Source organism: Mixophyes fleayi, chromosome 9 (assembly GCF_038048845.1).
Source record: "Mixophyes fleayi isolate aMixFle1 chromosome 9, aMixFle1.hap1, whole genome shotgun sequence".
In the NCBI taxonomy this organism is placed as follows: Eukaryota; Metazoa; Chordata; class Amphibia; order Anura; family Limnodynastidae; genus Mixophyes; species Mixophyes fleayi.
Genome location: NC_134410.1, coordinates 1152729 through 1224817, shown reverse-complemented (window position 1 = coordinate 1224817; position 72089 = coordinate 1152729). Strand labels below are relative to the sequence as shown.

The window sequence follows — 72089 nt, the reverse complement described above, 5'->3', positions numbered from 1 at the left end:
AATATAAACAGTTTACCATACAGGGTAAATCGGCACAGAAACTGAGTAAACCAAGACTCCAGAAGCTACAGGCATAGCAATTATAGAGAAATTGGAGTAAAAGAAATGGTATAGAGACAGAAGGGAAGAGTGCCCTGCTCGTAAGAGCTTACATCCTAAAGGGAGGGAAAACAGCAGACACAGAGGGAGCATGAAGAGGGGATCAAGTGCAGGAGGAGCGAGTAAAGGAAGTCTGGAAGAGAAAGGTGATGAGAACGAGCATAGAGAGAGAATTAGGTGGCAGGCTGGTAGGCTTTGAGGAAGTGTTGAGATTCAAGTGTCCGTTTGAAGGAGTACAAGTTAGGGGACAGTCGGATGGAGCATTGAATGTAATTTCAATGGAGCGGGGCAGCTCAGGAGAAATTTTGGATTCGGGAATAGGATGAGGTGATCAGGGTGAAGGAGAGGCTGGGGTCGTTGTCCGGGCTCAGGGAATGGGAAATTGTAGGGACGAAGAGGAGGTTGAAGATATATGGGGCAGTGGAGTGGGAGAGGGTGCCTTGAAAATAACTCTGTATGGGAAGGGGAGCAAGTGTAAGACCAGGCAGAGAGGGGAGGCAGAAGAAGAGCGATGTGAAAGGATGATGAGTCTTGCAGCCACGTTAAGTATAGAACGAAGGAGGGTGATGTGAGAGAGCAGGGAAGGTCTGTGACACTGTTACAATAATCAAGGCGGGAAATGATAAGTGCATGGATGATGGTTTTGGTGGCATCCTAGGATAGGAAGGACCGGATGTGGGTAATGTTACGTAATTGAAAGCAGCCAGATTGGGCAAGGGATTGAATTTGGGGGGCAAAAGAGAGGGAGTCAAAGGTGTGATGCCCAGACAGCGGAGTTAGGGGACAGAAGAGATATCGGTGTTGTCTGCATATTGTTTAACCACTTCTAGCTATGACACATTAATTGTGCATAAATATTACGCAGATCTATTCATACAGGCTTCTGTAGCTTGACGAAATATAAGTAACAGAAAATGTTGACAATGTATAGACATAAGACACTGCTCGGAAAATAAGTTGTTTTTGCATTTGGCTGTAAGAATTGTCCCTCACACAGAGCAGATAGGAACTGACATATTGCAAATATATAGAGAAATTAACTTCTCTATAGGAACAATGCAAACATTTTCCTCTGATAGGACTGTATCATTTCCCATCGATGCTTATTCCTGCAAATCTGTGTCTCACCTGCAGGGTTTCAGAAGAGGTCGGCCGAGATGTGCCGTAACATTGCGCACTTTGAGAATACGTTTGTGATGATGACCAGAATCTGTACACAGTGAGAAACGCGTCGTCCTCACGCACTCACTAAGAGGTCACTGAATCCTCGCATAACACGTGCAGTGATAATCAAAGCGTTATTGATGTGTGCTTCTGCTTTTAGCTTCTGTAAGTCCCTGACCTGCGCAGGGACCTCAGGAATAATTACTGGCCGTAAACGCACTTTTCTGTAAGAAATGTCACTTGGGTGTAGATGATGGTGGATGCAATAAAGGGTGAATTCTTTGCACAATCCTCTCCCGATGAGATGCGTATATCCTTTCTGCTACTAATAGGTTGGCGCATGTTCTATCCTGTGCTACTACTGTATTACGTTTAGGTGTTTGCAGCGCTTTCCCCCCATATACACATTGTTTTATGTACCCCTTATGTATTTTGTGTCTGAGGGATCTGGTTTAATGGTGGTAGTTTAATATATAGATTAAAAATACTGTGTGGTTTTATTTTGTTTTTGTTTTTTTGTGGGGGGGGGTTTCCTTGTTTTGTATTTTTCTTTGAGTGTAACTCGCTCGCAACATCCAAGTGCCAAGTATTAGTTGATCCGATCCTGGCTTCTCTGCACTGGCTCCCTGTGCAGACCAAAACACTACATTGGGGGGGGGGGGGCCCTACACCTAATTTGTCTACTCTAGGGGCATGTTCAATTAGCATTCGCGGCCGCGATTACGTGCAGCGGCACGGGTCCGGGTACCGCAACGTTGTGGATTTCTGTACGTACCCCATAAGGGTGCACACAAATCTGCAATGTTTTGGTACCGTAATGCCACTTTACACAAGCAGACGCAAATTCTATTTGAATAACCCCCCCTTAATATTTCAAGACTTTCCATCTTTGCCTATTCATATCTCCCAATTGATGAGATTTTCAGATAGTTTTTAGAAGTGCTGAATTTCAGCCATAAGTAGCGAAGGGACTTTACATGCTATTTACAGACATGCTTTCTGCAGCAGGAATCTGGCTGAACCTCTGTGAATCATCAGTAGTTGCCCACTCCCTCATTCACAGCTCTTCCTCCTTTATCAGAACCATCTATAATTACTCCGTGCTGACACTTGATTTTTGTGTGTCGAAATTGACTTTCTGAGGAGACCATGTTTCAAAATAACTCAAGTGCTGTATTTCATCAATATAGCTGCAGTGATTTGTACAGTCTTATAAACCGGGAGTATATGGGTTCAGATTCCCATCAATTCGGCTGTGATTTGAGGTATTTTTGAGCATATAAACCTATAATATTTACACAACACTGGTTTTCTCCTACGTTTGTGAAGCGATGGCTCTTTCCATCCTGCTGCATGTCTTTCAGGGGAGTTGTAGAGGCACCTAGTTTTATATTCTAGCTTGGTCTATCTAATGTTGCATCTGTAACACATGTATACGTTTCTAACAGTTTTTTGGTCAACTTGTAGCCCTTCCTTCCTGTAGAGAGTGCACCGAGGTGGTGAAGGGGATAAAGATCTGTCTATTGCTGTGATTTGGAAAATAACTTTTAACCTTTGAAATAAATATGTTTCTCTAACTTGTGTGTTTTGCTGTGTTATTTAATCCTGTTCCCACCCCACGCCTTGTGCACTGTGTACGTCTTCCGGCCAAGAGAGAACGTTATGCGCCTCTGCGCTGTGTGGAGATGGATTCATGCTCTGTGCATATGGTAGCACCCGTACCTTGCGATCAGCAGTGGGGCTCGCACTGTGTCTCAATCTCTGCCGCTGATATTTGCATATAGCACGGTGGTTTATACCATCAGTCGGGTGGAGGGAGTAGCTAGGTTATTTAGGACATAGAATTACTGTTGTATTATAGAGCACAAGGATCTGTCTCCCTTCTATGCAGCATATTACTACTGAAATGTATATTCATTTATATCCATTTTCTCTGCAAGTGGAGGGAGGAACCTGATTCAGCATATACAAGTGGGTTACAAATGATCCAGGACTCTAGGTAGGTAGATTTTATTATTAGGTCAGTGATCCTGCTTCCCATGTGACTGTTCCCTCCTGGTTACTTATTAGTAGTAAGTCACACAGGATTATAGATTGGGAACTCCAGTGATCAGCATTCAATCTATCTACTATTCTCTTGGTCATAATTGGCTGTTCCCGTCAGGACGGACCACACTGATGAAATATCCGTTACACGCATCCTGGTCTGACATGTGGCAGAAGGGGGAGCATGGACCTCCCCCCGACCTCTCCATTGTCCTGGCGCACCTCCCATTACTTCCAGATTAGGGTTGTCCTAAAAGATGGAGAACTGATCATTGAGTGCTTGGACCCTCTGTGGACATGTGAGAATGTGGTCTGCCGGGGATTTTTTTTACTCCATGTCTGAGCTGCTTTATGTGATATAAGATTAGTGTACATAGCACGTAGTGACATTTACTGAAGGATTAACAGTTTGGCTTGATTATTTTTATTTAAGAAAACCGTTCTTTAGTAAAGTTGTAGGGTAATCTAGGAACAGACCATGTTACTGCCCATTGCGCTTGTCCCATTATCAAAGATACAGATCAGTAAAACTTGTATGGCTGTACTAGGCTCTGCTTCTGCGCACAGATCTGTACTGAAACCGGATCATCTATCACTTCTAGTCCCCCTAGTGGATGAGATCAGTACTGCAATGCAGCCCAATTGCACTAGCGCATTCATCCCATGCTGAACAGCCTGTGCACCTCTAGGGAGGTTTCCCTGTTATAAAGTGATCAGCCTGGCATAGCCCTTTGTGAACTGTCTGTGGGAGGTCCTTGTACTCTTCATCGTCCCACATTAACAGACCGAGGCTATGATCTGTGGCGCTTAGAATTTTATTTGTCATCAAAATGCCAGTTGTCCTCACGGGTGCCTTTGCGTATCTTCATGCAGACATATTTTATGCCCTATGAGCAACTCAGACTAAACCCGTAACCACCATTTTTGTGGGACATACGTTATTAGACAGAAATGCATCAAATTACATGAGGCCCAAAGTAAGAAACATTGTTCTACAGAGAGATCTAATGGATTTTAGAGTGATAAAGAAGTTAAACTTTGAAATAGTATTGTTGGGAGTAGATGGAAGTCCTTTAGATCAGAGGTGTCCAAACCCCAGTCCTCCAGCGCTACCAACAGTTCATGTTTTTAGGATTTCTTTAATCATGCACAGGTGTGTTAATCTATTTGGCTGAGTCAGTATAATCCCAACTGTTTCTACAGACAGAAATCCTGAAAACTTGGCCTGTTGGTAGCTCTGGAGGACTGGGTTTGGACTCCTGCTTTAGCCAATACTGAAAACTGCACAATTAAATATCCACTGGCTTAAAAATACCAAGTGATTGCTTGAGTTCTCCAATAAAGCTGCTTGTGGGTTTTACCTCCTGCCCCTCCATTCTCATTTTCTTGCTAGTTACAGTGTACATGGGCTATTAGAAGTCTTCACACCCTTATGGGAATCGCAGTTGTTTAATATAAAGCCTGAAATCAAGTTACATCAGGTCTTTTAATGTGAGCTACCAACTGATTCAAGTGAAAACCAAGTAGATGATTAAATGGAAATTAAAAAACAACAACTTTCAAACACTGATTGCAGAAGTGTGCACACCCTTTCATGTTGGGGCTGTAGCTCTGTTAAGTGTTAACTAGTCCCAGTGATAGATAATTACAATACACCTGCCCAAATAAAGATCAACTGGGCCTGTGGGATTTCCTGATAGATTTCTTGGTTACATCCAGCTGGGATAGTCTTGGTACGCAAGGAGCTAACAAAACCTCTATGGATCTCATTATTATAAAGTAATAATACAGGTTAGATACCATGGAGTACTAACTCGTAATAATACAGAGATTATATTGCTTTACTTCAGTTTGAGTTTTTTAATTATTCTAAAGTTCGAGAATTTCCTGTAGATTTTTGCACTTCAGATCTGATTACACAAATTGCTCTGAGGAAGTCTTTAAATTTTGCTGGTCTTCACTAGGGGCCAAAAACCAGGTACGTGTTCGGGAACAAAAGTGAAAGTTGGGTGAAATAAGGTGTTGAGGGAACACAGAGTATTGTAAGGAGAATATAAGTAAATAAAAAAATGTAAACAAGTTTAAAATAATTTTCCTAAAAAAAAATTTATTTGATTGGTAGGTTGCTGATACTTTAAATTAGACATTAAGGAGCTTGATCCCTTAAAAAGTCTAATTTAGAGAAGTTTTTAGGGCTGGGGAGTCACAAGTAGCTTCAGCGTGGCTCAAGGTTTAAAGACTAGAGGAAAGTCTTGTTGTGCGAGTAAGTGAATTCCACAAAGTGGGTGCATCCCGAAAAAAGTCCTGTAACCGAGAATGGGAGGATGTGATGAGAGTGGAAGAGAGACGCAGATCTTGTGCAGAGTGGAATTGACAAGTTGGGAGATATTTTGAGTCAAGTGAGGAGATGTATGTCGGTGTAGTTTTTGTTGACGGCCTTGTATGTTAGTAGAAGAACTTTATATTGGATTATTTGAAAAACAGGAAACCAATGTAGAGACTGAGTGGCTTGGTAGAGGAAGAACGGTTTGCAAGGAAAATCAATCTAGCTGCAATGTGCGAAATAGATTATAGGGGTGAAGATCAGTAAGGAGGGAATTGCAATAGTCGATGCGGGAGATGATAAGGGCATGAATTAAAGTTTTTGCAGTGTCTTGTGTGAGATTTTAGAAGAGGCAGTATTTCGGTTTGGCCACCAGATGGGAGCAGAGAGCTACAGCTGGAGATCAGCAGGGATTAGTGTCTCTGTTGCTAGGGATCCCCAGGTGGTTAGCACCCATTAGTTGGATAGGGTTTTTGCAGCTAGTTCCAGTGCAAGTAGAGACAGAGCAGAACCTCCAGTGTTGGTTTTGATTGGGCAAAAAAGACAATAGCAGCTTGAGGATGGAAGTCACCTGCAGCTGTCTGGTGGGCTGAGGTGGAAAACAGGTGGAGCCTGGGGTGGCTGAGCTTACAAGACGCTGGTGGTGTACACTGGCCGACGTCGTCTCGTGACCCTGCCTCCCCCGGAAGTACGGCTTCTGTGGGACCCTCAGAACTGGTTACCGGGGCTCCTACCGGCAGTAGGCCTCGGCATGCAGCAGCACAATGCCGGAACGGTGAGCTATACTCTCAATATCTGTAATGTTGGTAATGGCTAGAGATTTATAGAATATAGTCAATCATGTGCTATTTTATATACTCACATCCTTGGCACACTGGTCTAGAGTGTCGGCAGCCTGCTTAGATGTTGTATGACCGTCTAGAAGGCTGTGATGTCCAGAGTTGTTGCCAGCCGAGTAATTGGTGGTAATCGCAGCCCTCAGTGTTTGGGATTTAGATCGCTGATCCTTGCAACCGCGAAATGTTAGTGGCCGCCCGCGGTCCTCTCCAGTAAATCCAGGCACCAGGCAGCGTTGGGGAAGCCAGGAGGTAATCCAGAAATAATAGGCAACAGAGGAGGGACCAGCTGGATAAAGCAAAGAGGGCAGTCAGGACTTGGCAGTCACACCCACGTGACGGGCAGAAACGCTTCCTCAGGCCCAGTGACACCAAAGAGACTCAGATGGGTGGTAAGCCACAGGTGGGTCGTCTCGGGGTCCCAAAGGTGGTGTTTAAAGGCCTCGGGAAAGAGAGCTCTGCAGCACTGCGTCTATGTAAGATGGTGTTCGGGCCACTTATCCTACCTTTCTAATCGCTCTTTCAGTGTTAATTTCCCTGGATCCACCTCTGTTCTGCTTCCTTTCTCAGTTGGAGACCACAAGGCTCAGTCCTAGGTCCTCTGCTGTTCTCTATCTACACCACTTTTCTTGGAAAACTAATAAGCTCCTTTGGATTTCAGCATCATATCTATACGGATGATACACAAATCTATCCATCCTCTCCTGATCTCTCAACATCTGTGTTGTATCGCGTTACTGTCTTGCTGCCATTTCATCTTGGATGACTTCTCTCCAACGCAAACTGAATCTCTCAAAAACAGAAATAATATTCACACCTGCCAACAGAAGCTTCCTACCCGACATTCCCAACCCACAAACTCACTGTCTAGGTGTAATCCTCGATTCATAACTATCCTTTGTTCCCCAAATCAAATCTAAATTTACATCATGTTACATACATCTAAAGAACATTTCTAGTCTGCTGACCTGCTCCTGTCTTCCTTGCCCTGTCCTGTGGATACTCTGACCTCCCGCGTATGACCCCTGCTTGGATTATTTGAACTCTGCCTGTTCTGCTCGTGACCCTGACACTTCTTGCCTGTACCTTGGACTTCACTACCGTGCCTGTGACCCCGACCCCTGGCGTTTTTATCGATTACCCTGCTTGCCTGTGACCCTTGACCTTGGCTATCGTTTTGACTACCCGCTGCCTTCTACCAGTCTCCTGGCCCGCCGCTGTGGTCCTGCATTACCAACCCACACTGCTCTTGGAGCTAAGTCCTGGGGGAATCCAAGTACTGGTGAGCGCGTTAAGCTCTAAGGGAAAGGCGGCTGCTAGAGGTGAAGCCTCCGTCATCTAGTTCTGTAGGTTGGTGATCAGGGCCAGCAGCCTAACATTTGATCCCACTATAGGTTACTTGTACCCCCCATATGGAGGACCCGTCCTCAAAGCTCCATGCAACTTTGTCTCTCCCACCACCCATGAGACCCAGTCTCATTTTTAGGCTTAGCGCCCTCCATCCAACTCTTTAGGTTACCTCACTGTTGATATATTTGACTTCACGATGTTAAGATGTTATTTGTTGTCTGTTGGGCTCTGGACTCGGAATGGGGTTTCCCCCTCTACTGAGGGCTGATCCCCTTGACTCCTAGCGCCCAACAATTCCTATTTATTTCTATGTCTCTGGTGGCGCTCTCTCCATGCGCCTCTCTTATCATGTTTGATCGGGTCGCCATTATGACGCCCGCTTGGTCATATGTTATCTATCCACTTTCTCTCCAGATATCCTTCGGGAAGTGTAACACGAGAGCGTCACAGGATAGGCTTGGTTTACTATGAGTTAATGTAATAGCAATATATCCTTTAAGCTAATACTTGTATTATTGTATAATGCTATATATACCTCTGTTCCCCACAGCCTCTCCCCTTTTATTTCCTAATATCCCCTCCCTACCTCCCTATACCATCCTCCTGTTTTAAGCTGTTCACCCCAAGCCCCCTCCCCATACTACCCGGGTGCTCCGCCTATCTTCCAGCTTCCCATATAAGAGTCCCTGGGAAGGTGCGCACCCCGTCTCTACTGCTTCGACCCTCACACGATGCACGATGATTTGGAGGTCCCACCACGCCCTCCGGGAGCTATAGGCTCCCTTGCTGACTTATGTGCCTTATCGGCTCATAGCCTACTCTCCCAATGTCGACACCACAGGTTCCGGCCTATTCTGCCGCTTTATCCTCCCTTCCCTCCGATCTCGTCTCCTTACCTCCTTCCCTATCCAAATAGACTACGATAAGCTAAGGATTTTCCCTGCTCCACCCTCCCCTCTAAATGACCCAAGAGCTGTTCCGATATCACCTCAGCTCTACTTAGATCCCCCCAGCTCATGCCACGCACCCTTTCCATCTCCCTCATCACATGGTTCTTGGGGTCCTCTCCTTCAATGTAAAAGGTTTAAACAGTCCCCAGAAACGGAGCAAACTTCATGCCTCTCTAAAACTTCATAGGGGAGATATAATTTTCATACAGGAAACTCACTTTTTGTACGACTTTCACACCAAGCTTCGCTACGAGCTATATCTGACTCATACCATGCTTGTGACCATTCGCTTTAAAAACGAGGGGTCTCGATCTTATTTGCACTTCACCTCAAATTTGAACTTGACAATTCTGTCGCTTACAAAGACGGACGTTATCTTATTTTGATAGGTAAAGTAAACAACAAGCTCTGTACGTTCGTAAACGTTTATGCCCCTAATCAATGCCAACATCGCTTCTTCCCTAAGCTAGATGCCCTACTGACCTGATTTAGACAGGGAGACCTTATTGTAGCGGGTGACTTTAATACTGTTCTGAACACTGCTATGGACCGTTCTGGCGCATCGGCCACAGCCTCACATCCAGGTGACCCACAATTCACCAAATCGCTCCTCAGTCTCATGGTATCCCAGCTTCTCTATAACTCCTGGAGAGTGAAGGAGCCGTCTACACGCGACTACACGTTTTATTCTTCACCCCATCAATCATACTCCCACATTGATATGATCCTGCTCAGCCATGACCAGGCCCTAAACCTCCAAACAGCCCAGATCCACTTATTGACCTTGTCTGATCATCTCCCCATTTCTATTGATATCTCAGGCCTACTATCCTGCCCAATCACCTGGTGTCTTAATGATTCCCTTCTTCACAATAGCAGTATAGTATCTCAGATTAAGGCAAGACTGGAGGACTGCTTCGAGCTAAATGATCTTCCAGAAGTCTCCAAAGCCACTCTGTGGCCAGAGCACAAAGCGGTCCTGAGGGGGCACTTGATCAGCATGGCCTCCAGACAGAAAAAAGAATACCTCGCCCGTACCAATGAGCTCTCCATCCCACTCCAAACCCTAGAAGCACAACATAAAGCGTCCCCGGACCCCGCAAACCTTACTGCCCTCCGTGAAACTAGAACCAAACTAAATCTCTCAACAAGCAGCCAAAATGCCTTAAATGGCTCTGTCAGACCTTCTATGAAAAAGGAGACAAAGCTGATAAAATTCTTGCATTCCGCCTATGTGCAACTAGAACCCATAGAAATAATATAGCTATCCGAGATTCCTATAACCCACTAACTCGCGATCCAGCACATTTAAGAACAGCATTCCAACGTTATTACACCGCTCTTTATAACCTCTCGGTTTCCAATACGTCCCTACCACTGAGAGCTCCCTCCACTTTGATCGCTGACTTTCTGGCTGCAACCAGGCTGCCTAAATGATCCCATCAGGCCCTCACAATTCTTAACGAAGAAATCTCGTTAGACGAGATCCGTCAATCCATCAAGGGACAAAAAAAAGGTAAATCCCCAGGCCCTGACGGCTTTATGGCCGCATACTACAAGAAATTTGCATTCTTATTGGCCCCACACCTCAAATCCCTTTATAAAAACACCCTCCGAGGCGACCCTCTCCCATCAGAAATGCTTGAGGCCAAAATCGTAGTTATCCCTAAAGACGGTAAAGACCCGCTCCACTGCGCTAGCTATAGGCAAATCTCCCTCCTCAATCTTGATTTGAAAATGTATGTCAAAATACTAGCAAAGCGTCTGAATACTTTCCTCTCCTCTCTAATCCATTATGATCAGGTAGGATTTATCCTGGGATGCCAGGCAAGGGACAATACCAGGCGTGCCATCGACATTATCCATATTGTAAATACCAGGAGATCTCCAACTATTATTCTCTCTAGATACCGAAAAAGCATTAATAGGATCTGGGATTTTATGAAGACAGTTCTTGAATCCTTTGGCTTCGCTGGCAATTTCCTCACTGGTGTCCTAGCATTATACACTACCCCAACTGCTAAAGTCCTGATTAATGGTACTCCCTCAGAGCCTGTCACCTTTCGTAATTGCACATGATAAGGTTGCCCCCTTTCCCCTCTAATATTTGCTCTAATAATCAACCCCCAAATTAGATCCAAACCTAGCATACAGGAGATTAGGGTAGGTAATACGGATTCCAAGATTTCACTTTTTGCAGATGATATACTTCTGTCGCTTACCCAGCCAGGGATCTACCGTATTTCCCCATGTATAAGACGCACCTTTTTCCCCAAAATTTTGGGTCTAATAACTGGGTGCGTCTTATACAGGGGTAGTAGCACTTACCCTGTCAGATGACTCCTCTGTCCGGTAGAGTCTTCTCTCCGTCTGATCCTGATGCTGGAAACCCGATTAAGGTCCTCTCTGCGATGTCCGAATGTCCTTTCAGGACCTTGACAAGGTCCTGAAAGGCATTCTTTCAGGACCTTGAGGTCCTGAAAGGATTGTCAAGGTCCTGAAAGGACATCCGGACATCGCAGAGAGGACCTTAATCGGGTTTCCAGCATCAGGATCAGACGGAGAGAAGACAGAAGACTTTACCAGACAGAGGAAGCATCTGACTAGGGTAAGTCAGAATTCACTATAGCATAGTCTCTCCACTGTATAAGCTGCACAAATACTCTGTGAAAAAATTGAGGATAATGTTTATCCTCAATTTTTTCACATGATTTATATAGGTGCGTCTTATACAGTGGAGCGCCCTATACATGGGGAAATACGGTATTTGCCCAATTTATTTGCCATCCTCAAAAACTACAGTGAGGTTTCGGGAAATAAGATCAGCTTGATACATTTACTCCCAGAAGTAGATGAATACCAGTAAGAGACACTGATCTATTGTGGATTTTATTGTGAATATTTCGGTCAATATTGAGGTGATGCAAGTTTAATTACAAAGGAGGTGAACAACTACTTGCATGTTATTTACAAATGACATATATCTTTACTAAAGCATAGTAGGTTTATTTCAGAGAAATTTGTTATAAGGTTATTGGGACAATCCTACTCGCTAGCAGTTATTAGGGTTAGTTTGCATACAACAGACAACTTACGTTGACCTACATACAAGCTAACTTATTCTGCATGAATATTATTGTATTTGTGTTAGTATGAACCTTACTATGCGCTTAGTATTCTTGTTGCATTGTGTTATTAAGAGACTGAATCTCTACTAATAGCAGCACGTAGGCTCTTTAACTGTCACAGGACTGGTGCGCTGACATCTCATTTTATCAGTAACTCCTGGTTAAGGTGACTCATATCATAGTGATGTCACTAGTTTATAGTGAGCTGATTGGCTCCCGTCTTATGAATATTTGCTCATCCCACAACGTACCTGGTGTCTCTTGTTTCCATGGAATTGATAGGCTGTCTTCTCATGAATATTCATTAAGGACATAAAATGGCTGCCTCCACTGTGTTTTGACGATGGCTGCTCATCAAAGTCAACTTAACCAGTACTTTTCCCTAAATATTGTTTTTAGTCCATCTACTATAAGGCAGAGTGTCATAAAAATGTTAGAGTCTATCCTGACCTGATTTTTCTAGATCAAACATAGCTTATTCTTCCCCGATTTCTTAGTGTATTACATCCAAATATAGTTTTAAACTGGACTCGTCATATGTACACAATGGAGCAGCCATTTTATGGGCTGAACCAATATTTGGCTTCTTTCGCTAGTGGCTTAACTGGCTTCATGCCCCAGTGATGTCACTCGTTCCTAGTAAACGGATTGGCTGCTGTCTCCTAAAAATATTGGTTCAGCCCATAATGTGTGTTTACAAAATGGCTTGCTCTAATTTACTGAACCAATTACTAGGAGGAAGTGCTGTCAGAGGAGGACTATTAACAAGTTACCATACCTCCCACCATTTGGGTACACAGCGTAGGGAATGGGGCGGGGCCACTGCACAAGGGGGGTGTGGCATGGCACATGGTTGGGAGTGGCCATATATCATGCTGAGCAGGTCATTATGAGTCATCTAGTGATGCCCTAAGGCCACAGCCCTATATAAAGGAGGGCTAATGAGCGGCAGCCACACTTGGTGACCTGGTCCTTAAGTGATAATTTGAGCTATTCCTGTGTTTTCAATTGATTGACTTCTGGTGACGACTTCCGGCTATGACTTCTGGCAACTGCTATTGGCAAGGACTACTGATAACAATTTGGCAGAGACGATTGGCTAAGACTACAGGTTACGACTTTTGGCTAGACACAGATTACACTTACTGGTAAAACGATTTCAAAGAAAGTGTTACATCTGTAACACTGGGCAGTGTGGGAGACCTTAACACGTCCCTAATCATACTGCCCTCCGAAGAGATGGAGCTTGAACACCTTAAAGTCCTTTATTCTCCATTACTGAGGAAATGTCTGTCTGAGATCATCGACAAAATGACATCTGAAACCCTCATGAGCAGGATTGGAAAAGTAATTGGTGCACTCAGTTAAGGGTGGTTGATTCCTGGGGACACGCACATGATATTTGATTTTTTTCTGCCGTGTTTTGGTAGTAAGGACAGATGCTGGAAGCTGTTCTCTGAGACCACCATGCCTATAGTAGTGAAGACAATGACAAAGGCAGAGAGGGTAGGACATGAAACCTCCAGGCTTCCAGTAAGTGCTGTGATTCTCCATCTATCCAAGTACCATATAAATTACTATTGGGGAGATGCAGCATTCTATGGAGGTCTCCCTGTGTGTGTCTCCGCTCTCAGTACTGAGCACATTGTCTGCAATCATGGCATACTACAGCCTGCCCCTCAGTTACATAGATAAACTGTTATCTAACATATATAACAGTTACTGATGCCATTGTCCATAAAATACTGTGTGACCCTAAATAATGCTGCCAACACCATTGGACATGATCTTCTTTCTTATCCAACACTGAAGCTGTATTTTACCTGCAAGATTCTGTGATCCTGGAAACTGCAGAATTCTACAGCTGAGGGTAACAACATCATTAATATCAGCATAGAGCAAGTCACTTCTATACTGTACATTATAGAGCCAAAAACAAGACTACTCTTTCCGTTTAGCATGAGGGAACTAAAACCGTCAGTTCTAACCGGCAGCGTGTATGATACACGTGTACTGAATAACGACTATGTCACAAATATCATCCAGAGCAGGGTCTAGAGAGATTTTGGAGACTATCGGGCAAATGTATCAATCCAGTGACTCCAAAAACAAAATGGCCAGTGCCATAGTTTCAGCAGGTTTATTGGCACACCCAAATTGCCTATCGGAATCCTATGATATGGGTATGAATGAAATACTAACCATGCTGGATGATGAAGACCACGATGTTCTCTTCATTGTGTGCGAAACTCCGTAAAGGCCTCAAAAGACCAAGATGTGGGGTTAACGCCTAACCCTAACCCTAAAGACCCCGCCGAAGACCATGAAGATTGAACCCCAGGAATTAGTCCCCATGTATCTGAGAACACTACTAGCAGGAGTGCAGATGCACAGAAAGAAGACCTGGCACAAATATGATGAGCTTCTCTATTACATCCTGAGGTACCTGAAGTACGATAATGAGGACATCAACCTGCAGGCCATCATCTTGTATGATGAAATAGTGCTCAGGTACAGGGTCTATCCCTGCAGCCATATCACCGCCACAGTGAAGGAGCAGTGCCTGACATTGATGGTCCTACTGCACAGCTCCAATGCAGATATATCATCGGCTGAAGCTGTCTGCCTCTCCAAGTGCATCCAACATCTAGGCTGCAAGGCCATAGCACTGGATGGAGGCAGTGATTGGAGACATGCCATCTATAGTGCCCTGGCCAGGAAACATCTACTTAAACCCCTGCTTATTAAAGCAGTGCAAGGCTTCTCTATGTTTATGGACAATGAGGCACTAGTTAGATTCATAATAGCAGTACATGACTACATTGGTGATAACAAGTTGAGTACATCAGACTGTAACAACATACGTAAGTGCCGTGAGAAAGCACGTAATATTTAGGCATTGGTACCGTCGGGGGGCCTGTAAACCTCTCCTCTGGTTCTGGGTTCCTTCGTTGTCAAGACGCTTACTAAAAATTGTATGCAATTCCCTGTCCTCATCCTGGTGGTAACTTACTTCATCATCATCATCATCATTATCAGCTATTTATATAGCGCCACTAATTCCGCAGCGCTGCACAGAGAACACACTCATATCAGTCCCTGCCCCATTGCAGCTTACAGTCTAAATTCTCAAACACACACACACAGAGACTAGGGTCAATGTTATAGCAGCCAGTTAACCTACTAGTATGTTTTGGGAGTGTGGGAGGAAACCGGAGCACCCGGAGGAAACCCACCCAAACAAGGGGAGAACATACAACCTCCACACAGATAAGGCCGTGGTCAGGAATCAAACTCATGACCCAAGTGCTTTGAGACAGAATATTCAGGTGATCACCTCAAGGCTCAGTTTTGTAACTTCTGAATGGATAGTTGGCTTTTTATATGTGGACATTTGAGAATTTGCAATAAAGACCAACTAGAAACAGAGGAGTTAATGAAAAATATTACATAACTGCTCAAATGAAAAAAAATATATACAATAAAAAATAAAATGCTATGAGGTATATCTACAATAAATAACTAGTTCCAATCAATACAGATTTATAAAATCAGATCAGGATGGGCTTTTCTAACAGTTTAGGACAGTCTCCCCTTGAGATATGGGACTAAAATTTGAGACAGTCCTGGATAAGGTTTACTCTTGAAAAAGTTCAGGTAACAGAGCGAAACTCTTTGAGCTGTTTTTTATACAGACTGTTTACTTGTGATGATGGACACCTATGATTAACGGAAGCTACTGACATTGTATTAATATTACGTATGTTATGGATACGAGTTCTTTGTAATAAATATTGTTACTATTCCTACATCCTGCTCAGCTTTATAATCCCATACAACGGATAACTGTTGTGGAGAATATGCAGGAACACACACGTGCAGCCGACGGCTTTGACTGAATGAATGAAGTCAGCCGACGTGTCCAACACAACAGCGATTAGAGGAGCGTCTCAGCCTGTTAACATGTAAGTGACTATTTTTTCCCCTAGATTGGGTGCAGTTATGATATATTGATCTGATCTAACTATCATTATTTCATGTGGGTTCGGGTGACGAACATCAGGAGTGACTCCGGGTGCAGATCTCTAAAGACCACAAACGGATTATAACTGAGATATCACACCAAGAGACCTGTTCAGCTCATTCCACAGCCTCTATAGTGGCAATTTGGATATTAGGCGTAGATGAATATCAGAAAGAGACACTGATCTATTTTGGATTTTATTGTGAATGTTTCGTTTAACATTAAGATGATACAAGTTTAATTACAAAGGAGGTTAACAACTACTTGCATGTTATTTACAAATGACATATATCTTTACTAAAGCATAGTAGGTTTATTTCAAAGAAATGCGTTGTAAGGTGTTTGGGACAATCCTACTCGCTAGCAGTTATTAGGGTTAGTTTGCATACAACAGACAACTTACGTTGACCTGCATACAAGCTAACTCATTCTGCATGAATATTATTAGATTTGTGTTAGTATGAACCTTACTATGCGCTTAGTATTGTGTTATTAAGAGACTGAATCTCTACTAATAGCAGCACGTAGGCTCTTTAACTGTCACAGGACTGGTGCGCTGACATCACATTTTATCAGTAACTCCTGGCTAAGGTGACTCATATCATAATGATGTCACTAGTTTCTAGTGAGCTGATTGGCTCCCGTCTTATGAATATTTGCTCATCCCACAACGTACCTGGTGTCTCCTGTTTCTATTGAATTGATATAAAATGGCTGCCTCCACTGTGTGTTGACGATGGCTGCTCATTAAAGTCAAATTAACCAGTACCTTTCCCTAAATATTGTTTTTAGTGTCATAAAAATGTTAGAGACTCTATCCTGATCTGATTTTTCTAGAGGACCTCAAGCACACAGTCACAGGTCACCTACCTATAATGTACAGTATACAGAACAGGAGCTAACTGAGGACTGAGGGAGAGGTGCCAACATGACCTACACCAGACAGTCACAGGTCACCTACCTATAATGTACAGTATACAGAACAGGGGCTAACTGAGGACTGAGGGTGAGGTGCCAACATGACCTACACCAGACAGTCACAGGTCACCTACCTATAATGTACAGTATACAGAACAGGGGCTAACTGAGGACTGAGGGTGAGGTGCCAACATGACCTACACCAGACAGTTACAGGTCATCTCCCTATAATGTACAGTATACAGAACAGAGGCTAACTGAGGACTGAGGGAGAGGAGCCAACATGGCCTACACCAGACAGTCACAGGTCACCTACATATAATGTACAGTATAGAGAACAGGGGCTAACTCAGGACTGAGGGAGAGGTGCCAACATGACCTACACCAGACAGTTACAGGTCACCTACCTATAATGTACAGTATACAGAACAGGAGCTAACTGAGGACTGAGGGTGAGGTGCCAACATGACCTACACCAGACAGTCTCAGGTCACCTACCTATATTGTACAGTATACAGAACAGGAGCTAACTGAGGACTGAGGGTGAGGTGCCAACATGACCTACACCAGACAGTTACAGGTCACCTACCTATAATGTACAGTATACAGAACAGGAGCTAACTGAGGACTGAGGGTGAGGTGCCAACATGACCTACACCAGACAGTCTCAGGTCACCTACCTATAATGTACAGTATACAGAACAGGGGCTAACTGAGGACTGAGGGTGAGCTGCCAACATGACCTACACCAGACAGTCACAGGTCACCTACCTATAATGTACAGTATACAGAACAGGGGCTAACTGAGGACTGAGGGTGAGGTGCCAACATGACCTACACCAGACAGTCACAGATCACCTACCTATAATGTACAGTATACAGAACAGGGGCTAACTGAGGACTGAGGGTGAGGTGCCAACATGACCTACACCAGACAGTCACATGTCATCTACCTATAATGTACAGTATACAGAACAGGGGCTAACTGAGGACTGAGGGTGAGGTGCCAACATGACCTACACCAGATAGTCACAGGTCATCTACCTATAATGTACAGTATACACTATAGCACTATTACCAGATCTCAAGGATGTTTTAGGTGTCATCACCGTTACAGAGGTATAGGCAGCTAAATGGTGAGAACCCCTATTTCAGACGTCTATTTTATGGATAATCCAGGATTTGCTGGAGTTTGTTCTGTTGAGCAATAGATGTCATATGATAGCTACAAACATCTCTTATTATACAGGACAGGATTGGGCACTTTGGCTTTCTCCAGTTATTGTTGAACCACAACATCCAGAGTTCTTCACCAGTTTACTTTCCTCAGATGTAAATGATTAAAGCAATATATCTATATTCCCATGTTCCATCCAATCCATTCATGTCATTGACTTGCAGATTAGCCAGCCTTCGTCATATTCAGTTGCGCATCAGTTCCATGCGTTGATAACAAGTTTTCCAATAAATTCATCTAGTCGACAACAGCTGTCGTATATCTAACACAACAATATTTTGTAATTGTGTATTTTCGCGCGTGAGAGCAAGAATTTATATTTAACAGTTCCTATCAATGTCCTCATTTCAAATTCTCTCCGTGCGTTTGATAAAGTTGCCATAATTGTGGAACAGAATCCACAGATTTCATCTCTCGAGCTTTGAATGACAATGTAGGTAAATACCGTTGACATAGACGTGTCTTGGCTCCGGCGCGGGCTTCGGTCTACGGAGAAGCTGCCTCCAGACAGACACTTGGCTTCATCGGGCAGTGGATTAGATTCCTGGCAATATTAACAAGAACAGGTGGGATCTGAATGAAATCAAGAACAATGATTCACAAAAAGAAAACAAGTCGGCCGAAAAACAGATCAATATGTTTTACTGGGTAATTTTATTCATATAAATATGTCTCTCGCCCTTCTCATAGTTCTTGAGATTTTTCAGCAAAGTTATGGAGTTTCCTTTCTACTTAAACCTAGAAATTATGAGACAAGTTAAGGGATCCTAAATGGTCCAATCTAATGGGTTACTCACCATCTATCTTCAATCACAATAGGTCTAATTTTTTGCAATGGAAACCTAATGACCTAACTTTTGCCTTGCGGTATTTATATGGTTAACAATAGATTTCGGTTTGCTGGATGTTTAATAAACTGCATACGAGCGACCAGCTAGTCTGGTGCATTGTTGCCATCTTCGGAATAGTCTGAGAAATGGTCCTTGGTCTACTCGTCACACCGTAGAGGCTGTGATACGAATGTCGGCATTGCACGTTTTCAGCAACTTTCGTGATCACATTCATTTTCAAAATACATAGTTGCCAAGAGTACAATTTCAATGACTGTTTTCTGGGAACTTTGTCAACAAAAACCAGGAAGATTCATGGAAATGATGAACACAGAAGAGATTGTTTTTACTGCCCTATGGATGGCCCTGTGTGTTCATTTAGCTTACCAGTTTACATGCTTTAGACCAAGGTATCTTGTGTCAATCGTTCCTGGCCTAAAAGCCATTGGCTATTGCTATGATAGACATATACATGTCCCAAATTCTAGGGAAAGTAGTCCAAGATCTTTCTCTTTAAAGTGCATTTATCCAAATAGAAGCAGGATTTAGACACTGAGAGAAACTCAATACAAACAATACAAAAACGAGTTATACAAAAATCCCTTTTCTTGTTGTCCCTCTCAGAAAGAATGAAGTCAAGTAGAGCAACTATCTTAGACTAAGTACGCACTGCAAGAACATTCTCCCGATGTGATAGTTTCACCAATTTTAGCAACGACAAAAAAAAAAAGAAGAAAAGTTTCGTTCAGCAGCCGATTCCTGTGTACACACTGTAACTATTATATAGCGATATGTGCTCTACATCTGTCACCGTACCTCGAACCACAGAAGAGCTACTGAAGCACAAATTGCTGAAAATGTTAATGCTGGGTATGACAAGTGTCAGAACTCACTGCATCGCAGCTTGCTGCATGTGGGGCTGCATGGCTGGAGACCGGTCAGAGTGCCCATCCTGACCCCTGTCCTCCACCAAAAGCGCCAACAATGGGCATGTGAACTGTCAGAACTGGACCATGGAGCATGGGTGCGTGTGCAACGTTTACCTGGGTAATGATGCTATGGGAAGAAGGCAGCCTGCGGAGGCAGTGTGACGCTCTGGGCAATGTTCTGCTGGGAAAATTTGGGTCCTGGCATTCATGTGGATGTTATTTTGACACGTACCACTTACCTAAACATTGTTACAGACCAAGTACACCACTTAATGGTAACAGTATTCCCTGATGACAGTGACCTCTTTCAGCAGGATAATGCACCCTGCTACACTGCAAAAATTGTTCAGGAATGGTCTGAGGAACATGACAAAGAACTCAAGGTGCTGACTTGGCCTCCAAATTCCCCAGATCTCAATCTGATCGAGTATCTGTGGGATGTGCTGGAAGAACAAGTCCGAGCCATGGAGGCCCCACCTCAATACTTACAGGACTTAAAGGATCTGCTGCTAACGTCTTGGTGCCAGATACCACAGGACACCTTCAGGGGTCTTGTGGAGTCCAGGGCTCGACGGGTTAGAGCTGTTTTGGCAGCACAAGGGGGACCTACACAATATTAAGCTGTAGTTTTAATGTTGTGACCTATTGTTGTATGTGTGGCTATCTGTATACATGTGAGACTATGCGTATATTTGAAACTATGCGTATATACGAGCGGTTATATGTATATATGTGCAGCTGTACATAAATATCTGCCACCTCGACACCTCCGTTCTGCACAAGATCTGCGTCTCTCTTCCACTTTCATCACATCCTCTCATTCCGGGTTACAGGACTTTTTTCGGGCTGCACCCACTTTGTGGAATTCCCTCCCTTGTACAGTAAGACTTTCCTCTAGTCTTCAAACCTTCAAGCGTTCTCTGAAAACCCACCTCTTCAGAAAGCTTATAATATTCCTCTACCACCCACTTAATCTCCCTAGGTTACCCTATTACCACCCTCTACACAGCTAACACAAGGCAACAACCCTCTGATCAACATAGTTGTGTGACTGATCACACAGCCCTAAAAGTACTAAATACTTTTTACCTTTGCATTTTAGCTGGACCAATGTGCAATATGATGTAGCACATGCCCTTGTGTTTCAAACTCCCATCATCCCATAGATTATAAGCTTGCGAGCAGGGTTCTCTTACCTCTCTGGCTGTATGTATTACCCAGTATTGTTTTATTAATGTTTGTTACCAATTGTAAAATGCTATGGAATTTGCTGGTGCTATATAAATAACAAGTTAACCCGTGCATGATACTCATGCATTCTAGTCAAATCAAGCTACTTAAGGTGTTAAAAAGGTTCTTGTCATGCATTTGGGCCTAGCCCAGGCCTCAGGGGAAGAGCGTTACTTCCCGACGCAAGCGCCTTTTTTTAACGTGGTTTTGTCCACATGTCACCACCTCATCATTTTTCTCCATCACCTCATCCTTCATCTTCATCGCCACATCCTTCATCAAGCTACTTAAGGTGTTAAAAACTCCCCACTGTCACCCCCGGCAACCACCAACCACTCCCAACTGTCACTTCTCCTTCAAGAAATATATAGGTCAGTGTATAACTCTGCCCAGCAGGTGGCGCTGCAGCTTGGTTTTGTTTTTTCACACACGCCACTAGGCATTTATATAGTAGATTGTTGATGATGATGTTGATACATATAAATGTGGCTATATATACACATGGGTATGAGCAATGCTCTGAATGTAGCACAAGATGGCAGCACTATCACAGGATGTTTTCCCGTGTAAGAATACATAAGTTCTGCCTCATCATTTCCAGTAGACAAATCTATTATTAGTAAATGTTACTGCGCCTCTCGCACTGCATGCTGGGTAGGGATGGACACCTGCTATTTCCCCTTCTGCATTGAGTCTGTGTTTCTGGCTATATACTTATGTAATGTATAGAAACACAGTAACAGAGAATAGAAAGTTACTGAGCCAAATCCTGACCGACAACAGTCTCTAGTTTCCCGGTGTAGTCCCAGGTTTTAAAGATTTGTCCCCAGAAATGTCCCTATTTTTATTATTGGCCAGGTGTGCAGTAGACCCTCCTATCCTGCTTCAAATATTCAGTATTTACTATCTAACTTCTTTTCCTATTATTACACTATTCAACAGACATCTTGCATCTGACATGATATATATCAAAGGATTGGGAACGCGTAAACGATGGCCACAATTCCGACAGCGAGGACACCTACAAATAAAAACGAATTTAGTAAAAACCGATGTAAATATAACCAGACTGAAAACCAACTGTGCAGATCACCGATGGGAGCAGCATGCTGACCACAACTTATTCCGATTCCACAGCTCTTCGCAGTGGCGGATCCGGGGGAGGGGGGTGGGGCGCAATAGGGGCGATCGCCCCCCCCCCCCCCCCCCCCCCCTAGCAGACACTTGCTGCCGACGGCTGCACAGTATGTGCAGGTCCGTCCAGCCGTGACAGGCAGGGACAGTGTGCTGCCCGGCTGCTCTGATTGTGTTTAAAACACAATCAGAGCAGCCGGGCAGCACACTGTCACGGCTGGACGGACCTGCACATAGAGTGCAGCCGTCTAAGATTTTAGAAAGGGGCGGGGCCTAAGTCGCCCCCCCTAAATCGCCCCGGGTACAGTACTTTTCTAGATCCGCCCCTGGCTCTTCGGCAGTACACTCTGATGTCATCGCAACTTTTATGAATGTTAATTTTAAGCGGCAATGTCGAGACCCCGCAGGTTAAGTGTTTAAATGCCACTGAATCACCACTTAGATTTATTAATCAGTGAACAATGTGCAGCAACCTCAGATCACATCCAATCAGATAAACACAGAATTCTGATAAGAATGTCTGCAAACTAGTATTGATTATTTTGCTGCTTTGATATAATAACAAATGTGTAACCTATCTACTTGTGAGCCACAGATTTCAGCTGATATGAATCATGTAGATGCAGATTGCAGACTGGGCTGTCACATCCCCTTTTGTCTTTAGTCCACAATAGAATGAAGCAACAGTCAATACTGTTAGCTTCTCATAAGTTGGGGACTATAAATTGAAAATATATATTTTTCACTGGCAATATGGATATTTTTCATGTCACCTTATACAACAAATGTTCGTACGGCCTCAATACCTGGATGGTGATATTCAGATCATTTTTTTGAACTTATTTATTCGGTGACTAAAGCTTTTTACTGAAAGTTTACTAAAAAAAATTTAAGACATTTTATATTTTTGTTTTATAAATGTTGTTTTTTTTCACGTTGGTGGAACGGAAAGGCCAGAACTGAGCTCACACGTGAACCATTTACAGAGACTGCGTCAACCCTTAGCGCTCCGGGCCAGTAATGTTCAGCTGTAACCGCCATTTTCTCTTGTCAGATTGTGGTGATAGAAAATCCTGTGTGTGTGTGTATATATATATATATATATATATATATATATATATATATATATATATATATATATATATATATATAGTTGTAGCTTTATATATTTAATATATAGGTACAACCTCCTATATTCTTGCTGCGCCGTTATGGGAAAGGGGATTATACAATTGGTCACAGGGTTAAACGATCGGGGAATACAATAAACCTGAAGAAGCATTTCTCGGGTTCTGACTCCATGTGTGACAGATAAATCCTGCTCTAAGGGGTCTATTTACCAAGCATTTTTCCTGTGGTAAACCCCCGAAAACAACAGTTTTCGGGGGTTTACCGTGAAATCACTATGTACCATTGAAGCATCGCAGCAGATATCTCAGATATCTGCTGCTTTGCATTTCCTATCTGTTTTCTGAGCACTCCCCATAACAGTGTATGGGAAGTGCTCAGAACCGCTATGTATGAAAGTCTAACTAGAGAAACTTTTCTCTTTTTTTACATGTTAATGTACTCCATCTGAAGCTGGAGCCGTCTGAAGCTGGTGCCATCTGAAGCTGGTGCCATCTGAAGCTGGAGCCATCTGAAGCTGGAGCCATCTGAAGCTGGAGCCATCTGAAGCTGGTGCCATCTGAAGCTGGAGCCATCTGAAGCTGGAGCCATCTGAAGCTGGTGCCATCTGAAGCTGGAGCCATCTGAAGCTGGAGCCATCTGAAGCTGGTGCCATCTGAAGCTGGAGCCATCTGAAGCTGGAGCCATCTGAAGCTGGAGCCATCTGAAGCTGGTGCCATCTGAAGCTGGAGCCATCTGAAGCTGGAGCCATCTGAAGCTGGTGCCATCTGAAGCTGGTGCCATCTGAAGCTGGCGTACATTAACATATCTGAAAACTTTCACGCTGTCCAGCTCTTCTCTGAAGAGCAGAGCTGGACAGCGCATGTGTGGAGGGATCATGTGATCCCTCCCTGTCACTCATCCTGCAGTTTGCCGGCCAGGATGTTACTGCGCATGCACCAACTATTCAGTCGGTGCATGCGCACTAACAAAAAAAGAAAAAAAAAAAAAAGAGAAGATCACCGCAGCCTTTAAACTTGAGAAAAGACTGCGATGATCAGATGAGTCACTTCTCAGGGACAGCAGGTTATCGGCACTGCTGTCCCTGAGAAGTTTTTTAATACATAGCCGTTATTTTTCAATCTTTATCAAGGAGATAAGGATTGAAAAGTATCAAGTCAAAAAAACGAAGGGTCATAAATAGACCCCTAAGTGTGGGGACAGAGCTAACACTTCTAGCTGAGCGTCAGGGGCTCCATTTGTGCTGAGGGGTCCTTCTCTCTGATAACAACAGTCTTATTTCTTTATCTCCACCAGATAAAAACACACCCGGCACATACTGAGAGGGCTGCTGGGTTTTGTGCACTAGGTGGGAGTGGAAGACCCCGTACACACACACTATAAAGGTCCCTGGCAGCAGGGATGACCTCCAACACCCTACATTGGCAGTGGCTGGACCCTGGACACCTGTGCTGATAGCATGCCTGTATAGTGGCGGCCATAGCACATACATAGTTACATAACGGCCTTTATCACCATGTCACCTGTATAGAGCTGGAGCTACAGTTATATGCTATAGTGGAGGAAATGACAATTCTACCTGTGTGCCCAGCCCTGGTCTCAGAAGTGCCCCCCGCACCCAGTGTGTTCATAGCTGGACCTGCTCTGCCACCACAGACCTCAGACCCATTTACACATCAGTCAGCACAGATGCAGATTGGAACCACTGGCAATAAGACAGCGGTCAGTCTGACAAAGAGACACAACGCTACACATCCGTGTATATATATATATATACTAGTGTTGACACTCTCGCTGCATTCATTGTGTCGCCATGACTGACTATCTGCAGGAGGTTGCACCATACACTATTTCCACAGTCACTTCTACTCTAAAAGCAGAATCAGGGGAAGTTTCTGAAAGTGGTTTCCGCACAGCACCCAGATGAGTCACAGCGTCTTCAGACTGTACAGCTGCTATCCGGGGGGTTTCATGACAGAAAGAAGGTGGGCGTGTGGGCTCGGCGTGGAAAAAGATGTTATACAGGCCGAAAAATGAGAAATATAATCAGATGCTGCAATTCACATTGCACGGGGAAAGTACAGAGCACACCTCTGCTTTATTACAGCCTTGGGCCATTGATCTGTTCTCAAGAATTAAAATAAACCTGTCATTGGACTGAGTGTAAGCTCCGTTGGTCCGATTAAAACACTTTCACAATAAAAATAGAAAATGACTATATTTAAAACCTATTTATAAAAAGAACGAGGCAAAGTTATACATTTAAAATGAAATGTTGGTTTTATAACAGGAAAAAACATTTCTTAGGGTACTTAGGTACCAATAAGGAATCTGAAATGTAAATGGAAAAAATGATCAGAGTAAAATAAGATAAAAAATAGTAATATAATATGAATTGAAAACTCCTTTGAAAAATAACTATAGTAGCAAATAAAATGAAGTTTATATACCAGGGAATCTATTTAAGTGAAACTTTTTATATTTATGAAATAAAAGACATTGTCTAGTTATTGCTATATCTGTGTTTATTACATTGCCACAAACATGTCTGACAGTTGTTGACATTTTTTATCATTTAGGAAATCTTGATGCCACTCACCTCTGTGATTCTGTGTGAGATATATCATAATACAGGAGGATTTCCCACAGTAATACAAACCTAATGGCTTTCAGGGCAGCCATACTAATGTGGGAGCCAGTCTGAGTCCCTTAAATCTAATATCTCTATGAACATTAGGGGCTAGATTTACTAAGCTGCGGGTTTGAAAAAGCGGGGATGTTGCCTATAGCAACAAATCAGATTCTAGCTGTCATTTTGTAGAAGGTACTAAATAAATGAAAGCTAGAATCTGATTGGTTGCTATAGGCAACATCCCCACTTTTTCAAACCCGCAGCTTAGTAAATCTAGCCCCAGGAGTTAATAAGTAATTCTTATGCAATCCCACAATTATTCCTTCTTAATCACAATTACTATCTTCGGACATTCGGCACAGCAATGGGCACTAGGCCTGGTCCAAGCTTTGTGAACCTACACACAAGTGTGTGTGTGTGTGTGTGTATATATATATATATATATATATATATATATATATATATATATATATATATATATATATAATCTATATCTATCTATATACATATCTATATGTATATGGACAAAAGTATTTGGACGCTTGACCATTACACCAGCAAGGACTGTAATGACATTGTATTCAAATACATATATTTGCTTCCACTCTTCTTGGAATGCTTTCCACAAGATGTTGGAGTGTTTCTGTGGGAATTTGTGCCCAATCATTCTGTAGAGCATTTATGAGGTCAGACACTGATGTTGCACGAGAAGGTCTGGATCACAATCTCCGTTCCAGTTCATCCCAAAGGTGTTCAATGGAGTTGAGGTCAGGACTCTGTGTGGGCCAGTCAAGTTATTCCACACCAAACTCCTCAAACCATGTCTTTGTAGTCCTTGTTTTGTGGACTGGGGCACAGTCATGATGGAATAGAAAAGGACCTTCCCCAAACTGTTGCCACAAAGTTGGAAGCATAACATTGTCCAAAATGACTTGGTATGCTGAAGCATTAAGATTGCCCTTCACTGGACATAAGGGGCCTAGTCCAAACCCTGAAAAACAGCCCCATACCATTATCCCTCCTTCACAAAACTTTACAGTTGGCATAATGCAGTCAGGCAGGTAACGTTCTCCCGGCATGCGCCAAACCCAGACCATCTGACTACCAAACACAGAAGCGTGATTCCTCACTCCACAGAACACATTTCCACTGCTCCACAGTCCAGTGTCGGTGTGCTTTACACCACTCCATCCGACGCTTGGCACTGGTCTTGGTGATGTGAGGCTTACATGCAGCTGCTCGGCCATGGAAACCCATTCCATTAAGCTCCCGCCGCACAGTATTTGTGTTTACATTAATGCCAGTGGAAGTTCAGAACTCTTTAGCTATGGAATCAGCAGAGCATTGGCGACTTTTACGTACTTAGCAGTCGTTGATCCCGCTCTGTGATTTTACGTGGTCTTCCGCTTAATGGCTGAGTTGCTGTTGTTCCTAAACGCTTCTAATTTCTAATAATATCACTTACAGTTGACCGTGGAATATCCAGCAGGGATGAAATTTCACGAACTGTCTTATTGCAAAGGTGGCATCCTATCACAGTACCACGCTTAGTGTCACTGAGCTCTACAGAACAACCCATTTTGTATGTTGTATGTTGTTTTTTACAAATGTTGGCAAATGGAGGCTGCATTGCTAGGTGCTTGATTTTATACATCTCTGGCAACGGGTCTGATTGAAACACTTCAATTTAATAATGAACAGGTGTGGCCAGATACTTTTGTCTGTATAGTGTGTGTGTGTGTGTGTGTGTGTGTGTGTGTGTGTATGTATATATAAAATGTATATATAACTATGTATATATACATGGTATATTATACATACATAACTTTTTATACCATAAATGCATATTGTACATAAGTACTATGTACATATATGGCCTGATTTAGAATTAAGCATAAAAATGTCCAATCTGCGTATGGACAAAGACGTGCCTGCACACTTGTGTCTCCATGTCTGTATTTGGTACACACATCTTGATATATATGTATCTCTCAATCCAGCGTATAGATGCATCTGACGCACAAGATGCGACAAGCATCATCACCAACCTCCATAGTTGCACCTCATTAATGTATTATGATGATCCCTGATCTGTGTAATGCTGCCCTCTCCTTCTATATTCTGTATGTAATATAATCTACATGGTAAATTCATTAGGTGGACGGGAGAAGTGTCTGTTCTTATCTGGAGCTGGTATATTGGAATTTGTGCCCACTGTGAGGATGAATGTATTTCCGGTCAGCGGGTAGTTGTGGTACCACTGGGGTATTTGCAGCAACTTGTTCTACTCTGAGGGTTACAGTATGTTTTCCTGTGGTTACTGACCAGTACCTATGCTCCAGTAATTAAGGGGTCTGTTCTTTTCAGAAGGAGTTTCAGTTGTCCATAATGACCTTTCAAGGTGACGCTGTGCTGCATGTAGATAAAATTGGGGATATATATATAGAGAGAGGGAATAGAGGACACACTATATTAAGGAAGCCATGACATTGCTTAATGATACTAAATCCTATAAAACATTGAATAAACATTTCACAGAGTAATTTGTGTCAGTCCTGATGAACTTACAGGATGAGAGTCAACAGTAATTTTTACTAAATATTATCAGTATATTTGATTAAATTATCCCATTATCTCAAAATATGTATTATCTAGTAGAACTTATATGACAGCTATCACTACTTTGCTGAACTATATGGAAATATATATATATATATACTTTGCTGGAAAACTTTGTGTGGTCATGATTGATGAACTGTCTCTATATATTTATATAGAGCCAAAATAGGGTATCTTGGTATGCAGAGATTTCCCATACTTAGCGGAGCTCATAAAGATTGTATTTGTGATTTTATACTGTTTATCCATACAAATAATTAATTTTTAGTTTGTATCTTCAATTGTTAGGAATGGCAATGGGGACTAGTTTTGCACCCAGTGTTGCTTTTATGTTCATGGGCAGCTGAGAAATAGAATTAATTTATACCTACAATTTGTTTCCTGAAAGTATCGGACTGTATACAATGTTTTGATTATTGCAATATGGCACTTACACAGAATATAAATAAAAATAAAATTGCATTTTTAGTTCTGATATTAGGAGTTCAATATAGTAAGCACTAGCAATTTTATTAAATCTGTTTATACAAATAACTATCTCTATTTTAAGAGTGACCGCCTAGAAAGATGGAAAACAGCATTACATTTTTACAATTTTGTAGAATTTAAAAGAAATGTATTAATTTACAGGTTTGTTATGAACAATTAATGTCCAGAGATTTAGAGAGGGATGCTATACTGAGATGCTATCAATAGAACAAAAACACTTTACATAAAGCTTTGTTAGAACATGAGGAGAAAAAGATTATTTACTCTGTTTATTACTGAGTATAATTGAGATGAAAAAATAATAATAAAAACACTTAGGAAACGCTGCAACAGTTTACTCATAAATCCAATACTGGTTAATATGCTTCTTCAGCGGCCCAATATCATTTTCAAGAAGGTGAGAAACCTCAAAGGTCTGCTAGCCCCCAGTATGATCAGACCTTTAAATGCATTTACTAAAATGTTTCCAAATTCCTTAGTCTCAATAATAAATGTTTCACAAACTCTGCTAAAACCACTGCATTCCAGATTAAACACTTGATGAATTGTCTAAAACATATTTAATTGTTTACTTCAATTAGGTGAGACCAAACAACCTTTACAATTAAGAATTCAAGAATGTGTAAGAAATATTCCAAAAAGGCTGCCCACCATGGGCACGGTACAGTGGGCATATGCCCCCCAGCCCAGCCCCTGGCATCATGTGTGGATACATTATCTGACCCATTGTCATCACACAATGTAGAGGAGAAACACAGAGGTAAGTGACTGAAAACTGTTAAGGGCTAATTCTGCACTCCAGAATTGTGTATTTCCTACTTCCACAAATAAATTGCAGGACTGTGTTTTTCTTTATCGTTTCTTTAATTTGCGATTTAATGAGTTGACTTTTAACATTTAGAACAAATTGTTCAGTTAGTTTTCCTGATACAGGAAATAAGTGTGAGACATAGAGGACAGAAATACCTTTCCTGAGTTTACACAAAGTCCTGGCAAAGTTACCCACCAAAGTAACAAGCTGCAAATACAAGTAATACCTTCATGTACTGTAAATCCCATGAAACATATTGTGTGACTGACTCAGCACTCACAGTATATAATACTGTCAGCTCGATCACTCAGCACTCACAGTGTATAATACTGTCAGCTCGATCACTCAGCACTCACAGTGTATAATACTGTCAGCTCGATCACTCAGCACTCACAGTGTATAATACTGTCAGCTTGATCACACAGCACTCACAGTATATAATACTGTCAGCTCGATCACTCAGCATTCACAGTATATAATACTGTCAGGTCGATCACTCAGCACTCACAGTGTATAATACTGTCAGCTCGATCACTCAGCACTCACAGTATATAATACTGTCAGCTCGATCACTCAGCACTCACAGTATATAATACTGTCAGCTCGATCACTCAGCACTCACAGTATATAATACTGTCAGCTCGATCACTCAGCATTCACAGTATATAATACTGTCAGCTCGATCACTCATCACTCACAGTATATAACAGCGTCAGCACGATCACTCAGCACTCACAGTATATAATACTGTCAGCTCGATCACTCAGCACTCACACAGTATATAATACTGTCAGCTCGATCACTCAGCACTCACGGTGTATAATACTGTCAGGTCGATCACTCAGCACTCACAGTGTATAATACTGTCAGCTCGATCACTCAGCACTCACAGTATATAATACTGTCAGCTCCATCACTCAGCACTCACAGTATATAATACTGTCAGCTCGATCACTCAGCACTCACAGTATATAATACTGTCAGCTCGATCACTCAGCATTCACAGTATATAATACTGTCAGCTCGATCACTCAGCATTCACAGTATATAATACTGTCAGCTCGATCACTCATCACTCACAGTATATAACAGCGTCAGCACGATCACTCAGCACTCACAGTATATAATACTGTCAGCTCGATCACTCAGCACTCACAGTGTATAATACTGTCAGCTCGATCACTCAGCACTCACAGTGTATAATACTGTCAGCTCCATCACTCAGCACTCACAGTATATAATACTGTCAGCTCGATCACTCAGCACTCACAGTGTATATTACTGTCAGCTCGATCACTCAGCACTCACAGTGTATAATACTGTCAGCTCAATCACACAGCACTCACAGTGTATAATACTGTCAGCTCGATCACTCGGCACTCACAGTGTATAATACTGTCAGCTCGATCACTCAGCACTCACAGTGTATAATACTGTCAGCTCCATCACTCAGCACTCACAGTATATAATACTGTCAGCTCGATCACTCAGCACTCACAGTGTATAATACTGTCAGCTCGATCACTCAGCACTCACAGTGTATAATACTGTCAGCTCAATCACACAGCACTCACAGTGTATAATACTGTCAGCTCGATCACTCGGCACTCACAGTGTATAATACTGTCAGCTCGATCACTCGGCACTCACAGTGTATAATACTGTCAGGTCGATCACTCGGCACTCACAGTGTATAATACTGTCAGCTCAATCACACAGCACTCACAGTATATAATACTGTCAGCTCGATCACTCGGCACTCACAGTATATAATACTGTCAGCTCGATCACTCGGCACTCACAGTGTATAATACTGTCAGGTCGATCACTCGGCACTCACAGTGTATAATACTGTCAGGTCGATCACTCGGCACTCACAGTGTATAATACTGTCAGGTCGATCACTCAGCACTCACAGTGTATAATACTGTCAGCTCGATCACTCAGCACTCACAGTGTATAATACTGTCAGCTCGATCACTCAGCACTCACAGTATATAAGACTGTCAGCTCGATCACTCGGCACTCACAGTGTATAAGACTGTCAGCTCCATCACTCAGCACTCACAGTGTATAATACTGTCAGCTCCATCACTCAGCACTCACAGTGTATAATACTGTCAGCTCCATCACTCAGCACTCACAGTGTATAATACTGTCAGCTCCATCACTCAGCACTCACAGTATATAATATTGTCAGCTCCATCACTGAGCACTCACAGTATTTATATGCTACAAAGGCTTTGTTACTTGGTAACATACTGTAAAACTCAGGTATTTCAGTTTCTAGTGATGAATTCAACTAAAACTCTTTATACAAAGCCAAAAATAGATGAAACATCATTCTGTGATCTCCCACGCACATTCTTGGTGTCTTTAATAAGCAGCCACCTCTGCACATATCTGCTTTGGCTTCTACAGTAAATGGAAATCTTGTCCTTAGCTGTACAGGTGCATCGTCAGTTACTGAGAGAACCCCTCTTTTCTGACACGCTTCCTGTGACCTTCAGTCCTGTGTTGGTGCATGTTTTATGATGTGTAATATATTGGTCACGTACATGTTACATATATAGTTACATAGATATATAGATATATAATTACATAGTTACTAAGTATGTTTGGAATAAGACAAAGGTCCTTTGAGTTCAACCTTGGACCTTTACTAAGGTAAACCTACTGTATTGCCAGTTGTATTGTGTAACCACAAGTAATTACTTAAATAGACTACAGTACTCTGCCTATCCCAGGTTTTAACTCTATAATGTGATCTTTGCCGCTCTACGGTACAGCCCAGACATCCTGCAGCTTGTATTGATGTGTGGGTATCAGACCGCACACATTGGCACGCGTGCCCTGATCATACCCAGGCTTCTGCTTGGTTAGTGCTTCTGGTAAGCTTGTGCTGGCCTCGTGAGGTTCTCTAACCGATCTCTGAGCTTAAACACATACTCCACGACAGAGACGTCCGGGGTGGGTAACTAGCCTTCCCAAGACTCCCAAACAGGTTGAGTGGTCCACGTACTCTGCAGCCATATAGCGACTCAAATGGTGAGAAACCAGTAGACTCCTGCGGCACCTCCCAATAAGCAAACAGGAGGTGCGGCAGGTAGTGCCCCCAGTCCTCCCCCTCCGAGGTTACAAATGCCCGTAACATGTGCTTCAGAGTGCCATTGAACCGCTCGCACAGTCCGTTAGTCTGGGGATGGTAGGGGAAATTACGGTGTTGCCGCACTTTGGGCTGTACCATAGAGCGGCAAAGATCACATTATAGGGTTAAAACCTGGGATAGACACTGGACCAGTTCACTCATGAACTGTGTCCCTTGATTGGTTAGGATCTTACTAGTGACCCTACTCTGCTAAATACTCCTAGCACAGCGTCCGCTACCTTTTCTGCAGTTATGGAGGACAGAGCTACAGCCTCTGGATTCCGTGTAGCTTAGTCCACCACGGTGAGGATGTGTCTCTTCCCCGATGTACTGGGCACAGGCAGGGGACCTACTATGTCCACAGCCACTCGCTGAAAAGGTTCCCCAACTATTGGCAAGGACCTGAGGGGAGCACAAACACTGGGGCGCCCAAGATGCTGACACACATCACAGGACTTACAGTAGGCTCCCCCCCGTTTCAGAATGAGCCAAGAAAATAGGTTTCTTCATGTCAGTGTTAGAAGTTTTCCAGTAGCACACAATTGTTATGAGTTCCTCTTGGGTTTTTTTCATGGACACAGCAAGAAATAAGGGTATATACTAGTCATATTTGGCACTAATCAGAGGAGGGGTCGGACCAATTTAGGATTTTTCTTATATACAGATCATAAGAACTCTTCCTTGTTTTTTACTTTATCCAGCTTTACATCTACTTGTGTGCCGCCGCTGGGAATCCTATAATATCCCTGGTAATATTCCCAACTTTTCATAACCCTCTCTTATTTACCCTCCTACTTATTTTAACCCTACCTGCCCTAGTAAAGTACCATCTGATGCTAAGAATGGTTATCTTGTATCAATGATAAGTAAAGAATACATATAAAAATATAAGTCACAGTGTCATGTTCGTAGTACTGACTGGTATTGATGCAACTAGATTGGGAGGCGTGGAGTCTAACACACTCCCGGTATTCACCAGGGACCCCCGCAAGGAGGTATGGGCTTGGCTGCGTGAGGTGTGCAGGTCACGGTTCTCCAAATTTGTCACTAGAGCAGTGGCGCGCACACAGGAAGGCAGGTAGCGGGTGCAAAACAGTTGAGACGATGAGAGTGTTCAGAGAAGGTCGAGGTCAGGAACTAGCTGGACAAGAGGTACTGAATTACAAATCCAAGGGATAGTCAGGAAACAAGCCAAAAGTCAGCAATAGGAATAGTAAACAGTAAACAGAAACGGGACATTGGAACGCTGAAGACTGGAGAACCAAGACTCTGGAACCAGACTGATGGAGAGAGGTGCCAGATATACCTAACAGTAGCCCGTAATAGGGTGGAGGTGATTTTGGCGGTCAGATGCACCTGACCACCGCAATCCCAGAAGTTCTTCCCATTGCTAGCCAATGGGACACGAGTCGGCAGAGGAGGCAGGTGTCCGTCCCCAGCACGTATGGACAGCGGGGGGACGGCGCCTGACAGTACCCCCTCCCTTTTCTCCAGACTAGAGGCTTCTCCCTTCAGAAACTGGGCCAGAAGACAAGGAGCATGAAGATCATTCTTGTTGACCCAGGATCTCTCCTCAGGACCGTAGTCCTTCCATTGGACCAAAAATTGTGGTTTGCCTCGGAGAGTTCGCTTTTTTAAAATGCGTTCAGCTTCAAACTCTTCACCAGACGTGGTTGACGGGAGGAGGAGGAGACGATTTCTAGAAAATTCATTGATAACAAGAGGTGTAAAAAGAGAAATATGAAAAGAGTTATGCACTCAGAGAGAAGGGGGTAACCGAAGTTTATAGGTAACGGCATTCAAAGCTTGAATAATAGGATAAGGTCCGATGTGATGAGGTGCAAATTCCAGGGTGACACTTTGAGTTTAAGATTTTGAGTAGAAAGCCACACCTTATCCCCAATGTGGAGTACAGGGATGTTCCTCCGATGGCGATATGCAAAGTGCTTGTAACGATCCTGAGTTTGTTGTAACTTGGTTTGTACCTGGGACCAAATTAAGGAAAAATTGTGAACCAAATCTTGAGCTGCCGGTTCCATGGATTATTGTGGGAGAATTCTGCCCAAGGGAACACCTTACTCCATGTAGATTGCTTTTGAGAACAAAACCATTGAATGTAGGTCTCCTAATCCTGGTTGACCCGCTGTCACACGGCTCTCATTCGGCTTCCATAAACAAAAACTAAGACACTCACCTGTGCCGCATTAGCAGTCCTCAAACCCTTAGTCTTGATCTACATATGTGCAGACTGAGTACTTGTCTGTTGTTAGCAAGACTTCTATTCGTTCCTGGTTCTGGCTCTAAATTTGAAAAGACACTTCCTCCCTTTCCTCTGGGCCTGTTGATCAAGTTACCTGTCTGATTAGGTTTCTACCTATTCTGTGTGCTCTCACCTGGATCGTCAGTGCCTCTGCTGTGTTGCTTTTTCAAGGGCTGTACTGCTCAAGCTGCACCTGTCTCCGCTGTGTTGCTGTTCCACTGGCTATACTGCTCAAGCTGCACCTGTGTTCGCTGTGTTGCCGTTCCACCGACTCCATTACTCAAGCTGCACCTGTCTCCGCTGTGTTGCTGTTCCACTGGCTGTACTGCTCAAGCTGCACCTGTCTTCACTGTGTTGCCGTTCCACCGACTCCATTACTCAAGCTGCACCTGCCTCTGTTGTATTGCTGTTCCACTGGCTGGATCACTTAAGCTACACTTGTCTTTATTGTGCTGCTACTACACGGGCCGTGCTGCTCAAGTTACTCCTGACCCTATTGTGTTACCTCCGGACTGCATCACTCAAGCTTCATCTACTCCGCAGTTGCCTCTGTAGCTCATTGGCATTACAGGTCGTATCAACTAGTTGCTTGTTCTTATCTACTCCTGCTGGCTGAACTGTTCCTATTTCATCTAAGCACATAGTGCATACGGAGTATCTCACTCTTGCTGCCTGGACTCTTACTTTTACCTCTGATGTTGTGCTGCTTTATTGTGGTTCTGTATACCTGCTGCATTACCATCTTTAAGCTGTTGCTGGACTGTTTATGCTACTGCTATATTTGAATATATTGATTACATCTCTAATTGTATTCATTCATACTATATTGCCTGTGGCACTGCTCACCCTGTTACCACGTTCTTTGTATCAATATATTGAGACTGTTCTGTTGATCATCCACTCATCATTAAATCGCTGATTGTACTTTTATCCTGCATCTGTTGTCTATCCGCTGTCTGGGTGTAAAACTACAACATTACCACTGTGCCTATGTTACACCAGTCACCATCACTCCCCTGGGATCCTACCCAACACCCCTGGTAGGGACCGCTACCTGCGGGCGAACGCTGCTGAGTCCAAGTCACCTTGCGGTGACCGCTGGTGAAAATCATTCGCCCATTAGACTCCGCGCCCTGCTAGGGGTAACATCTGTTGGGTGGATTCAAGAGTCCAAGAATACCAAACCGTGACACCCGCTCATAATGGCCATTCGTCTGGGGATGATATTCAGAGGAGAATTTTAACTCAATTCCCAGAAGTTTGCAGAAGGCCCTCCAAAAACTAGAAACAAACTTTACCCCCTGGTCGAAGATGATTTCCCGGGGGACAGCCGTGCAGATGAAAGATATGGTGAATGAATAAGGATGCCAGTTCTGATGCAGAAGATAACCCCTTGAGAGGGACGAAATGACTGAATTTAGAAAATTGATCAACAATTACCCATATGCAAGTGTGGCCATGAGTGCTAGGGAGATCGGTAATAAAGTCCATACTCATGCTGGACCAGGAAGAGAGAATAAGAGTCCAGCAGGAGACTGTCTCAGAGTCTAATGTCTAGCACATACTTCACAGGCCTGAATAAACTATTGTGTATCAGAGATCAGGGAGGGCCACCAGTAAGGACAGGAGAGGAGGGCCACCAGTAAGAACATGAGAGGAGGGCCACCAGTAAGAACAGGAGAGGAGGGCCACCAGTAAGGACAGGAGAGGAGGGCCACCAGTAAGGACAGGAGAGGAGGGCCACCAGTAAGAACAGGAGAGGAGGGCCACCAGTAAGAACAGGAGAGGAGGGCCACCAGTAAGAACAGGAGAGGAGGGCCACCAGTAAGGACAGGAGAGGAGGGCCACCAGTAAGGACAGGAGAGGAGGGCCACCAGTAAGGACAGGAGAGGAGGGCCACCAGTAAGGACAGGAGAGGAAGGCCACCAGTAAGAACAGGAGAGGAGGGCCACCAGTAAGGACAGGAGAGGAGGGCCACCAGTAAGAACAGGAGAGGAGGGCCACCAGTAAGGACAGGAGAGGAGGGCCACCAGTAAGGACAGGAGAGGAGGGCCACCAGTAAGGACAGGAGAGGAGGGCCACCAGTAAGAACAGGAGAGGAGGGCCACCAGTAAGGACAGGAGAGGAGGGCCACCAGTAAGAACAGGAGAGGAGGGCCACCAGTAAGGACAGGAGAGGAGGGCCACCAGTAAGAACAGGAGAGGAGGGCCACCAGTAAGAACAGGAGAGGAGGGCCACCAGTAAGAACAGGAGAGGAGGGCCACCAGTAAGAACAGGAGAGGAGGGCCACCAGTAAGAACAGGAGAGGAGGGCCACCATTTTCTTAACACCAGCGTGTCCTGCAATTTTAGAACTATGTGCCCAATTTAGCAATTTACAGCGCAAATGGACATCAACAAAGGAGCGTCCGACAGCAGGAGTTTTGGTGGAGGATTGAGCTAATGCCAAAATTTTCTCAGGGTTGATAATGAGTCTGGTGAGCATGGAAGTCTTAGAATCAGAAGGGTCAAAGGATCGTGAAAGAGCATCCGCCCTAAAGTTCTTGGAACCTGGCCGGAAAGTCAAAATGAGCTGGAAACGACTGACGAATAGAGACCAACAAGCATGCAGAGAATTTAAACATTGAGCGGATTGTAAATAGATGAGGTTTCTATGATCAGTAAAAACGGTGACCGGGAGGCGGGCTCCCTCCAATAAGTATCGCCATTCCTCCAATGAGACTTTAATAGCTAGGAGTTCCTTGTCTCCAATACCATAATTGGATTCAGTGGAGGAAGATTTTCTAGAGAAAAAACACAGGGTCTGAGGATACCCGAGGAATTCTTTTGGAACAGGACAGCTCCAACGCCTACAGAGGAGGCATCAACCTCCAGAAAGAAAGGTTTGTATAAGTCAGGCTGAGTCAAGATAGGAGCCGTGGAAAAAGCTTCTTTGATAGCCTTAAATGCAAGCACTGATTCATTAGACCAAGATTTGACTTGAACCCCCTTACATGTAAGAGAGATGTAGGGATTAATAAGGGTGGAGAATCCCTGAATAAATTGCCGATAATAATTTGTGAAACCGAAAAAGCGTTGAGTAGCTTTTAAGCCTGCAGGCTGGAGCCGGTCAAGGATGGCTTTTACTTTATTTGGGTCCATTTGGAAGCCAGATCCAGACACAATGTATCCCAGGAAGGGTACCTGGAGTTGATGAAAGAGACATTTCTACAATATAAGTGATTTTCCCATAAGCAAAGAAGTACTTCTTTCACATTGACATGATGGGAAGAAAGGTTACTGGGAAAATATCAAAATATCATCTAAGTAGACCACCACGGACTGGTACAATAAATCCCAGAATATTTCATTGACAAATTCTTGGAATAAGGCTGGAGCCTTGCATAGCCCAAAAGGCATTACAAGGTACCCGTAGTGGCCGTCTCTGGTGTTGAACGCCGTCTTCCACTCATCCCCCTTCCTAATCCTGATTAGATCGTAGGCGCCTCTAAGGTCCAATTTAGTGAAGATTTGAGCTCCACGGATGCGATCAAACAAGGATGAGGGGAAGAGGAAACCATTTTTTTACCCTGATGACATTGAGCTTGCGATAGTTAATACATGGTCTGAGAGACCCGTCTTCTTTACAAAATAACCCCACGCCAGCGGGAGAAGAAGTTTTGCAAATGAATCCTCATTTGAGGTTCTCAGAGACGTATTCGGACATAGCCTGAGTCTCAGGTACAGACAGAGGAAATACTCCCCGGGGATGCTCTTGCCTGGCACCAGATCTATGGGGCAGTCCCAAGGGCAATGAGGAGGTAGTGATTCCGCAGCCACTTTGCTAAAAACATCAAGGAATTCGGAGTAGACCTTGGGAAGGATATCACAGGAGGAGGTAGCCCGACAGGAAATTACTGGTTGTCTGCGAATGACGGGTGCCAAACAATGTGACTTACAAGAAGAACCCCAGTCAAATTGAGGAGAATGTGCCCTTAGCCAAGGAGCAGGACACTGAAACGCTGGAGACTGATAGGAGGGAGGTGATTTCGGCTTTCAGATGCACCTGACCGCCGACATACATAGAAAAAGAGGCGTCCCATTGCGCGCAGAGTAAACCCGTAAGTTCGTCCCGTTGCCTAGCAACAGGGCGCGAGTCAGCAGAGGAGGCAGGCGTCTGTCCCCGGCACGTATGGACTGTGCAGGGATTGCGCCCAAACTATGCCTTACACATTGTAGGTGAGACACCACTCCTCTTTGCTACAGGCCACGTCTCTTCAATGCCACTCCCTTTCATATAGACCACACCCCTTTATTCGGCTGATAATTGAACACATCTTAGGAAAATCAGCATTTAGGGCACCCCACCACACTATTTTAGAGTGTTGCTGTGAATTACAATACACAATGCATTATGTTGGTGTTTGCTATGGGCATAATCTACTGGTTTCTACATAGCGCCCTGTAACTCTTACAAGGTACTTATTATCCTTTCTCCCCTTCATTCTCTTCCACCCAGATTGAGTTATTGTGTTGACCTTGAATATGACACAGCACTGCTCTGACTATATAATTGTATCGTTTCTAATGGCAACAGTTAAACATCTCTGAATAATAAAAAAAGTCTTTGGTGTAAAAGACAGAAGTCAAAAAGATGAAGCAATTTAGCTGGTAAAGGATATAATTATCACGCTACAAAGTATCTTTTTCCTGAGCTTTTTCGAAGTATCAGACAGTTTCAGCTATTTATAGTACTGTAATGCAGAACTCAGTTATCTTGTTTCACACCCTCTTATTATTCACAACAATAAATGGGCATCTTGGCGGTGGAATTTCCTAATTGCGTTCTGAGCCTGGTATCTGTCCTTCCTGTAGACTATAAACACTCTCTCTGGATCCTGCAACACAAACATCAGAGAACAATGTCTTCATCTTCAAAGCCGTAATCACAAACAATCCAGAGCCGCCATTGTTTTCCCAGAGTGAAATATAACGAGGGACACACACAATATTTTGGCATATAAAACTGTTTGGGAATTACATCTGTGCCTGTCTGAGAACAGGAAGCTGCCACCATGGTGTTGGGATTCATCCAGGGAACGAATCCAGGGATAACTCAATGCCGGGGGAACAGGGGGTAGCCAAAATCATAGTAGAAAAAGCAACTGCAATCAGGGCTCCCATGTGCAATGGCTGAACTAGAAGATTATATCAGGGCCCTCTCTCATCTCATGAGAGAGGGCCCTTAACCACCGCACTGTGCAACCACTGCAGTTTTGCCACTATCTGCACCCAGCATCATGTTAAAGGAGCAGAGCGGGGGTCTTGACAGGTTCCTATGGCCGAAACTAATCCGATCAAAGCCATTAGGGGCCGTTTTGGCCATCACATGATGACGGATGCCCGTATTATTTCGGGATGAGACTGATGGATAGATGGAACTATAGCTATGAATTAGTTTTGTCCAGGCGCAATGATTGCAATGGTCCATCACCACAGACCTGCAATAGAAACACCTGTTGCCCTCAGTTGATCATTCTGGCTGTCACAATAGGGCCCGCTGGCAGTATATGCCGCAGACAGGAAGACTCATCATATAAATACCTGCAATTCTCTGGTCTTCACAGTCCTGTAGTTTGCTGGTAAATATAATGATAAACCACATATATAAGAGCTGTCGTGTGCAGAAATAGTAATATTATTAAGGTACCCAGTGTGTATATAAATAGCTGCTGCTGATGATGATGATTTCTGAGCCATTTAATGCTGTGAATGGCTGATAGGACGTTCCCACGGCCAGAACATTTTATATTATATATTTTTTCCTACAATGGGCTGAACTGACAGAAATACGACCAAAATTACAGGGAAAGGTGTATAATTAGCTTTGTGATTGGCATAAAATAACGTGTGAAAAGGTGGCGTGAGGGCGTTATCAGGCCGGAAACCTGTTTCCTCATCTTCCTCAGCTGGCCAATGTTTATACCCATTACTGGTGCCGTACATTATGTCACAGAGGAAACATTTCTTCTATGTGCATAGACCAGCTGTAAGTGTAAAATAACACCCGGGGGGAGCAGTCGCCCTGGTAGGGTACTGAACCCGGATTGGGGGGAGGGGGAAGAGGTTGTCTGGCCTGTCTACAACTTCGGCCAAATTAAGTGTCTTCATCATTCTTGTTTTTTTTCTAATTTTAAACATTTCCATTGTTTCAAAACATTATCAAATTGATATTTCAATGACACTTTCTGATAATACCCGGCAACTGTTGCTAGGGCGACTGGCGCTGACCATACAGTGTCGCAACAATGGTTACTGGGGTCAACCGGGCATAGCAGCAAATCTGCATAGATGTAAACAGTTTATTTATGGCAGCATGGGGCCCCATGGCCACATGCGGCCCTTCAAGCCTTCACCATGCGGCCCCTGAAGTGTATCAGGTTGCCTATCTCTGGTTTATACACTGAATAACTTCTATTATTTCCAAAATTGTGACAAATTAAAAATGTATGTAAACTCTAAAAATTGCTACAAATATATTCAGTGACATGAAACATCCCTGTGGTCCTGCAGATAAACTTATTGCACTCATTGCAGATCTAGTTACATAGAGTATAAGAAAGTATCACAGGAAGGAATAAGAATATTGTGTTTCGGTTTCTTCAGAAATTGGGGTTACTGTCAGAAGACGTTAAACAGCAGATGGAGTAAATTCCGGCACAGATGAAATGACAGTGATGCTGAAACCACATGAAAGCGGCGTGAGATAAGAGCGAGGGAGTGACACAGCCTGGGCTGCAGTGCTCACACTAACAACCCACTAAACTGAAAACGGATTCGCAGGTTTGTGGTCGGGATCATTAATGGATGGGAAAGAATATATGTGTTAATGTAGTTGTAGACCTGTTACAGGGAAATAACAAACATATCTAATCTATACATTACATCACTAAACAAACTATACACTGTATATATATATCATGCTGCGCTCCTGATGTAGGAAACATGATATTATTTAAAAACTTATGAAAATAAACAGGATCTTTGTGTAAAAGAATAAAAACAAATACTTTACTACTTCAAATTTTATTTTACTTTATAAAAAAAAAACATAAAACAAATGAAAATAAATAGACTATCCAACTTTCCCATGGGGAAAATAGAATTATTTGGAAGCTATTAATGTGACGTTATCCAGACTCTGCTGTGATATTATACAAACCCTGCAGTGACATTATCCGGCTTTCGCAGGTTAGCCCCGACCTTCACAGGTTAGCCCCGACCTTCGCAGGATAGCCCTGACCTTCGCAGGATAGCCCTGACCTTCGCAGGATAGCCCTGACCTTCGCAGGATAGCACCGGCCTTCACAGGATAGCCCCGACCTTCACAGGATAGCCCTGACCTTCGCAGGATAGCCCTGACCTTCGCAGGATAGCCCCGACCTTCACAGGATAGCCCCGACCTTCGCAGGTTAGAGGAATAAGCGACTTGTAATATAAATATAAACAGTTTCTTCACATTTGTGACATTTAAGTTAGATGGAAGACCCAGAGATTATTAAGTCTATTCTACACCAGATGGAAACGAATCCGGCTGGGTCCTCACATACAAGTTTATCTATATTCAAGTCAGTAAAACAACATTGCTACACTCTCATTGGTGGATGGTTTGCAGCAACTGCACCCGACACAGAAGCGTGCGCTGATAACTCACAGAAGACGATGGCAACACCTGGATATGAAATACTAACCGATACGTAGTAACCCTTGGTAAGGAATCAGCCTTTAGCTCTGATTAGTGTAGTGCAAGCTGGAGGAAATGTACAAATGCAGGAAAAATATTGGGGTACAAAAGGCGTTTCTTCCTATTTCTACTTTTTATGTCCGGTTGGTTGCTATGGGTTACACTTATGTCAGTAAATGACCCTCGTTATCTCAAGATACAAGAAACAATTTATAGTAACAGCAGTTTCATTTCCATTTAGCTATAAATATCAGTGGTTTTACTGTAAATAGGATTACACTGTAATATATTCAAATTAAATATTCACATTTCTATTTTAGTGGCAGATGCTGACCAAGGCTGTACATATGATATAAACCGGAAGAGACATGCCTAAGGCCAGGGCTGCATTTACTATGTGCATACATGCCTATTTATGAGGATTGGTCATTATTCATTTTATTACATGGGCCAGCATTAGGCGAGCCAAGTTTTTCTTGACTCATGTGGATTGTCTTAATATGGCCCTAATAAGAGAACCCTAAACATTGACTGTACCTATATACAAGTGAGCAACACAATCTATACACAGAGCGAGATATATACGTTGTGTGAAAGGTCCGGATTACTGACACATAAACCACACTCTACCACAGGTTCCTTCCCAAAACATGATGTATCCGTGTCCGTAGGATTCCCTCTAATGTTTGTTCTAGCGTTGTGCATTCAGTAACCTCGAGACACATAATGGAGCTGACACATTTTCCCACAAGACATAAAAATTGGTGGAATTAGCTGGATGTAATCTCGTGGAACTCTTAGATGGAAGTGATGGAGTTTGCCAACTATAATATAGGTCCTGAATTCTTCTCCACAAACTCTTTGTTGCAGAATATTTGTAACTCTGTGCTCTCTGTTATGTCTTGTCTGGATAGTCTCCTCTTAAACTCATCCGTTGTGAAGTAATAGATGACCGGATCAAGGCAACAGTTCATACTGGCCAGACACAAGGCCACAGGATGTAGCGTCAAGATGGCTTTCTTCTGCGAGCAAGACTTTATCTTATTGGCCTTGGCTAAGAAGTCTAAAGGAAAGCTGACGTGGTAAGGTGCAAAGCAGACGAGGAAGACAACTGCGCAGGTCAGGATCATCTTCAGAGCCTTCTTCTTCTCCCCAAGGTCGTGAGATGCGGAATGAGGTTCTCTCAGTGACATCACAGTTCGCCAGGTGCAATAGACGACAATTACAAGGGGAGATACAAATCCAAATAGCTCCGCAAAGGTCACTGTGACTATAGAGTTTGTAATTCCAATGTCCAACAAAGGGAGATCTATAAAGCACTTAGAGTCATTTCTGGAATTATCCACAATTCTTAGGAGAGGAAACGGTAGACAACTTAAACAGACAACTATCCACCCTACGATGCTGATGTAAATGTCGCACATTCGCTTCCTATCGGTAAAATTAAAGGGGTAAATTAAATACAGAAACCGTCGAACACTAATGCAGACTAAGAAGAAGATGCTGGCGTACATATTCACGTACTTCAGGTAGAAGCAGAACATGCAGAGGAATCTCCCAAAAGGCCAAGACTTGTGCAGATAATAAAATATCCGCAGAGGCAGAGAGAGGACCTGCAATAAGTCCGCAATGGCGAGATTGATCATAAATATAACGGCTCGTTTTGTCTCCCTCATATACGCATAAAAGATCCATAATGCCAACACATTTCCTATTAATCCAGGGATCAGAATAACAGTGTAAGTGATTGCATATAGATAATTCATAAACTGTACGTCTACTCCACAATCGTCTGTAACATTGGATCCAATCGGCATCTTCACCGTGACTATGATACAGAACAAGACGCGTTGATTCTGTGTCTAGAACACAGATGAGTCACGGACTGTCTCATATATATAGATCCATGAACACATTTCGGGGGTTTTTAGTTGAGCATTTTTTGTTCCAGTAAATATTTAAGTGTCTTGTACACGTGTCTTCAGCGTCATGTCACCAGTTCCTTCTTTTTGTTGCTTAAATATTCACAGTATTTAAAGTCCTGTGGTTTGGGCCATCGTGGGATGAAGTTTTTTTGCTGTAATTCCATTTAGCCGGTTAGAAGATTAATGTTGTCATGTTATAAACAATCCTCAGCGATCGTCACACCATGATCACAACAATCGTCCTGAAAGACAAAAATACAAAAGCGATTTGTTGTCAGTTATCGAGAGCACAGAATAATAAGCCATGAACATTATATATGTATATATAATGACCATCTCCGCAATATATTATTATTTGAAAGGCACCACAGTGCTCTGCAGCGCTGTACAGTAGGGACAACAGGACATACATAAAACAAGGGCGTATAAGGCAGACATGGAAACAAAGGATATGAAGGACCCTGCTCATTGGGGAGCTTACTTTCTAAAGGGGAGAGGGCACAGCTGAAACAAGAGGAGCGGCTCAGAGTGGAGATTGGGATAGGTGTGAGGGTGTATTAGTGTAAATAGTTTTATTAAGGATAAGGTCACCTCTAAACAAGAGATGGGTTTTTAGAGAACATCTAAAGATTTGAAGGCTGTGGGAAAGTCTGACTGAGCGTTGTAGGGAATTCCATCAGTGGGGAGCAGCACAGGAGAAGTCTTGTAGGCGGGAGGGAGAGGTGGTTACCAGAGACGAGACACGGTGCAGGTCAGAGGTAGATCTAGGAGGGCGGGAGGGAGAGTATTTTGATATGAGATTTGAGATGTACGATGGGGTAGTGTTGAGGGCTTTGTAGGTAAGATACAGGGGAGGGCTGGCAAATTTTAGACCAGCAAGACTTGACTCAGCAGCCTATTGGGAACATTTTAAAGGAATAAAATGCAAGTGGCCCAGTGACCCAGCCTAAGGTAGCCCACTATGGGATCGGCCTGGGAGCAAATGCCCTCTTGCCCCTGGTAAGATATATATATATATATATATAGTTATATACTGACCATTTCCATTATATATATAGTTATATACTGACCATCTCCATTATATATATATATATATATATATACATACAGTGACCATCTCCATTATTGTGCTTTATATATGTGCTGTGCATTCAGCCTAATCGTTTAGACCTTGCCAGAGATTTGTTACACAATGTGTCCTTAGTATCATTATTTAAAACCACTTTGTTTAAATTAATTAAATTAGTTAATATAAATATTTCATGAAGAACAAGTGTGGTTGACAGAAGCACTGTGGGTTCCACCCGTCTAATGCCGTCTGTTCATTCTGCTCTGCGACCCCCGTTATCCTCACCTGTCATTGTGAGATTAGTATGGAGCTTAATTAACAATAATTAACAACTTCATTGCTTAAAAAAAGTAGCAGAGATCTGAGTCTCATGTTGGTTTAAATGAAAACTCGAATTAAAATAAAAAAAAATACATCAGTAAAAACAATATTTTTAAAAAACACGCAAAACCCTTTACATATTGTAATACATATAATCCATTGATCTCACTCTTCAGATGAAGATATAATATAGGTAACGTGGTAACAGCTGGTATATATGCAAAAAATAGCGTATGGATGGAGTGTGCCACATATATAGGTGACATGAGAGGGTAAAGGAACAGGACAAGGAATATAATGTGTCTCGGCCACAGACAGAATTTCCTCTTTTCTTTAATCAGCTTCTATATATAACTGTCCAGATTCCACTTATGTGACTGTATCCACCCAGCAGCGGATATTAGTGACAATCCGGCCTCTCAATTCACTAGGAACCAGGGAAATGACGCACCAGGAGGCACTCTGTGCCTCATGCCTCACAGATGTCCCTAGTTCCTGTGAAATCATGAGCTGAATATTATCCACAACCCTATCTATCTACCTATCTGTCTATCTATCTATTTATTTATCTATCTATCCATATATACGTATCTATCTATCTATCCATATGTATCTATCTATCTATCTATCTATCTATCTATCTATCTATCTATCTATCTATCTATCTATCAATCCATATACCATGTATGTATCTATCGTGTCCCTGTAGCTATTGTTACAGTCTATAACACTGTGATACAAGAAGTCATCAGTCAATCCATTGCCCGGTTTTGTGTCACTGTATTTCTGCATTGTACAACATTTAGTCCCTATAATCCGGGACTCTCTATATGAGAGAAGTAAGAAGATACAGGTTCACATACGATCACCCTTTTACCAGAACACGGAGCAAACATTCTCGTTACAGACATGTCCTGTTCTCTGTTTAAAGGAACTGAGAGATCTGGTGACAATAAGCTCCTGTGAATGTGGTTATTATTACACGCTCTGTGGGGAAATGTTGCTGATTACAGCAAATTATACATCAAGAACTGAGTGTGCATACAGTGAGGCTGCGAGCAGGGCAGAATGTGGCGCTGAGGCTATAAGCTTTGGGTGTGAATACATCCTACACTGATCATGACAAATGTCTGACACCCCCAGCGGGGGTAATGATGAAATATTCTGCAATAACAGAAGGAAAAGGAAGAATAAATATAAGTAACAGAAAACTGGATGTCAGCTGCCCAGGTTAGGGGGAATAGTCCCGCCCACGGCGCAGTAATCACAGACGCAGCTACCAGTCTTCTGCGAGAGAACATCAGTGATGTTTATTTCTGATAACAACATCCATTTCTTATATGCAGGTAGGATCGCTGACGAGTATCACCAGCCGGGGGATTTCAGTTGTCTATGAGGTAATTACAGTGCTGAACAATACATAAGAGCTATAATGCATGCTATAACATGTGTTTGCAACCACAAGCAGCTGTAACAATGTATTTTATGTTCAGGAACAACACTTTTTTGTAACAGTCTTTTCATTAATGTTTATCTTACTAACAGGTGACTTTAAGTCATTTTTTTTTCCCTGTGCATTCTTTTGTAAGTTTATATTCCACATAGGGATTCGATGTATCCTGCAGCGTCTTGTGTAGTAGAGAGTAGAGCACAGCAGACCTACACCCGAATTAATTCAGAAGCACCCATATCTAGAGCTCCGTGCCGTGCTGAAATCAGGAATGCGCAAAAGACTAAATACGTGTATAATACTGAACGCAGGTTTCGCTCGGAATGCATGCCTGATAGGAAATATTCATGTGAAGGAAATGTGACAAGCTCACAATACTGCTACACACGGTGTAGATATATATATATATATATATATATATATATATATATATATATATTGCTGGATGGAGATTTGTGTAATATAACTTTTATAGTTTTATATCTGTGAGATTCAGCGTCCGTCTGCGTTCAGTCGGTTGCTGCATCTTTAATTTAAGTAATCAGATAGACGGATGCGACTTTATATGTTATAATCTGATCAGTCTTGACAGTTTCCTCCATCCTAGGAGTTCATGAGAGGTCACACTGTGCAGTGCGCTCAGAATTACCGCTGAGGAACTGAGGTCCACTCACCGGAGTTCTACTAATAGTAAATTGCAGCTGTGATAAGAAATCTGTTATATCCCCGAGCAATGTCACCCTAAGGCCAGACCTCAGTGTACTCTGTGACCTCTTACGGGTACTGTATGTGGGGCATTTTCTAGGTACAGCTTGAGCACATGTTATAGTGTAGATGACAGCAGTGATTCCGCTCTGTGGTTGGGGTTTAATCATAGTTGCCAACATTGGCAGGTTAAGTTTCGGGAGGTCCGGGGGTCAGGTGGGGGCGGGGCTCGAAGAATTGTGCCGTTAGCCCCGCCTCCAAAGCTGGCACCACCTTTTTTGTCCAATAAAACAAGGGGAAGGGGCCACAATGACGCGCCCGTGACGCCAATAAGCCCCGCCTCCCCCATTCACTTTCCACCGTCACCTGGGAATCGGGAGAATTGCCCTCTCTCCCCGGAGCCCGGGAGACTGACCCAGATTTCGGGAGTCTCCCGGATATTCTCCCGGGATAAAATAAAGTTATAGAGTGTTTCCGAAAGCAGTTATGTGAATCCTGTGTGCGCTGTGCTCCCAGCAGTTAATGACCCCCAATATCTGAATTTGTGGTTTCTTCCAATGGTGAGAGATCATTATAACTAATAATCTGACACTATGTAGTTCGGAATAAATTAATAAATGATTATGTTTAGTGTCAGGAGAAATAAAGTGGCTACAAATTGTAACCGCGTGACCAATCCATAGAGTTACACAGAATTGTCCCATTATATAAATATATTTTATTTCTGAAAAGAGATTTGATTATGATGGCAGATTTCATGCTAATCACCGACACTGATATGTATTTTACAGCGCTCCCCTTACATTAATGACTGCAATAAGTTATGTAAACTGTGAATACCTGGAGTCCATTAAACACTGAGCCCCACACAGAATATGCTGAGATATAGAGGAATATCTATATATGTATGTCCATAGATTCCCATTACAAAAATGATCGCTGTAATCCACACGGCGTGTTATCTCCTGTATACAGTGACGCCGTATGTCGTCACTTCTGCTAAATGTAAGAACAGAAATGTTTTCTAAAAATGTTGTGAACTTTCTTGTTTTGCTTTGTTACTTTCACAATCGTACCAAATAACTAGAGATGGGCGGGTCCGGTTCTCCGAGAACCGAACCCACCCGAACTTTGGGTATCCGAGTACCGAGCTGAGCAGCTCGGTACTCTCCCGCCAATTCCGAATCCAAATCGAGGCCGAACGTCATTGTGACGTCGTCGGATCTCGGGACTCGGTTCTCGCGATACTTCAACTTTATAAATACACGCCTCCACAGCAATCCATCGCCATTTGACAGAGGGAGAGAGCAGGGTGTAGTCATAGGCTAATTAGAGCAGGGACAGAGAAAGAATACAATATTGTTCTTGCAATTGCTCTAACCAAAATCGCTAGTGCAGAGAGGAGGATAGAGGTTTATTATTTTTTCTTCATATTTGGCACTCCCCAGCGCTTTTGGGTTGTCCCCCATAATTGTGCATTAATATTTCTGGCTGTCAAAAGTCATATCTGTCAGCAGTATCTACTCAATAAATGTTAGCACTCCTCAGTGTTTTTGGGGTGTCCTCTCTAATTGTGCATTAATATTTCTGGCTGTCAAAAGTCATATCTGTCAGCAGTATCTACTCAATAATTTTAAGCACTCCTCAGTGTTTTTGGGGTGTCCTCTCTAATTGTGCATTAATATTTCTGGCTGTCAAAAGTCATATCTGTCAGCAGTATCTACTCAATAATTTTAAGCACTCCTCAGTGTTTTTGGGGTGTCCTCTCTAATTGTGCATTAATATTTCTGGCTGTCAAAAGTCATATCTGTCAGCAGTATCTACTCAATAAATTTTAGCACTCCTCTGTGTTTTTGGGGTGTCCTCCCTAATTGTGCATTAATATTTCTGGCTGTCAAAAGTCATATCTGTCAGCAGTATCTACTCAATAATTTTAAGCACTCCTCAGTGTTTTTGGGGTGTCCTCTCTAATTGTGCATTAATATTTCTGGCTGTCAAAAGTCATATCTGTCAGCAGTATCTACTCAATAAATTTTAGCACTCCTCTGTGTTTTTGGGGTGTCCTCCCTAATTGTGCATTAATATTTCTGGCTGTCAAAAGTCATATCTGTCAGCAGTATCTACTCAATAAATGTTAGCACTCCTCAGTGTTTTTGGGGTGTCCTCTCTAATTGTGCATTAATATTTCTGGCTGTCAAAAGTCATATCTGTCAGCAGTATCTACTCAATAATTTTAAGCACTCCTCAGTGTTTTTGGGGTGTCCTCTCTAATTGTGCATTAATATTTCTGGCTGTCAAAAGTCATATCTGTCAGCAGTATCTACTCAATAAATTTTAGCACTCCTCTGTGTTTTTGGGGTGTCCTCCCTAATTGTGCATTAATATTTCTGGCTGTCAAAAGTCATATCTGTCAGCAGTATCTACTCAATAATTTTAAGCACTCCTCAGTGTTTTTGGGGTGTCCTCTCTAATTGTGCATTAATATTTCTGGCTGTCAAAAGTCATATCTGTCAGCAGTATCTACTCAATAAATTTTAGCACTCCTCTGTGTTTTTGGGGTGTCCTCCCTAATTGTGCATTAATATTTCTGGCTGTCAAAAGTCATATCTGTCAGCAGTATCTACTCAATAATTTTAAGCACTCCTCAGTGTTTTTGGGGTGTCCTCTCTAATTGTGCATTAATATTTCTGGCTGTCAAAAGTCATATCTGTCAGCAGTATCTACTCAATAAATTTTAGCACTCCTCTGTGTTTTTGGGGTGTCCTCCCTAATTGTGCATTAATATTTCTGGCTGTCAAAAGTCATATCTGTCAGCAGTATCTACTCAATAAATGTTAGCACTCCTCAGTGTTTTTGGGGTGTCCTCTCTAATTGTGCATTAATATTTCTGGCTGTCAAAAGTCATATCTGTCAGCAGTATCTACGCAATGGATTCAAAGCAGTCCACATATGATCTAAATGAGCAACCAGGTTCTGTCACCAGTCCTGATGTTAGTGTTCCCAGTACGTCATCTGGCCAAGGCGATGTCAAACAACAGAGTGTTTTCAAATTAGTGCAAAAAACAAAAACCAAAAAAAAATTTACTGTATTGAAGCGAAAACGAAGTGTAACTGAGCAAAAGTTAAGTGACGATAAAAAAAAAATTGCAAGCATGCCATTCTACACACGCAGTGGCAAAGAGAGAATGAGGCCTTCACCTTTGGCTATTAGTGGCAGATCCCAAAAAGTTACCCAGCCTACAATTGGTGCACAACTACTGTTACGCGTCAAAGCTGAGCTGCAAGATACCAGTGAGGCATTACAGGAGAATATTTGCTCTGATTCACAAATGACAACAATCCCTGTGGAGAGTCCATCCAACAGTGGGATGTCTAATCGTGAGCATTCTGCTGATGTGTGCCTTAATAGCCCGAGTGTAGCCGGTGATACCCAAATTGAGGATGCCACTTTGGAATTAGAAGAGGATGAGGGGGAGATTTGTGTAGGCGACGAGGGCGCTAATGAGGATGTTGATGAGGATGAGGTTGTTTGTGTAAGTCCTGCACCAGTGGCAGCAGTTCTGGCACGTGACAAGAAAAAGGCCATTGTCATGCCTGGGCATAAAACAAAAAAATCCACTTCTTATGTGTGGAATTATTTCTACCCAAATCCAGACAACAATTGTATAGCCATTTGTAGTGTATGTGAAGCCACAGTCAGTCGAGGGAGGGACCTTAACCATCTTGGAACCTCGTCTATGTTACGCCATTTAACGAGAGTTCATGGCAAAGTGTTGGGAAAAGCTGAAAGTTCTTCCCAAAAGAATACAAGCACTCCCTCATCAGCTAAGACCCTCCGCTCACCGACATACCGACGGCCACAAAATACACCCACCACACCATCCTCATCAATATCCTCAGTAGCGCTCGGAGTTAGCCCGGCATCCCACTTAAGGCTGGATGACTCCGGCACTATTATTGATTCCTCTGAAGAAAGCGTTAGTCCTGCTGCTGCTGTTGCTGCTGCTGGGGGTGAATCGTCATCCCAGAGGCAGGTGAATAAAATGAGCAGTCCTACATTTCAGCAATTAACTGTGAAACAATCCTTTGCGAGGGGAAGCAAATATGACAGCAGTCACCCAGTCGCCAAGCGAATCACAGACGCCATGGCTGCAATGTTAGTGTTAGATCTGCGTCCAATCTCCACCATAAACGCAGCTGGTTTTTCACAGTTAATTGAGGTTTTGTGTCCGCGTTACAGAATTCCATCGCGACACCATTTCTCCCGTAAAGCTATTCCACAACTATACCAAAAAGTGTGTAAAAATGTAGAGATTGCGCTGAAAAATGCCATTCTGCCCACTGTTCACTTAACCACAGATATGTGGACAAGTGGAAGTGGCCAAACCAAAGACTATATGACTGTGACAGCCCACTGGGTTGGTCATTCACCTTCACCAGCAGGAACAGCAGCAGCATGTACACCACTACGTAACATTTGTCACAGGCAGGCCACTCTTTGTATCACCGGCTTCACTAACAGGCATACGGCTGACAATTTGTTACGCAAACTGAGAGATGTGATTGATGCATGGCTTATACCACTCGGACTCTCCCCAGGGTATGTCATTTCAGATAACGCCAACAATATAGTGCGAGCATTACAGCTGGGTGATTTCCAACATATTCCCTGTTTTGCTCACACCATCAACTTGGTGGTGCAGAGCTTCCTACGAAACAACCGTGAGGTGCAGGAGATGCTTTCGGTGGCCCGTAAAATTTCAGGCCATTTCAGGCATTCAGCCACAGCATGTAGGAGATTACAGCAGCTCCAAGAGCAGTTTAACTTGCCCTGCCACCAACTTAAGCAAGAGGTGGTAACTCGGTGGAATTCCACCCTGTACATGCTTCAGAGGATGGAGGAACAGCGCAAAGCCATCCAAGCATATTGCACAAGTCATGACATTGGGAAAGGAGGGGGGATGTATTTCACTCTTGCACAGTGGGGAATCCTTTCAGTGCTGTGCAAGGTGCTGAAACCATTTGAAGTTGTGACATGTGAGGTCAGTGCAGACTCTGCTAGTTTGAGCCAAGTCATTCCTTTAATTAGACTATTGGAAAAGCAGCTTGAGAAAATGAAGGAGGAGCTGAAAGCAAGCAATTCAGCAAAGTATGTTGGCCTTGTCGATCAAGTACTTAATTCGCTTCACAATGATCCTCGAGTTATTAAGATCTTGAACTCGGATCAGTACGTTTTGGCCACTGTGCTTGATCCAAGGTTTAAAACCTACATTGAGTCTTTACTTGTAAATGAGCGAGATGTGAACTTTTGCAAGGAGCTATTGCTCAGCAAGTTGGCCGCTGAACTGGGCCTCGGCTTGACGACGTGTCCTCCTTCACTTTCTCAAGCTGTTGCTCGTAAAAAATTAAATTTCCAAAAAAGAAGCAGGGAAGACACAGGGGGCAGACGAGAACAATTTAACATCTGGGCTGGTTTGAAGGATTTTTCAAAAAAAAGTGTCACTTTGCCCATAAGTCCATCCAATATGAGTATAAACATGCAAAGGATGGTGGAGGATTACTTTCAAGAGGTAGTTGATATGGAAATGTCAGACAGTCCCTTTCCTTACTGGGAAGAAAAGCAAGCTATTTGGAAACCCATGTACAAACTTGCTTTGCAATACCTAAGCTGCCCACCCTCCAGTGTGTACTCTGAACGAGTGTTCAGCACAGCAGGGAACTTAGTCAGTGATCGCCGTAGAAGGTTACTTCCCAAAAATGTGGAGAAAATGATGTTTATAAAAATGAACTACATCTTCCACGAGGAAGGCCTTCACCATCCAAGACATGCAAGCACTGACTGTTCTCTAATGGCGGATTCAAGCGGCGATGAATTGATAGTCTGTGATGATGACGATAACACTGATGAGGGTGAGGATGAAGCTGAAGATGATGCCGATAACATCTTTTTAAAACTTTCTATGTAAGTGTAGGGTGCAATCTACCCCCAAAGAGGAAAGGGACTTGTGGCATTTCCATATCACATACCATCTTGAAAGGCTGCTGTTAGGGCAATTTATCCTTAAGGGTAGGGTGTCATAGACAGAGTGACCCTAAACTGGCTTTGTCCATTTTTCATAATATTGTACAGTCTATAATGGCTGAATTTTTTAGTATTTTATACAAGTGGAGGGGGGCCTAGAGAGACAGAAACCAAACTGGCTTTCTCCATGTCAATTAATATTGTACAGTCTATAATGGCTGAATTTTTTAGTATTTTATACAAGTGGAGGGGGGCCTAGAGAGACAGAAACCAAACTGGCTTTCTCCATGTCAATTAATATTGTACAGTCTATAATGGCTGAATTTTTTAGTATTTTATACAAGTGGAGGGGGGCCTAGAGAGACAGAAACCAAACTGGCTTTCTCCATGTCAATTAATATTGTACAGTCTATAATGGCTGAATTTTTTGGTATTTTATACAAGTGGAGGGGGGCCTTGAGAGACAGAAACCAAACTGGCTTTTTCCATTTCTTTACATATTTAACTATAAGTGTAGGGTGTAATATACATTCAAAGACGATGGCTGCATTGCCAATATGCATAGATGGAGAGGAAGACAATCTGTTTTGTGTGTAGAATAGGCCTACCAACGAAGAATTAAACTGTTTTTTGGGATGATTTATTACCTCAACAATTAGATTACTTGTCTCTAAAACAGTTGGAGCACTAAATTGGGTTAATTTAGGCCCAAAAACATGGATTTTCCCAAAAAATAGCAAAACAAAACCAAACAAAACCAAAACCAAAACCAAAACACGCAATGGAGGTTTTGCAAAACCAAAACCAAAACCAAAACACGACGGTAATCCAGATCCAAAACCGAATCCAAAACCAAAACACGGGGGTCAGTGACCATCTCTACAAATAACTGTCACCTCGATGTCTGACAGGAATGAGCGGAGATCTCATTGTCAGAGGCTGATATTTCTTAAGCAAAACCTGTGAGAAGTAATATTTCAGGGAACTGTTTATTTTATTTACAAAGAAGATAACTAATGGTATCTAACTATTAGTAGCTAACTAGCGTTAGCTAAGGGGCTTCTAATTAGCAGTATCTAAGGGGTAGCTAACTAGCAGTACCTAAATCTAAGGCTAGGTACACACTACAGGATTCTCAGCTAGTTATCGGGCCAAACACCCGATAAATGACCGTTTGGCACAATATCGCATTAGTGTATATACTTGCATGATGAACGACAGTCGTTCCAAAGTACCAATAGTCGTTTCATTTAATTGCTCGTCCTGTTTGAAAATCTCATTCCAACCGCCTTCCGAACCAGCAGTGTGTGCGCAGTGTGTACGCAGTATGTATGCAGTGTGTGTACGCAGTGTGCATGCAGTGTGTACGTAGTGTATATGCAGTGTGTACGCAGTGTATATACAGTGTGCGTGCAGTGTGTACGCAGTATGTATGCAGTGTGTGTACGCAGTGTGTACGCAGTGTGTACGCAGTATGTATGCAGTGTGTGTACGCAGTGTGTGCGCAGTGTGTACGCAGTATGTATGCAGTGTGCATGCAGTGTGTACGTAGTGTATATGCAGTGTGTATGCACTCACATGACTGTCTGCCCAGAGAGAGTAGGAACCTGTCATTGTGTCTGTGTTGTTAAATGTAGAGAGTGTTGTAGGTGGATTAATTCATTGTTCATTCTGAGACTGAATATTTCTTTTATAATCAGTGTGCAGAACTGACCGACTACACTGCTCTTAGACCAGATAAAGAGCACAGATCTGAAGGTAAATCGTGTATAGTGTGTACACATGGATCAGCAGACTGATTGGAACTTCAGTCGGTTTTTGAAGCCGGGTTTTTGCAGGGTCTCAGATCGTCCCAGCTCAGAAACACCATTCATACTGCACCTCGGACCTGGGAATTTCCCGGGTTGACCCCATTCATACTGCACAAGTGTGTGCCCTGGCAATTTGTGGGAGTCATCACCAGAGCACTTTTCATTAGCTGGAATATGGAAAAAAAACCTCTAACTTCTCTCTCTCTCTCTCTCTCGCGGTATCTAAGGGGTATCTAACTAGTGGTGTCTAACTAGCAGTATCTGAGGGGTATCTAGGAGCATCATCCATGTTACAGTTTCAGACTCTCGCCCTCCGCTCCTTGGGGTAACTGTGACTGCTGTAAACATTATAATTCTGCTGATTTTAGAGACTTACAGTGAACCTGACACCACAGTGTGTACAAAGAAACCACAGTGTGTACAAAGAAAGGGTTAAGGGTTTGCTCTCAAAGCAAAATTTGGAAATGTGGCCAAAATGTTCTCTATTCTTGGCAACAATTCCCACAAATCGCCAGAAATCCCTTCGTTCTCTTCCCTATGTACGAAACATTTACTGAGCAATATATCCATAATCTGCACATTCTGCAATGTCAGTGTGATGCCCGGGCTGGGGACTGTGGGGTCTGGGGGAATATGGTAAATAATGTACAGGGGCCTATCACAAATAAGCTCATGTATCACCACTAAACCTGACACCCAAAGCAACTCCTAATACCTCATCGCCCCCCTGGTTGTGGCGGATACAACGCTGCCTACTCCGCAGTACTGGTAATAATATCACATGTACTCCGGGGGCAATACCCATCAGCTGATGCTAATATAATACTTCTAGATCATCCAAGTAAAACAAGACACTAATCCAACAAAACAATAGATCTGCTGCCACCTGAGACTAAACCAACAATAAGTAATATAGAGGGAATATATAGGGGGACTAAGCTGTATCAGCTATCAATACTCAATATATCACCCTAATATGCCATCATCTGCTACAGACTACAGTCATGGCCACAAGTTTTGAGAATGACACAAATATTATTTTTCACAATGTCTGCTGCCTCAGTTTATATGATGACATTTTGCATATACTCCAGAATGTCATGAAGAGTGATCAGATGAATTGCAATTAATTTCAAAGTCCCTCTTTGCTGAGACAATGAACTTTATCACAAATACAACATTTCCACTGCATTTCAGCCCTGCCACAAAAGGACCAGCTGACATCAGGTCAGTGATTCTCTCGTTAACATAGGTGAGAGTGTTGACGAGGACAAGGCTGGAGATCACTCTGTCATGCTGATTGAGTTAGAATAGCAGACTGAAAGCTTCAAAAGGAGGGTGGTGCTTGAAATTATTGTTCTTCCTTTGTTAACCATGGTCACCTGCAAGGAAGCACGTGGAGTCATCATTGCTTTGCACAAAAAGGGCTTCACAGGCAAGGATATTGCTGCTAGTAAGATTGCACCTAAATCAACCATTTACCGGATCATCAAGAACTTCAAGGAGAGAGGTTCAATAGTTGTGAAGAAGGCTTCATGGCACCCAGGAACGTCCAGCAAGTGCCAGGACCGTCTCCTAAAGTTGATTCAGCTGCAGGATTAGGGCACCACCAGTGCAGAGCTTGCTCAGGAATGGCAGCAGGCAGGTGTGAGTGCATCTGCACGCACAGTGAGGCAAAGACTTTTGGAGGATGGCCTGGTGTCAAGAAGGCCAGCAAAGAAGCCACTTCTCTCCAGGAAAAAAATTAGGGGCAGACTGATATTCTGCAAAATATACAGGGATTGGACTGCTGAGGACTGGGGTAAAGTCATTTTCTCTAATGAAACCCCTTTCAGATTGTTTGGGGCATCTGGTAAAACGCTTGTCCGGAGAAGGAAAGGTGAGCGCTACCATCAGTCCTGTGTCATGCCAACAGTAAAGCATCCTGAGACCATTCATGTGTGAGGTTGCTTCTCAGCCAAGGGAGTGGGCTCCCTCACAATTTTGCCTAAGAACACAGCCATGAATAAAGAATGGTACCAAAACATCCTCCAAGAGCAACTTCTCCCAACCATCCAAGAACAGTTTGGTGATAAACAATGCCTTTTCCAGCATGATGGACACCTTGACATAAGGCAAAAGTGATAACTAAGTGGCTCAGGGATGAAAACATCAATATTTTGGTTCCATGGCCCGAAAACTCCCCAGACCTTTATCCCATTGAGAACTTGTGGTCAATCCTCAAGAGGCGAGGGGGCAAACAAAAACCCACAAATTCTGACAAACTCCAATCATTGATTAGACAAGAATGGGCGGCCATCAGTCAGTATGTGGCCCAGAAGTTGATTGACAGCTGCCAGGGTGAATTGCAGAGGTCTTCAAAAAGAAGGGTCAACACTGCAAATATGGACTCTTTGCATAAACTTAATGTAATTGTCAATAAAAGCCTTTGCCACTTATGAAATGCTTGTAATTCTACTTCCGTATACCATAGCAACATCTGACAAAAAGGTCTAAAAACACTGAAGCAGCAAACTGTGTGAAAACCAATACTTGTGTCATTCTCAAAACTTTTGCCAATGACTGTACATATATCCACTTATCTACTTCTATCACGTTTTGCAGACGCGGGCAGACAATCAGCAACATCATTTTGTCATTAGTGAGATGAATTTTTAGGCATCACAACATTACATCAGACACATCAATAAGCATAGGGACACTGAGGGAGCACTGAGCACATAGGGAGCACTGAGGGAGCTCTGAGCACATAGGGAGCAATGAGGGAGCTCTGAGCACATAGGGGGCACTGAGGGAGCTCTGAGCACATAGAGAGCACTGAGCACATAGAGAGCACTGAGGACATAGAGAGCACTGAGCACATAGAAAGCACTTAGAGAGCACTGAGCACCTAGGCAACATGGTTCACATAGGGAGCACTGAGTACACAGAAAACACTGAAAGAGCACTGAGCACATAGAGAGCAATGAGCACATAGAGAGCACTGAGCACATAGAGAGCACTTAGAGAGCACTGAGCACATGGAGAGCACTGAGCACATAGAGAGCACTGAGCACTAAGAGAGCACTGAGCACATAGAGAGCACTGAGGACATAGAAAGCACTGAGCACATAGAGAGCACTGAGCACATAGAGAGCACTTAGAGAGCACTGAGCACATGGAGAGCACTGAGCACATAGAGAGCACTGAGCACTAAGAGAGCACTGAGCACATAGAGAGCACTGAGCAGACATAGAGAGCACTGAGCACAGAGAGCACTTAGAGAGCACTGAGCACATAGAGAGCACTGAGGACATAGAAAGCACTGATGCAGTGAGGAGAGGAGAGCGATGTATGATACAGTGAGAAGAGGAAAGAGCTGGATGATGCAGTGAGGAGAGGAGAGCGATGTATGATACAGTGAGAAGAGAAGAGAGCTGAATGATGCAGTGAGGAGAGGAGAGCGATGTATGATACAGTGAGAAGAGGAGAGAGCTGGATGATGCAGTGAGAAGAGGAGAGCTATTTATGATACAGTGAGAAGAGGAGAGAGCTGGATGATGCAGTGAGGAGAGGAGAGCGATGTATGATACAGTGAGAAGAGGAGAGAGCTGGATGATGCAGTGAGAAGAGGAGAGCTATTTATGATACAGTGAGAAGAGGAGAGAGCTGGATGATGCAGTGAGGAGAGGAGAGCGATGTATGATACAGTGAAAAGAGGAGAGAGCTGGATGATACAGTGAGAAAAGGAGAGAGTTGGATGATTCAGTGAGGAGAGAGCTAGATAATGCAGTGAGAAGAGGAGAGAGCTGGATGATGCAGTGAGGAGAGGAGAGTGATTAATAATACAGTGAGGAAAGAAGAGAGATGGATGATGCAGTGAGAAGAGAGCTGGATGATACAGTGAGGAGAGGAGAGAGCTGGATGATGCAGCAAGGAGAGAGCTGGATGATACAGTGAGGAAAGGAGAGAGATGGATGATGCAGTGAGAAGAGAGCTGGATGATACAGTGAGGAGAGGAGAGAGCTGGATGATGCAGCAAGAAGAGAGCTGAATGGTGCAGTGAGAAAAGAATAGAATTGGATGATGCAGTGTGGAGAGAGCTGAATGATGCAGTGAAGAGAAGAGAGAGCTTCACAAAGCAGTGGGGAGAGAAGAGAGCTGGATGATGCAGAGAGGAAAGAGCTAGATGATGCAGTGAGGAGAGAATTGGATCATGCAGTGAAGAGAAGAGAGAGCTTGACAATGCAGTGAGGAGAGGATAGAGCTGGATAATTCAGTGAGAAGTGAAGAGAACTGGTTGATGCAGTGAGGAGAGAGCTGGATGAAGCAGTGAGAAGAAAGCTGAATGGTGCAGTGAGGGAAGAAAAGAGTTGGATGATGCAGTGAGGAGAGAGCTGGGTGATGTACTGAGGAGAGAGCTGGATGATGCAGTGAGGAGAAAGCTGCATGGTGCAGTGAGGAGAGAGCTGGATGGTGTTGTGAGGAGAGGACTGGATGGTGCAGTGAGGGGAGAGCTGGATGGTGTTGTGAAGAGAGGGCTGGATGGTGCAGTGAGGGGAGAGCTGGATGATACAGTGACAAAAGAAGAGAGCTGGTTTAAGCATTGAGGAGAGTGCTGGTTAATGTATTGAGGATAGATCTGAATGGTGCAGTTAGGAGAGAGTTGGATGATACAGTGAGGAGAGAAGAGAGCTGGATGATGCAGAGAGAAGAGAGCTGGATGGTGCAGTAAGGAGAGAGCTGGATGGTGCAGTGAGGAGAGAATTGGATCATGCAGTGAAGAGAAGAGAGAGCTTGGTAATGCAGTGAGGAGAGGATAGAGCTGGATAATTCAGTGAGAAGTGAAGAGAGCTGGATGATGCAGTGAAGAGAGAGCTGGATGGTGCAGTGAGGAGAGAACTGGTTGATGCAGTGAGGAGAGAGCTGGATGAAGCAGTGAGAAGAAAGCTGAATGGTGCAGTGAGGGAAGAAAAGAGTTGGATGATGCAGTGAGGAGAGAGCTGGGTGATGTACTGAGGAGAGAGCTGGATGGTGCAGTGAGGAGAGAGTTGGATGACACACTGGCGAGAGAAGAGAGCTGGTTGATGCAGTCATGAGAGAGCTGGATGATGTATTGAGGAGAGAGATGGATGATGAAGTTAGAAGAGAGCTGGTTGATGCAGTCAGGAGAGATCTGAATATTATAATGAGGAGAGAGATGGATGATACACTGGTGAGTAAAGATAACTGAATGGTGCAATGAGGAGATAGCTGGATGATATATTGCAGAGACATTTGGATGGTGCAGTGAGAAGAGAGCTGGATGATACAGTGAAGAGAGAGCTGGATGATACACTGGCAAGAAAAGAGAGCTGGATGATGCAGTGAGGAGAGACTTGGATGATGCAGTGAGGAGAAAGCTGCATGGTGCAGTGAGGAGAGAGCTGGATGGTGTTGTGAGGAGAGGGCTGGATGGTGCAGTGAGGGGAGAGCTGGATGGTGTTGTGAAGAGAGGACTGGATGGTGCAGTGAGGGGAGAGCTGGATGATACAATGACAAAAGAAGAGAGCTGGTTTAAGCATTGAGGAGAGCACTGGTTAATGTATTGAGGATAGATCTGAATGGTGCAGTTAGGAGAGCGCTGGATGATGCAGAGAGGAGAGAGCAGGATGATGCAGTGAAGAGAAGAGAGAGCTTCACAAAGCAGTGAGGAGAGAAGAGAGCTGGATGATGCAGAGAAGAGAGAGCTGAATGGTGCAGTGAGCTAATAAGAGAGTCGGATGATGCAGTGAGGAAACTGCTAGATGATGCAGTGAGGAGAGAGATGGATGATGTATAGAGGAGAGAGCTGGATGGTGCATTGAGGACAGAGCTGGATGGAGCAGTAAGGAAAGAGCTAGATGATGCAGAGAGCTGAATGATGTATTGCAGAGAGAAAGTTGGATGGTGCCGTGTGGAGAGAGCTGGATGACAGAAGAGAACTGACGAGAGAAGAGAACTGGTTGATGCAGTCAGGAGAGAGCTGGATGATGTATTGAGGAGAGATCTGGATGATGTATTGTGGAGACAGCTGGATGGTATAGTAAGGAGAGAGCTGGATGGTGCAGTGAGGAGAGAGCTGGATAATACACTGGCGAGAGAAGAGAACTGAATGGTGCAGTGAGGATAAAACTGCATGGTGCATTGAGGAGAGATCTGGATGGTGCAGTGAGGAGAGAGCTGGATTATATATTGCAGAGACAGTTGTATGATGCAGTGAGGAAAGAGCTGGATGATACACTGGCGAGAGAAGAGAGCTGGATGGTGCAGTGAGGAGAGAGTTGGATGATGCAGTGAGGAGAGAGCAGGATGATGCAGTGAAGAGAAGAGAGAGCTTCACAAAGCAATGAGGGGAGAAGAGAGCTGGATGATGCAGAGAGGAGAGAGCTGGATGATGTATTGAGGATAGATCTGAATGGTGCAGTTAGGAGAGAGTTGAATGATGCATTGAGTAGAGAGCAGGATGATGCAGTGAAGAGAAGAGAGAGCTTCACAAAGCAATGAGGGGAGAAGAGAGCTGGATGATGCAGAGAGGAGAGAGCTGGATGATGCAGTGAGAAAAGAAAAGTGTTGGATGATGCAGTGAGGAAAGAGCTGGATGATGTATTGAGGAGAGACCTGGATGGTGCAGTAAGGAGAGAGCTGGATGGTGCAGTGAGGAGAGAGTTGGATGACACACTGACGAGAGAAGAGAGCTGGTTGATGCAGTCAGGAGAGAGCTGGATGATGTATTGCAGAGAGAGTTAGATGATGCAGTGAGGAGAAAGCTGGATAATGTATTGTGGAGAGAGCTGGATGATGCAGTGACGAAAGAAGAGGGCTGGTTTAAGCATTGAGGAAGGCGCTGGATGATGTATTGAGGATAGATTTGAATGGTGCAGTCAGGAGAGGGCTGGATGATGCAGTGAGGAGAGGATTGGATGGTGCAGTAAGTAGATAGCTGGATGTTATAGTGAGGAGAGAGCTGGATGATGTATTGAGGAGAGAGCTGGATGGTGAAGTTAGGAGAGAGCTGGATGATGCAGTGAGGAGAGAGTTGGATGGTGCAGTAAGTAGATAGCTTTATATTATAGTGAGGAGAGAGCTGGATGATACACTGGCAAGAGAAGAGAGCTGGATTGTGCAGTGAGGAGAGAGTTAGATGATGCAGTGAGGAGAGGGTTGGATGATGCAGTGAGAAGAGAGTTGGATGATGCAGTGAGGAGAGGGTTGGATGATGCAGTGAGAAGAGAGTTGGATGGTGCAGTAAGTAGATAGCTGGATGTTATAGTGAGGAGAGAGCTGGATGATGTATTGAGGAGAGAGTTGGATGGTGCAGTAATTAGATAGCTTTATATTATAGTGAGGAGAGAGCTGGATGATACACTGGCTAGAGAAGAGAGCTGAATGGTGCAGTGAGGAGAGAGTTAGATGATGCAATGAGGAGAGGGTTGGATGATGTAGTGAGAAGAGAGTTGGATGATGCAGTGAGGAGAGAGTTGGATGATGCAGTGAGAAGAGAGTTGGATGATGCAGTGAGGAGAGGGTTGGATGATGCAGTGAGAAGAGAGTTGGATGATGCAGTGAGGAGAGAGTTAGATGATGCAGTGAGGAGAGGGTTGGATGATGCAGTGAGAAGAGAGTTGGATGATGCAGTGAGGAGAGGGTTGGATGATGCAGTGAGAAGAGAGTTGGATGATGCAGTGAGGAGAGAGTTAGATGATGCAGTGAGGAGAGGGTTGGATGATGCAGTGAGAAGAGAGTTGGATGATGCAGTGAGGAGAGGGTTGGATGATGCAGTGAGAAGAGAGTTGGATGGTGCAGTAAGTAGATAGCTGGATGTTATAGTGAGGAGAGAGCTGGATGATGTATTGAGGAGAGAGTTGGATGGTGCAGTAATTAGATAGCTTTATATTATAGTGAGGAGAGAGCTGGATGATACACTGGCTAGAGAAGAGAGCTGAATGGTGCAGTGAGGAGAGAGTTAGATGATGCAATGAGGAGAGGGTTGGATGATGTAGTGAGAAGAGAGTTGGATGATGCAGTGAGGAGAGAGTTGGATGATGCAGTGAGAAGAGAGTTGGATGATGCAGTGAGGAGAGGGTTGGATGATGCAGTGAGAAGAGAGTTGGATGATGCAGTGAGGAGAGAGTTAGATGATGCAGTGAGGAGAGGGTTGGATGATGCAGTGAGAAGAGAGTTGGATGATGCAGTGAGGAGAGGGTTGGATGATGCAGTGAGAAGAGAGTTGGATGATGCAGTGAGGAGAGAGTTAGATGATGCAGTGAGGAGAGGGTTGGATGATGCAGTGAGAAGAGAGTTGGATGATGCAGTGAGACTTTTCACAAAAACATTAAATATGAAAAATGTTCTATGCAATAAGATCACCTTTAATGATTTTTTGTTTGAGAGAAAAAGCTTGTCATTAAGGCCACACATTCTCTTTTTAGACTGTAAGCTCATATGAGCAAAACCCTATCTACCAATTGCTTCATTCTTTATGCCACATTATCGTATACCTCTATATTACTTGCTGTATAAAAAGAGATGATAATGTAAATAAAACAAAATATAAATATCATTATATATCATCTCATGTAACCACAAATCTGTCATTCCCAAAATCTCCTCACTAACAAGACGCAGGAGCCGATTTCAGCAGGATTTCTAGTAGTGTAAAAAGAAAAATGTCTCCGCTACTTAGTGCAGAATTCAGAATAATTATTAAGCTCCTGGTCAGAACGTGGACGGGATTGTCTATCTCCATAGTAAATGGACTGAGTTATATCTGTTACTATAATCAACCTGCAGGAAATCATGGTGAAAAATGATTGTGTGTTAAATGTTTCCCTATAAAAGTCACTATCATCATAACCTGCTGGTGAGAAGCATGTTCCAAAACCACTAATAATACTGTTACCCAACAATGCTGCCACCCATATCCCTATACGATATCTTTTGTAATGTTACTTATGTCATGTTAACACGTTCTGTTTGTCACTAGTGTTATATAATGTTATTTATGTTATGTTATCTTATATTATATTATCTTGTGTTATATTATATAATGTTACTTCTGTTATGTTACCTCGTTCTATATTTGTCACTAGTGTTATATAATGTTACCTGTGTTATGTTACCTCGTTCTATATTTGTCACTAGTGTTATATAATGTTACTTGTGTTATGTTCCCACGTTCTATATTTGTCACTAGTGTTATGTAATGTTACTTGTGTTATGTTACCTCGTTATATATTTGTCACTAGTGTTATATAATGTTACTTGTGTTATGTTCCCACGTTCTATATTTGTCACTAGTGTTATATAATGTTACTTCTGTTATGTTTCTCTCGTTATATATTTGTCACTAGTGTTATATAATGTTACTTCTGTTATGTTACCTCGTTATATATTTGTCACTAGTGTTATATAATGTTACTTGTGTTATGTTACCTCGTTATATATTTGTCACTAGTGTTATATAATGTTACTTGTGTTATGTTCCCACGTTCTATATTTGTCACTAGTGTTATATAATGTTACTTGTGTTATGTTACCTTGTTCTATATTTGTCACTAGTGTTATATAATGTTACTTGTGTTATGTTACCTTGTTCTATATTTGTCACTAGTGTTATATAATGTTACTTGTGTGATGTTACCTCGTTATATATTTGTCACTAGTGTTATATAATGTTACTTGTGTTATGTTACCTCGTTCTATATTTGTCACTAGTGTTATATAATGTTACTTGTGTTATGTTACCTTGTTCTATATTTGTCACTAGTGTTATATAATGTTACCTGTGTTATGTTACCTCGTTCTATATTTGTCACTAGTGTTATATAATGTTACTTGTGTTATGTTACCTCGTTCTATATTTGTCACTAGTGTTATATAATGTTACCTGTGTTATGTTACCTCGTTCTATATTTGTCACTAGTGTTATATAATGTTACTTGTGTTATGTTACCTCGTTATATATTTGTCACTAGTGTTATATAATGTTACTTGTGTTATGTTACCTCGTTCTATATTTGTCACTAGTGTTATATAATGTTACTTGTGTTATGTTACCTCGTTATATATTTGTCACTAGTGTTATATAATGTTACTTGTGTTATGTTACCTCGTTATATATTTGTCACTAGTGTTATATAATGTTACTTGTGTTATGTTCCCACGTTCTATATTTGTCACTAGTGTTATATAATGTTACTTGTGTTATGTTACCTCGTTCTATATTTGTCACTAGTGTTATATAATGTTACTTGTGTTATGTTCCCACGTTCTATATTTGTCACTAGTGTTATATAATGTTACTTGTGTTATGTTCCCACGTTCTATATTTGTCACTAGTGTTATATAATGTTACCTGTGTTATGTTACCTCGTTCTATATTTGTCACTAGTGTTATATAATGTTACTTGTGTTATGTTCCCACGTTCTATATTTGTCACTAGTGTTATATAATGTTACTTGTGTTATGTTCCCACGTTCTATATTTGTCACTAGTGTTATATAATGTTACCTGTGTTATGTTACCTCGTTCTATATTTGTCACTAGTGTTATATAATGTTACTTGTGTTATGTTCCCACGTTCTATATTTGTCACTAGTGTTATAAAATGTTACTTGTGTTATGTTACCTCGTTATATATTTGTCACTAGTGTTATATAATGTTACTTGTGTTATGTTACCTCGTTTTATATTTGTCACTAGTGTTATATAATGTTACTTGTGTTATGTTACCTCGTTATATATTTGTCACTAGTGTTATATAATGTTACTTGTGTTATGTTACCTCGTTATATATTTGTCACTAGTGTTATATAATGTTACTTGTGTTATGTTCCCACGTTCTATATTTGTCACTAGTGTTATATAATGTTACCTGTGTTATGTTACCTCGTTCTATATTTGTCACTAGTGTTATAAAATGTTACTTGTGTTATGTTACCTCGTTATATATTTGTCACTAGTGTTATATAATGTTACTTGTGTTATATTCCCACGTTCTATATTTGTCACTAGTGTTATAAAATGTTACTTCTGTTATGTTACCTCGTTCTATATTTGTCACTAGTGTTATATAATGTTACTTGTGTTATGTTACCTCGTTCTATATTTGTCACTAGTGTTATATAATGTTACTTGTGTTATGTTCCCACGTTCTATATTTGTCACTAGTGTTATAAAATGTTACTTCTGTTATGTTACCTCGTTCTATATTTGTCACTAGTGTTATATAATGTTACTTGTGTTATGTTACCTCGTTATATATTTGTCACTAGTGTTATATAATGTTACTTGTGTTATGTTACCTCGTTCTATATTTGTCACTAGTGTTATATAATGTTACTTGTGTTATGTTCCCACGTTCTATATTTGTCACTAGTGTTATAAAATGTTACTTGTGTTATGTTACCTCGTTCTATATTTGTCACTAGTGTTATATAATGTTACTTGTGTTATGTTCCCACGTTCTATATTTGTCACTAGTGTTATAAAATGTTACTTCTGTTATGTTACCTCGTTCTATATTTGTCACTAGTGTTATATAATGTTACTTGTGTTATGTTACCTCGTTATATATTTGTCACTAGTGTTATATAATGTTACTTGTGTTATGTTACCTCGTTCTATATTTGTCACTAGTGTTATATAATGTTACTTGTGTTATGTTACCTTGTTCTATATTTGTCACTAGTGTTATATAATGTTACTTGTGTTATGTTACCTCGTTCTATATTTGTCACTAGTGTTATATAATGTTACTTGTGTTATGTTACCTCGTTATATATTTGTCACTAGTGTTATATAATGTTACTTGTGTTATGTTACCTCGTTCTATATTTGTCACTAGTGTTATATAATGTTACTTGTGTTATGTTCCCACGTTCTATATTTGTCACTAGTGTTATAAAATGTTACTTGTGTTATGTTACCTCGTTCTATATTTGTCACTAGTGTTATATAATGTTACTTGTGTTATGTTCCCACGTTCTATATTTGTCACTAGTGTTATATAATGTTACTTCTGTTATGTTACCTCGTTATATATTTGTCACTAGTGTTATATAATGTTACTTGTGTTATGTTACCTCGTTATATATTTGTCACTAGTGTTATATAATGTTACTTGTGTTATGTTACCTCGTTCTATATTTGTCACTAGTGTTATATAATGTTACTTGTGTTATGTTACCTTGTTCTATATTTGTCACTAGTGTTATATAATGTTACTTGTGTTATGTTACCTCGTTCTATATTTGTCACTAGTGTTATATAATGTTACTTGTGTTATGTTACCTCGTTATATATTTGTCACTAGTGTTATATAATGTTACTTGTGTTATGTTACCTCGTTCTATATTTGTCACTAGTGTTATATAATGTTACTTGTGTTATGTTCCCACGTTCTATATTTGTCACTAGTGTTATAAAATGTTACTTGTGTTATGTTACCTCGTTCTATATTTGTCACTAGTGTTATATAATGTTACTTGTGTTATGTTCCCACGTTCTATATTTGTCACTAGTGTTATAAAATGTTACTTCTGTTATGTTACCTCGTTATATATTTGTCACTAGTGTTATAAAATGTTACTTCTGTTATGTTACCTCGTTCTATATTTGTCACTAGTGTTATATAATGTTACTTGTGTTATGTTCCCACGTTCTATATTTGTCACTAGTGTTATATAATGTTACTTGTGTTATGTTCCCACGTTCTATATTTGTCACTAGTGTTATATAATGTTACCTGTGTTATGTTACCTCGTTCTATATTTGTCACTAGTGTTATATAATGTTACTTGTGTTATGTTCCCACGTTCTATATTTGTCACTAGTGTTATAAAATGTTACTTGTGTTATGTTACCTCGTTCTATATTTGTCACTAGTGTTATATAATGTTACTTGTGTTATGTTACCTCGTTCTATATTTGTCACTAGTGTTATATAATGTTACTTGTGTTATGTTCCCACGTTCTATATTTGTCACTAGTGTTATAAAATGTTACTTCTGTTATGTTACCTCGTTATATATTTGTCACTAGTGTTATATAATGTTACTTGTGTTATGTTACCTTGTTCTATATTTGTTACTAGTGTTATATAATGTTACTTGTGTTATGTTACTTCGTTCTATATTTGTCACTAGTGTTATATAATGTTTCTTGTGTTATGTTACCTCGTTATATATTTGTCACTAGTGTTATATAATGTTACTTGTGTTATGTTACCTCGTTATATATTTGTCACTAGTGTTATATAATGTTACTTGTGTTATGTTACCTCGTTATATATTTGTCACTAGTGTTATATAATGTTACTTGTGTTATGTTACCTCATTATATATTTGTCACTAGTGTTATATAATGTTACTTGTGTTATGTTCCCACGTTCTATATTTGTCACTAGTGTTATATAATGTTACCTGTGTTATGTTACCTCGTTCTATATTTGTCACTAGTGTTATAAAATGTTACTTGTGTTATGTTACCTCGTTATATATTTGTCACTAGTGTTATATAATGTTACTTGTGTTATGTTCCCACGTTCTATATTTGTCACTAGTGTTATAAAATGTTACTTCTGTTATGTTACCTCGTTATATATTTGTCACTAGTGTTATATAATGTTACTTGTGTTATGTTACCTCGTTCTATATTTGTCACTAGTGTTATAAAATGTTACTTCTGTTATGTTACCTCGTTATATATTTGTCACTAGTGTTATATAATGTTACTTGTGTTATGTTACCTCATTATATATTTGTCACTAGTGTTATATAATGTTACTTGTGTTATGTTCCCACGTTCTATATTTGTCACTAGTGTTATATAATGTTACTTGTGTTATGTTACCTTGTTCTATATTTGTCACTAGTGTTATATAATGTTACTTGTGTTATGTTACCTCGTTCTATATTTGTCACTAGTGTTATATAATGTTTCTTGTGTTATGTTACCTCGTTATATATTTGTCACTAGTGTTATATAATGTTACTTGTGTTATGTTACGTTTTATATTTGTCACTAGTGTTATATAATGTTTCTTGTGTTATGTTACCTCGTTCTATATTTGTCACTAGTGTTATATAATGTTTCTTGTGTTATGTTACCACGTTCTATATTTGTCACTAGTGTTATATAATGTTACTTGTGTTACACACCTGGATATAGACAGTGTGGTATGTGCGTTATGCTGCAAGGACTGAAATGAGAATTAATTCAGGGTAAGGGGATATCTCCAAGTGATCGCCTGTCTATGAGGTCACCATGTGAGTTTCATCCATGTACAAATAAACTTCCAAATGTAAATTTTTACAATTAATATTTTTTATCACAAAAATTAAGAAGGAATCATCCAAAATCTATAACTGTTCAGAGAACAAGGGGAGAAAATACAATTATTGTGACAAAGAAGCTGGGAAACAATCTATCTGGCATATTATAACAGTGCCATCACAGATAACCCATCAGGGGCCCACGCTGCGCCCTATAGCACAATGTGGAGAGGGCCCAAGATCCCCTGCTTCAGTTGCCTAGTGTGGATGACCTGGCATTGTGGGGCCACATAGCAGCTACTCAGACCACTGTATACTATATAATATCACTGGACACGTGTGCTGACATACCACAGAGACAGACTGAGCGGTGCAGCCGGTATGTAGCAGAATGGGGTCCTCGGAGCCTAAAGGGGCAGGTGAGGGGACAGGTGAAATCTCTGTAAGCTGGTGCATAGGGAAAAAGATGCTGTAACAACTGATACACTTCTGTCACTTTTCTGGTAGTGGTTAGAAAATGAAATGACAGATCTGGTTTCCGCGGGTTTCAGACACTTCTTCATAAATGCCCCTTTCGTGGTTTCCTGCAGCACAAATCACTCAACTCCAGCAAACAATGAGACAATGGGGGTATTTGTGAAGTTCCACCTTAGAGGATACGTCGACAGGGTACACAAACTTACTGACATGTGTGGTCAGAGGACCCCTCATGAAATCAGCATCATCTTATATCTGATGTTTGATGCCCCTATCACCTTGACACTTAGGGGAGAGGGGATTTCATCAGGTAACCTGTTTGGCTGTAAACTACCATGAACAGAGCTGACCCCATGTGGATTTCGGTGAACCCCCAGCCATGCTGCCACTCGTACACCGTGCCACCCACCATAACTGACTCCCAATTACTGTGCTAGGTGGCGAAAAGAAAGTCAGAGTTGTAGAAACTGTTGTTCAATTCTGAAAATAAAAGTTTTCTACTGAGATGTGAAACAACATTTATATCTTATATCTGCTCAGCCTATGTAGCAGGTATTAATGTAATATATGATTATAACTTATCTGGAGCAGATCAGGAGCTGGACCACACATGCCTAAACTGAGATACAACTTCTGTAACAGACCGAGAGCCCAATGATCTGGACGTTCTTACCTTGTGTGGGGTGGATAAAGGGTCCTCCTCGCCCCAGGGTAATGTTTAGGAGGTCACACGGCTGGTTAGGTCCCAGGGTGAGGTACAGACTCGTGCTTTTAGCCTGTAATACATAGAAACTGCTGCTTCTCCTCTCAGCACACCCCCCCCCCCTCCCTCCTGCACAATCCGCATTTCCTTCTTTCACTTGTTTCTGTTTCAGTAGATTGTTGTAAGGGGAAATTTTATTTACATTCTGTTCTCAGCAGATGCTAAAACCAAAATCATCTAACTGCAAAATAACCAAATTCAACATCAGATAACAACAAATCTGGAGTCGGTATTGTATAAAACCAAATGGCAGATTAGCTTAGAG

The 72089-nt window shown here is 42.3% G+C and overlaps 2 protein-coding genes across 3 annotated transcripts in view; one reads left to right on the top strand and one right to left on the bottom strand.

Moving 5' to 3' along the window:
* ITM2A (integral membrane protein 2A) overlaps window positions 1–2840 on the top strand; it is a 7290-nt gene extending 4450 nt beyond the window's left edge. The window contains exon 6 of the mRNA XM_075186202.1: window positions 1234–2840. Within this exon, the coding sequence (XP_075042303.1) occupies window positions 1234–1322 (89 nt within the window). The 3' untranslated portion in view covers window positions 1323–2840. The remainder of the gene's footprint in view (window positions 1–1233) is intronic.
* Window positions 2841–42333: 39493 nt separating this feature from the next.
* GPR174 (G protein-coupled receptor 174) lies at window positions 42334–71880 on the bottom strand. 2 transcript variants are annotated; one of them, XR_012679146.1, is made up of 3 exons: window positions 71735–71880; window positions 42727–45174; window positions 42334–42686 (listed from the first exon to the last, which is right to left on the bottom strand). XR_012679146.1 is itself a non-coding variant. In XM_075186201.1 (2 exons), exon 2 carries the CDS (start codon window positions 44822–44824, stop codon window positions 43832–43834), a length of 993 nt encoding a protein of 330 aa, XP_075042302.1. In that variant the 5' UTR covers window positions 44825–45174; window positions 71735–71880; the 3' UTR covers window positions 42334–43831. The 2 variants fall into 2 exon arrangements, 1 of the variants encoding a protein (XP_075042302.1); XM_075186201.1 differs by having other exon boundaries at window positions 42334–45174.
* Between the last annotated feature and the right edge of the window lie 209 nt (window positions 71881–72089).

What these genes read in the sequence shown, in the direction of transcription:
- GPR174 (XM_075186201.1), bottom strand. Translation starts at nt 44,824, where the DNA reads ATGCCGATTGGATCCAATGTTACAGACGATTGTGGAGTAGACGTACAG.